Source organism: Argiope bruennichi, chromosome 6 (genome assembly GCF_947563725.1).
Source record: "Argiope bruennichi chromosome 6, qqArgBrue1.1, whole genome shotgun sequence".
Taxonomy (NCBI): Eukaryota; Metazoa; Arthropoda; class Arachnida; order Araneae; family Araneidae; genus Argiope; species Argiope bruennichi.
Window position 1 is genome coordinate 126,208,502 of NC_079156.1, and position 72,089 is coordinate 126,280,590.

General features: G+C 29.5%; 2 protein-coding genes across 2 annotated transcripts; both read left to right on the forward strand.

The window, feature by feature from the left end:
• The first annotated feature begins 5,672 nt into the window (after positions 1–5,672).
• On the forward strand, positions 5,673–29,477 carry LOC129971987 (zinc finger protein 585B-like). Its single transcript, XM_056085966.1, has 6 exons — positions 5,673–5,844; positions 5,941–6,939; positions 24,525–24,692; positions 24,823–25,092; positions 25,247–25,532; positions 27,920–29,477. The coding sequence occupies exons 1-6, from the start codon at positions 5,673–5,675 to the stop codon at positions 29,475–29,477; spliced, it is 3,453 nt and encodes a 1,150-aa protein (XP_055941941.1).
• An 18,830-nt stretch (positions 29,478–48,307) lies between these two features.
• On the forward strand, positions 48,308–49,165 carry LOC129971989 (zinc finger protein 761-like). The gene has a single exon (XM_056085967.1). It carries the CDS (start codon positions 48,308–48,310, stop codon positions 49,163–49,165), a length of 858 nt encoding a protein of 285 aa, XP_055941942.1.
• The last annotated feature ends 22,924 nt before the right edge of the window (positions 49,166–72,089 follow it).

Below are 72,089 nucleotides of genomic sequence, written 5' to 3' on the forward strand. Positions count from 1 at the left end.
CATGCCTATTAAAAATGTTGAAGCTTCATTATCGTTTCAGTGATCTATCTCCTGAATCAGGCGGATTCTTTCATTTTGGACAAGAAAAAGAACTTAAAAATGTGTAACTGTCACAGCAGAAGCCTAAGGAATTATGCAGCAGTAAATTTCGATGGTTTGCATCTTTTTTAAAATCTGAAAAAGTGTTTCATGAGCCATATTAGATAACATAATACATGTAAAAGAAATACTTTTGATAGGAACTTTTCATGGCGATGAAACGCCCAGTTGTGAGAATTCTTATATGAGAGAATTTGTGGAAGAGGCTGCAAATTTAAGTAAAACTGGAATGCATATTGGAGGAATAATACCGAATTTTAATGCTGAAGCAATCATTTGTGACGCTGAAGTAAATCTTTTATTTTAAATATGTAATGCCATGGAGGTTATTCTGGTAGTATTAAATCAAAGCTAATAGGAAGTCTGTAAGGAATCATGTTTACAATGAAGAAACGGATGCTCTTGAAAGGAAAGATGAAGACATCATTAGTAAGTTAAATGAGGAATTTTATAAGGGAAAAACATATAGTTTATTAGAAGAAATCCTAACTTGAGTTTGGTCATCAACATTTCCCCTTGCTTACATGAATAATGTGTGCTGAGATGTGATGGGAACGATGTTGAATTTATGGATGAAAGAGAACGCTGTAGATAAAGTTCGTATTTCCTATAGCGAAATACAGTCGATATCTAAAAGATTATAGACGTTAAAAAAATATAGAAATTAGTAGTGTAGAGTACGAAATTACTTAACCTGTTGACACCTGGAAATGATGGAAAATGAAACTATTTTTCACCATTGACGGTTAGTTGTTTCTGCGGGAATATTGGTTATGCGTAATTTCATTTAATAACTGACATTTTCTTGCTCTGTACTGTATCCTGAAGTTCAAATTTTTTATGTAAAATGCGAAGTTGATTCGAATATTAAAATAGTAGGAGCCGTTTTACTCTGTTTTATGAGCATGTTATCGGAGTTGAAAATATAATCATACCTCATATCAACTTATTTAAGGAATTACCTCTCAAACTGCCGGTGTTATAAAACGCTTTTTAGGTTCAGCGTTTGGAAACAAAGTCAGGTATTTTTAAAGCAAAATGATCTACTATTTATATACTCATACTCTTCTATAATAGCATAAAATTCAATCGATAACAGTGGCATATAAACTCATTGTCTTCCTAAAATAGTGGAATGCTGTAGAAAATCTATTGGCTTCCAATCCATGAAATTTGTGGAATAAATACTGAGAAGATAAAGGAAATTGTTAATAGATTCCCAGAAAAGTGAATGAAATATAATAAGAAAGTAACTATTCATTTACAGAGAATATTAAAGAAAACAAAATACAACCTTGAATTTCATAAACATGCTCATTCCTGATAGCGAAAGAAAAACTGCAATGATGTATTAATAGAAACAATAGAAACTGTTTATATTTCATAGTAACGATGAAAAATAGTGAAGAAACCAACGCATAAAAATATATTTTTTAAATTGTCAAAAATTAAGAAGAAAAAAAAAATGTCTGTCACAATTAAATTGTCTTCATTCAAAATATGATGTTCTGAATTTTAAGAAGATTTCAAAATAGTTAATACTTTTTAAGAATTTGTTGCGGGAAACGTTTGAATGGTACTTTATTTTTAATTCATTAATAATCTATTTTAGCTTTAAAAATATCCACCCAAGATGCTCATTTCAACTCCATGAATTATATTTGTATTACATTCCAATGCTTTTGTTTCGAACGTTCTGCTGCATGGAGGACAGAAACGCACAAATACATACACAGAGGCAGTTAGAGTTTTCACTTCTATTATTAATAAGTATTGTTATTATAAATTAATTTTTATTATATGACATTCGTTTAAAGTTTTACTAAATAATATCGAAAAACTTAATTTCATCGGATTTCTAGTATGGCGTAAAAAATGACTAATATTTCCAAAAAAACAACATCTTCATACAAAGATAAAAATCACCATAAAAATTCAGAAAATACGATTCACAAATCGAGTAATGAGACTCACTATCAGAGAAACATTTAGAATGTGTGCCATCAAACCTCGTAAATGATAATTGGGAAGAAACAATGACAGAAATTCCAATTGCAACGATTTGAAATTAAATGAATCTAGTTTTAATTAGTTTTCTTATTAGATAGAAAATATTTGCATTGCGAACGAAAAAAAAAAAAAAGGCACTAATTCAAGCTATGCACACAGAAGAAAATATAAATGGGAATAAAATTAAAATAAAACTTGCTGATTTTCGGCTATAAATTTTAATATACCATTAAATGCCTTTACCAGCCTTTAAAATATTTAAGATTGATTAAGAGTTTTAGTGATCGAATTTCTGATTCAAGTCCTTATGGCACATGTCATAAACAAGACCGCTGACGAATTCAGCGATATTCCGCCAAGTTTTAGAGTCTCTTGTTTCAGTAGCGCCATCTAGGGTCAAGAGTGCGTCTTAGGCACTCATGCGTCACAGCCCTCAATCTGAACGAACTTCTTTCACACATTTCATTCACTCGTCCACAAATTGTAATTTAGACCTGAATGAGAGAACGATCACCTCTGACCCAGTTTCTCTAGTAGTACAGAATTATATGTGCACCAGCTACCATCTATACGGGAAGTTTTCGGTCGGCGAAGTTCGAACTCGGCAACCAAGGGATGCAAATCAAACGCCCTACCAGCTAAACTATCCCACCCCAAAGGCATTTCTAAAAGCAGGCAGTTATTTTTATTTTGTACGAGAAAAAGAATTAAAACAAATGTGTAACATTTGGTGAGATAAACTCAGAAATTTAAGATATGATTAATATTACATTATTGGTTTCTTTTACATGTACTTCAATTAAAATATTAGGAGGCAGAACTTATATCAACAACATTGGGTAGATGTTGAAGTATTTAATATATCCAGCTTCAGCGGTTGTATTCGACTACAACGGAACGAAGGATAAAGTGCAAAGATCTACTCTCAGAAAGTATAAAATTATAACTTTAAAATGTTACTTTTATCTTCTTAATGAGGTATTTTCAAATAGATGAAATATCAAGCATATGAAATTAATACTAGATTTTCTTTTCTATATATATATATATATATATATATATATATATATATATATATATATATATATATATATATATATATATATATATATATATATATATATATATATATAATGGAGTCAGACATTGTGTCAGAAATTCTGATTTTGTATGTCAGGAAAAACTCTTATATAAAAATAATTATTACCTTAAATTAATTTTCAGTACTTGCCATTATGGATAATATGTAAAATAAATAATAAGGTTGTGCACAGTTTTTTTTAAAAAAATATTTTACTTAACATATCTAGTTTGAATGGAGGAACAGACTGTTAATCATCAACAGGAATCACGCTTCCGAAATTTAAAAAAAAAAAAAAAAAAAAAAAAAAATAGAAATCTGCTATCTTAAATTTCAAGTTATCATGTGAGAATATTTTTTTCGATGAATTGCTTAGAGCTAGAAAGCGATATTTGAAACTCAGAATCGAAACGGAGACGTTTTGCTTCGAACGTTGACAGATGTGATTCAGAATCCAAATGGGCACGTTCTGTGTTTGAAATTGAGTGTTGCGATTAAGAATCTGCAACACACTGCATACGTTTACGCTTTCTTCGTTCCCGTTCTAAAGCTATTTTACGTTCATGTTTAATTCGATCAGCTTCTAATTTTTAATTTTCATCATTCGTTTTTGTTGATTGAAGGTTTTGTCTCTGAAGGTTTTGTTCCGGCCTATGTTTGCTCTTTCATTCCCTTTCTTTTTTCTTCTTTGCAAGGTTTCATCCGGAGAAAGCTTAAGAGAGCCCATTTTTGATTTATTCATTGGCTACGTGATTTCGAGCTTCAACCACTCTTAACCAAACGGCTTCCGTTTCTCGGCTCCTAATAACGAAAGCGACGTAAATGTGGTATCGTCCGATAGAGGACATCGAATAGAGTGTATAGATGCCAGTCGTAAAGAGAGATTTTTCAAAAACAAGGTTGAAAACCTCGCTCGAAAATTCAAATTTTTACAAATTTGACAGCCCTAACTCAGGAATCACTCGGAATAGCAACATGAAACTCGAATCATTAAGTGCATTTCGGCAAGTTCTATCCAACGATACGAGCAAATGAAATGTAACTCGAATTTCTAAATTTTAAGACCCGATCTCAGACACTGTCGAGACACGAGTTTCGTTCAAAACTCTATTCATGGAGACGAGTGTTTCAGAGGGTAACACTCGTCTGTAGGTTGTATAGAATCCGAGATATAGCAACTTCCGGTCTGACCGGAAGTTCACATCACCGATATCCCGAGATCCATAGGAACTCTATAGTATCGATTCGACATTTATTTAGACAACATTAAGCAAAATATATACTGCGCATGCGCAACCCCATGTCTCTAACATATGTAGTTTACGAGATATAACGAAAACCATTTGCGCATGCGCACTAGATAAATCCATAGGGTGGTCTTCTACAGTTCCATAGGATTACTATGGTGAAAACCCATTGTCTCTAACATATATAGTTTACGAGATATAACGAAAACTATCTATGGGGTCTTCTATAGCCCCGTAGGATTACTATGGCGAAAATCGAGCTTCAATTATTCAAAACACCGTAACGAAAGCAATATCATGTTCTCACATGATGGAAAAGAAAAAAAAAAGCTGAAAGGATTGCAGAAAAACAAATGTTTATATATTATTTTACTGATGTTACATTTCTACGCAGACCCATTGCAAAATAACCCTTCATACACAATCTGAACACTAAAATAAGTTTTACAAGAAAATAATCATAAATATGCACTGATTTTTTTTTATCGGCAGCAAATAAAAGAGGAAATTTAATCGTTCCTTATGGGTTATGAGAAGCAAAAACAAAAAATCCTAATTTGATCATAGCATAAAAAATTTAGTTAAATATTTTTTAAGAGAATCTCATTAAATTTCAAACCATTTCATACTTATTAATGTAGTTTAAATTATGCACTCATAGAAGAGGTTTTTAATAAACTGAGATGGAACAGTAAATTTTTAATTCATAAGCATGCATATTTCTATTTTAAATTTTTATCCTTTTTTTTTTATCTTTATATCTTATTATATCTTCTTTCACATAATTATACTTCTCAGAACTTTCAATTGTTCAAATCTATAATGAAAATACACTCAAAGTAATAAATTCGAATCAACTGCAGAACTCAGGGTAAAAAAGTCTTCCCTTACCCATGTCTTCTTCCCTAACTCTGTTCAAGTGCGAAGCTTTCTAAATCATATTTTTTATTCTAATTAAATTGGTTTGAAGAGTAGGGTAAATCAAAAGATATCACAGATAATTACATAAAGCGAAGACTGATTTTAAATATCAGGTCTCGCATTCTTCAATAAAATTCTCTAGTGTTTCAATTTATGAAAAGGTGCTCTAACATGTTATTTAAGAAAGAATCAATTCAAGAAGTGAAGAGAGTTCTTCTCTTCAATAAAAATTTATTTAAAATCTTTGATCAGACAGGATTTCATCTAGATTGAAAATAATGGATCAATACCATTGCAAACGTTGCGGCAATACAATGACACACAGTGAGAAGCACCCTTGCTTCATTCACAATAAATTTGAGTCAACGTATCTGCCACAATTGCCAGTAGAATCGGATGAAAACTTTCATGAAGTAAAAGACAAACCTATGGAAAATTCAAATGACATTTCCCGCTGTTTAAGTCGAGATGCCCGAGAAAACGAAAGTAAAAAATCTAAATTCTTGAATTTGTCTCCTTTACAAAATAATGAAAAAGATAAAAATCTTTATTCAAAAGAAAGCAGAAGTAACACTTTTCCAGAGAATTCCAGTAATGAGCAACCAAGGAATTCTTCCGACAATTCATGCTATTTTAATCCCATTTCGAATGCTCAGGTGATTGACGTTCAAACTAATGAAAATGCAACGTGCATTACTTCTTCAGAAAGTGTTGAATCCAGTTACAGACCTGAAAACGACCATCGTGAAACTGGTGAAATAATCCTGATTGTCTCTGGATCAGGTAGTGTTGACATACAAAAACAACCAGTATCAGATCTTTTCCATAAAACAGCTGATAAAGAAAGTAAAATGTTTCTTGAAAACAGCAAATGGCAAACTTTGAATAACGATAAAAATAATTTTATGCATTCTGTAGAATGCGTTATCAGACAAGATTGTTCACATGATAATAAAATTCCTGGACGTACAAATCTGATTTTGCAGCCTGATCTCCCACCTGGAAGTACGGAGTTAGACAATGGCATGATCCTTATGTCAGGGAATGTAATGGATGAACATATTTCACTTGGAACGAATTCTAAGGCTCACAGTGAGAAAGAAAAAATGTTTATCAGCGTTGAAGAACCAATCTCTAAAAAGGAAGATGACAATGCTGTGGCTGGATTTTCCGGATTCTGTTCTCGTAAAAAGAAATTTCCTAAGACCTTCCGTAGGAAAGATACTCTAAAAACTAATTATCAAACACACACTGGAAACAAACTCTTTGTGTGTGATATATGTGAGAAAGACTTCTCTCGGAAATCACATCTCGACCAACATTACAGAATGCACACTGGCGAAAAGCCTTATGAATGCGGTATATGCGGGAAAAAATGCAGTAGGAAAGAAAATCTCATCGTCCATTATCGAACACACTTAGGTGGCAAGCCTTTTATGTGTGATATCTGTAATAAAAGTTTTGCTTATAAGGGTTATCTTAATACACATTTTAGGACGCACACTGGAGTAAAGCCTTATAAATGTCCAGCTTGTGAAATGTCGTTCATTAACAGCAGCAACTGCAAAAAGCATTACAGGAGTAAGCACGAATGAAATTATTTTGCCAAGTACATGAATGTTTTTTTTTTTATCCAGTATGAAAGTACTTCGAATTCTTCATTGAGTTAAAACATTGTCATTGTCTTAATTTTACTATTTTGACGAATCTTATTTCTAGATTTTAAACATACAATTCTATGAATTTTTAATTGATTACTGACTATGAAAATATGTTTTTCTGATCTATTGGCATTTTATTTAAGTATTTATAGTTTGGGATTTTCTACTTTTTCACATTATTTTTAATCCTAGTCATTTAAATCCTAGAGAGTTCAAAACAAATATGCAGGTTCCATGTGCCTTTTAATTAAACAATCGTTTTTAATTACTTTGGCTTTATTTCATTAATTAAATATTTCCAAATGTAATCTTGTTTACTTTTAATATTCTGTTTTTCACGAGTATTTGAGCAAATATTTAAAGCTAACTAAAGACCGTTTTTCAATAATAATAGTAAGTATTACGATATTTTAACTGAACATACTTAGGTTCGGTTAATAATTGAAATAATCGACCGCACCATTGTGATTTTGAGTTGGTGTAAGCATTTTTCAACTTGATGTTTCATTAAAAAATGACTTTGTATTTTTACAAATGGGAAATATAGAAAATTTTTAAATTCTGTTTTTGATGTTAAAAACCAATTTTGCAAAGTTCCATTATACATTAACAATCATGTTCGGTGAGATATATTTATTGCACTTTTGTATATATTTTAATAAATACTATTATATTAGACATCAAAGTCAAATGTCTCTGTATTTTTCTTCCTTTTTAATGAAATTCTTTGCTACAATTTGCAATTAAGGATTACTTTCCGTAAATTCAGTGTCAATTACATTTTCAATGACTTGTGAATTCTCTTTTAATAATAAAGCTAAGCGTGGTGACACGTGAAAAGAAAATTAGAGCTTCCAGCGTTGGCAAATGTACATTTTCGAATGTTGGGAATAGGCAGCTCAGAACGAGGTTTTTGAATTGCTTGATAGCAGTTTAATTCATTTGAAAACAAACGAAATTATGGCAATAAATTTCCTAAGCCAAAAATTATTACATTATAGTAAAATTCGAAGCATAATCATTTCAATAATACAAGTTTTAAACCTGCATTTGCACTTTCTTTTTTTAACAAATTTTGAACTTATTTTACAGTAATCTATTTCATTATTGAAGTGAAATTCTGATGGATTTAATTGTTTTTATTAACATTTCACCTTTTTTTAAACTTTGATATGTCAGGATCTTATGATTTAGCTGCATTTTCCTGTTGAATGGTTCAAATGTAAAATATATTTTTATTAATATTTGTGAAAAAATTTTGTGCATATAATTAACGTTTCATATCTAATCATGCGGAACTAAAAATTATTTAAATGTACACATTTTAATACTACTGTCTATTTTTGTAAAATAATCTCATCTTGTTTAGAAGACTATTGTTTTGTATTGATTCGTCGAGGCATTTCATTTTCAAGTTTTTCTCCTATTAACTAATGAATCATCATGTCTTCGAATCATTTGCATGGGAATGAGATTCATGGTCTTTATGATCATGATAAAACTCGAGTCTCCCGATAAAACTTTATGTCGACCTGCATATTACTGATATCATTGTTTTAATGATAAAGTGATTACAAAAAAAAAAAAAAAAATCAGTCGATCAGTCGAATGTGCACTGCATATCTTCACTTGTCCCAGTCTTGTGCTTTTTATTCAAGGATTCTCAATCCGAGATTCTGATTATGCACCGTATCGAAGCTATCTGAATTAGAAAAAGAATTAATAACAACACAAGGGAAATTGACGATATCAAAGCAGATAAAGAGAACATATGAAAGATTTTTACGCGAATTTCACATAATGAAAATGAGGATGAGATGTATCATAAAATTTGCAACACAGAGGGGATTAGAGTTTAAATCTATTTACTGATTGTAAAATATTTTTGTCAGAAGTATTTGATATAGCTGGTATAGAAACATATTAAATTTGAACTATTTACACAAACTCTAAACTTCACAGTAATTTAAAAGTTTTTTTGTTACGGTATTTTTTTATTCGGGTTTCCATTTACAGACGCATATTACATTTAATATAAAATAGGTATATTCCGAAATTAAAAGCTTATAATATTTTAAATCCTAAAAATTTTAATTAAATATTGCTCCTATTATCGGTAATGCAGTGGATTCAATTTTAGTTACTATGTCCTTAAGTTGTCAAAATGGCTACTATTCTAGGTCAATATGTAAAATAGGATTTATGAAACTATTCAAAACTATTTCGATGAAGGATTATTTGATAGAAGATTTCATTCATCTTTACCACGCAAGACGAAGTGTTCTACCATTTATTCAATCGTGTTATCAAGAATGTTAATATAGATTGTCTAAACTTAAGTGTGGTTTAAATACTTTAGAATAACTCCTCCTTCAAACCATGTATGCGGCAAAATAGGCTTTGTTTTTCCACCAACACTAAAAGAAAGATTAGAGGATTTTTTATTAGTACTCCAATTTCAAAATGTGGATACTGCGACCTGATTGATAAGCATTACATTCGAGGATATTACGGTTCAAATCTGAAAGCTGATCTCACTAAAATACCGTCTGCTCGTTGCTCGTCTTCTCACTAAAATGACAAGATCATAAATGAATGAAAATGAGGGGGAGATGGTTTACTTGAACATTCTCAGTAAAGGACCTTTCTCTCAGTTCTCCAGATTAGAACATTTTAGTCGTTTCGTCATTTCGAGAAGGGTTTTTAAATTTCTAATCGATTCAACATTAGAATTGCCCATTTGTTGAATTTCTGATCGGAATAACTGAAACTGCTAAATTGAATGATAAGTAATTGAGTAATCAAATAATAATATAATTAAAGTGCAGAGAAAATCGCAGTTAATAAAAGTGAATGCAAACATGGATTCCGCATACTCATACCTAGTTAAATAACCACGAAAGGGTACTCCTCTTCGCCTCAACGCCTTTTGATAAATCTGGATTACCTGAACAGGGCGACAGTCTTGGAGGGAAATATATTTGTATATAACGGACCGGCCACAGTACAACCACTTCTGTAGAAGGAACTTTATATCATCTGTATGAGAGAGCAATCTCCACACCATTTCTGTTCTTGAGAGAACTGAGGGAACCAACTAAAAAGGTGGAAATCGTCTCATTCCCATTTTTTAAGGAGTCACCAGAGAGGGATAATCAGATAGATAATGCTATTTTTATATATTATCGAATAAATTTCGAGTATAACTACAAAAATATCACTGAAATCCATTTTTAAAATGTTTGAAGTATCCAATGTCTGGTTAATGTAATGGAAAACATTGGAGAATTTACTTTCCTAACAGTCTTCCTTTCCTTCCTCTTATTTACTGAACGGATATTTTAGGAATTTTATTGACCAAAATTAGAGCTTCAAGTGCAATGTTACTCAAATAACCAATATTAAATTCTTCTTCAATATTGAACAATTAGATTGTGAGGGAATAACAGAAAATGTGAAATGTTTTCAAATCTTGGTTTGTTAAATGTTACTTTTATGTGAGAACCAGAAATTCTTATGATTTTTTTTCATCTTTGCAGATTAAGTTACGTATATACGTATATAAGTTGAATTAAATTAACACTCTCATAAAAGATAAGGAAATATTAATATTTACATCTGAATTACATTTTTAATTTTTTGAGTGAAATTCTATAGTTACAAGATTCGTAATTACAATCTTTTTCATAGTTCTATAATTTACCATCCTTAACTCTTTCACATACAATTATAAATCGGATTATTGAATCAAATGAGTGAATTTTTAATTTCGTATCTGAAATTGAATGAATGTCTAATGTAATTTAAAATGAGAACTTTTCTTTAAGCTTCTTCAATATCTCAAATGACCTCACATTATTATATGAGTCAAAATAATAATGAATCATCAGTTGTTTGTTAGCTATTCAAAGCTTTCTGTAGTCAATGGTTTTGCTTATAATTAAACAAACAGTGGTTTCCATTCGTGAATGGGTCGCTTTATATTCATGATTTCTGGAACTATTATGCAAATATTGATGTGTCATTTGCAGAAAGGCAGATTCAAAAAGCGGTGATAAGAATAACAGAATGGGGAAATAACAAAGGGGTTATCTCTGCTGATAAAATGAAATGTATGCACTTTTATAGGCAATTTTTGTATATTATATACAAACAAACCTGGTTTTATCCCCTCGTTTGGACAAAAGCTAAGAAAAATACTAAATTACCACAATGTTGAAAATCTTATCCGATAACAAACTGAGCAACTCTGTACACCATGGAACAATTTTAAAATGAATTAAGTGAGTTACTGAAGCAATAACATCCCCCTTTATTTATCAGCATTTATTATATTATCATCGACAGCTTTAGAAGGATTTTAGAACTGCATACACAAACGGCTAAAAGTCAAGGAAATCATCTGTCGTTTGTAATAAAAATAAAAAATAAAAATGTTCAAAACACAATGTTTTTCACTCGGAAATGTATTCAATTTTTATTATGTTAATCTAGATCAGCAGCTATAATGAAAAAATGAATAATTAATACAGATTCATGGAGTTGCTTAGATGCCCTTGTGTTGAATTTTGATGAATCCTAGGACACATTAAATTTATTAAAATTTTATTTAATTTTGTTTTGTGTTTTACTGTTTTTAATTTTTTCGCCAAACCAGCTTGTTATACTTTTTAAAAGAACATTATTTTAGCTAGAAACTCATCGCGTGAGATTTTATTTTACCAGAAAAGTACGGTTTCATTTGGTCATTTACGTTGAATAATAGGCTAAAGATATATTTTTTAAAACATGCCTGCTTATAATTAATCTTAGCACTACCAAGCTATCCCTTATGATGATATCGTCAGAACTCAAAATTCAAATGCCTGATTCAATATCACTGCATTTTTAAATATTATATACTTAAATGAAAACTGCAACTAAAGTCGCCTTCGAAAAATGTGTTTATTTTCCTAGGTGTTTGCAATAGCTTGCTAATTTCATCTTTCTGAATGAAAATCGTTTACCTGAGCATTACATAAATTTCGTAATTATTAGAATTTTGTTTTAAAAGAGTGTGATGTAATTACTTCTCAAACTACTTCATCCATTAAATTGAAGGAATATCAAGGAAGGATTGAAAGTATTTGATTCGAGATAATTAAAAAAAAAATTTGTCTTAAAGTTTTTTTATCTCAACATTTAAAATTAATCATTTAAAACTGCTAGTATCAACTTAGAAACTTCGTAATTTTCTGACGGCTAAATGTATGTTACCGAGTCTCAGAATGAAGAAACATGCACGTTGTTTTTGCAGTTCTCTCGATACTGCCTCTTTCAGTGGTGGCAGGGAGGTCGGCTGTACTCAAGAAGTATTTGCAGTTATGCTCAATATCAAAATTCTCTATGTTTACAATTAGGCTCTAAGCTAAATTTCAATTTGTATACTAATCTAAAACAACGTCCAAAGAGTCAATTGACTTGAAAATGAAAAAAAAGAAAGTAACGGAAACATAAAAAGTTATTTTTATCGTTTCCACGCCAATATATATATATATATATATATATATATATATATATATATATATATATATATATATATATATATATATATATATATATATATATATATATATATTCACTGAAATAGTTACAAATAATATTATAATGTTGTTCAAGAAAAGGAATATTTGAAAGGACCAGAGAAAACAAAGCACATTTTAATGATTTTCCACAAAATTATATTGTAATTAGATTTAAATATTTTTGAAATGTTCCAGATGTCTTAATTTTTTTAGAATTTAAGTAGATTCGATTATAAAGATTTCAGTTAAACATTAAAAGAAAATAGGTTATGCATTTAATATTTCTAGCTTTTTAGGTAATTGAAAGTCAATTTTAGTTCAGAAAAACATAAAATTCTCATGAAAAATTCAGTAATCGTGAATGGCAGTATTTCTAAAAAATTAGTATTTAATTGGAATCGCAAAATCATATGCAGTTTTGTTCCAAATATATTTATAGTGGGAAATATTTAAAAAATATAGAAAAAAAAATTAAAAAAATCAAGTAACTAATAATATTTTGATAATTTTTAAAACATATATTTTAATTATTAACCATAATATGTCGTTCTTAAAATTTTTAAAAATGAAATTTCACGTGTTTATATTTTAATATATACGCATAAAAAATTTATAACCCAAAATGAATAATTAATAAAAATGCCTCATTGAAATGTAAAAGAATGAGCACTCTTTAGTATAATTTTTCTCTCTCCTTTGATTACATATTAACACGTGTATAAATCAATATAAATATTCAATCTCTTGACTAACTTTTACTTTGATTCTTCTCCAGCCCTTGCAGCATTGAATTAAAAAATAAGTATGAGTTACTTCACTCCCTAATTCATCTAAACTCATGTTTTATTTCTTATTAACTGTTAACAAACTATTTAGATGGAAATAAAATTCCATCTGTAATATTTTATCACAGCCTTCGTACAATCAAACAATGGATACAGGAATGAGGAGATATTTTCGAAACGCTGTCGGTCTCTAATTAAAATACAATTTCCAAAGTTTCAAATTTTCTTGCATGATGCAAAGCTGCTTTAGCAATAAAAGATCCTTTCTGTGCTGTGTCATCTGTATCTCTTATTTATCGAAACACTATGTTAGTAGCAATTTATATTCAGTAATATATATTATTACAACATGTTTTAAAGGAAAGAAATATTAAATATCTGAATTTTTAAAAATAATTTAAATTACCTTTTATTAAAATTAGAAATCTCCTATGTTAAAATTTATTTTTCACATGTTTTCATAATTAGCTCACAAGCTTCATATTCCTTCGGGCATTATTCCATGGTTCTTGCACCAATAAACCACACACATACACAAAAAAAAACATTTGTTTATGTTATAAAATAGGAACTAAAATCAATTTTTAGTTATTTGAGTCGAACAATCTATATATGTAAAATATAATCACGAGCGCCATATCAAAAAATATATTTTATTTCAAAGGTTTACAATAAAAATAGATTATTACTTATCGATTAGGTTTTTTTGCCCTAAATTTTCTTGAAGGATGGAATAAATTATAAAATAAGTGAATGGAGAAAAGTTTAGGTAAACATTTCTGATTTCGTTATATTAAAAAATTTTATTCAACAGTAAGTACAGAAAAATCCAATTTCTTTTAGCTTTTAGTTTTTAGATTTATGCATTATTAGTCGTGTTTAGCATCCATTTAGTGACTTGTAATTATTGGTTACTAAGGTTTCAATATCGATTAGGTCCATGTCTCGTTGGTTTTTTTATCGAAAAATTTTATTGATCATAAATTTTGTTAGACATGTAACTTATAACACTGTATTAGAAGTCGTTCGCTTTCTGTTACTTGCTTTATGCATTTTTCTCGTTTTTGGTCTATATCTCTATACATCAAATTATAAATAAGGAATGAATTAATTTTTTTTTAAAAAGCCACATTTTAAAACCTTTTTCCACCACTGCTCTATTTGAAGTCAAAACCTAATTATAAAAGAAGCAATATTTCAAAAATTTAATTAAATGTATACTTTACGTTGCAAACTACTCAAAATTGAAAAAGCCAGCGCATCTTTTTTTGATCATTATCAAGGAAGAATAAACTTGAATGAATTATTAGAACCAGCAACGAAAAAGATTTGAATTTTATTTCAGGAATGAAATGTAATGATGCAAAATAAGCTTAAAATATTTTTTGATTTAAAATTTAGCATAATATGCTACAAAATTTGTTATCATTAAAAAGAGAAAAGGTCATTTTTGTGATAATGTAAAAATTAGTTTCTTGCTGTAATATTTATGAAAGTTTTAAATTTCGAAAAAATGCTAAAATTTTCTCAAGCTCTGATAAATGTTTCGAAAACATTCTTCCAAGAAACACATTATCATCTTTCCAATTAAATTGGTTCCAAGATTATTTCCTTTAACGAAAATGGAACCAAAGTGTTCCCTAAAAAGAAAAAAAAAGTAACTAAGACATTGCACTTATCTGCGTAATATAAAAATATTTATCATAGCCTTCACAAAACACATTAAATATATCCAGTAGAAAAGGGATTTTGTATGTAAGAAGAAAAGGAATCCTTAATAAATTCGTCATTATATATAAAATTGATTTTTAGTTTCGACTAAAGTTCCTCATTGGAATACAAATATTATTTGGTTCTTGAACATCAAATTAAAAAAAGAATTTTACCAAGAAGTAACATGTATTATAATGTATAATACTGATTCAAAATCAAAACGTTACGGTCTATTATTACAGTTGTTGATCGATCGCAAGTCCATTTGAACACGCTGCATTCGGTACTATTATTAGGACAAGCATATGTTATTCTGAAAATTTTGGCTAAAATCTCTCAAGAAATAAGAAATGAAATTAGCAATATTGTCTTTTAGAAGTATTTAATTTTGAAATAAAACTGTGAGAATGAAGATAATTGCTGCAGTGTAAAAGATACGAACTAGCATATATATTAACAAGAATCAGCACTGGAACATTTAAAAAAGTAGAAATAATTTTAATGATCATATACATATGGATGTAAAAACATCGGATTTAAAATCTTGCTCCTTTTGTCAATTCTTCATCAAGTAAAATGCAAAAACTTGTAGATCTGATATCAGAAAAATAAAACCTGGCATCAGAAAACATTGTCGAATTTGTAGAATTCATACATTTTTTTTTAATTTAAGTGTAATCATTAAGTTAAAACTATTTCAGCACTATAGAGAATTTTAAGTAGTTTCCTATTAGAGTAAAATATTTGTTTTCTATAATTTGCTCTGTGATTTCAATCATGGTTTGCTCTGCGGTGCCTATATCAATTGCCCGCGAATGTCATTCCGCAAATTGGGCATTTATAAGGATTTTCCCCAGTATGAGTCCGTATGTGTATTTTAAGAACACTGTTATGAGAAAAAGCTTTCTTACATATATAACACACAAAGGGCTTTCACCCGTGTGAGTCCGATGATGTGTCTGGACATTTCGTTTGAGACTGAAATCATTTCCGAATATGTCACACTTAAAGTTCTTTTCGCCACTGTGTATTCTGTAATGTTTGTTGAGATTTGATTTCTGAGAAAATAATGTCTAGCAAATTCTGCACTCGAACGGGTTTTCGCCAGTATTTATTCGATAATGAGTTTCAAGCTTGCATTCCCATTCAAAACGTTTAGAACAAATACCGCAAACGAATTATTTCTTAAGGGGACGTATTCCCGAAGGTCCTGCTACTGCAATGTCATCTTTCATAGAACAGATTGATTCTTTCTTGTTGGCAGCCTTTTCATCCCTGTTATTGGAATCTTCGGAAGTAATGCATTTTTCATAAATTTTTAAAGGAAATAAATCTGAAACTTTTGATCCCCCATTATTTTGCTCATAGACAGATCCAGTGTTATACGTTGTTTTCGTACAAACCCCTTGAGAGTCTCTTTCTCAATTACAGTCATTTTTAACATTTTCCGATGAAACATTTACAGATGCATTTTCATTTTAGGTCGGCGCATGCGGATTTCTCATTGGTGCACTGTTCTGGATTATCTTGAATTTCCCTTTTTCTCTTTAAATCAGACACTAACAAATCTTCATCAATATTTTCATTAAGGGATGCTATCATTAGTGCAGAGTTTTCACTATCATTTTGTCGAATTTCTAGTTGCAGATTGTCATCAATGCCATTCAAATTTTCTTTAATTTTATCTTTTGCGTAATCATTATTTTCATCTATTTTGTCTGATTCTTCTAGTTGTCGTAGTGCATACACGTTGTCATCGTCGTTAAAAAAAAGGAATGATTCTCAACATAAGTCACTGTTCTGTAGAAAATCTGGCACAAGTATCGAGCCGTTAATATATTAATATGCAATTTAAAAAAATTCGTCCCCTCAAACGTATACAGAAAAAGGCTGATTACGTGTAGGAAAGAAGATTTGAATTTTTCCTAGCAGTTTAATGTTGTAGGCGTTATTGCTGATCTTATAAAATGCGTATATTTATTATGATTAAAATGGATTTAATCGATTTTTTAATCTATAAAATATATGTTTACTCGTTTCATAAACAACATGCTAGGGCTTTCTCACCTTATATCAAGACATGCAAAATATTCTTATGTGATATTTAGTATATGAACTTAAAATAATATCTGCTTAAAATCACAATTTTGGACTAGATTTAGATTAGAAAACGATGACATGATCAAATCAGTTTTTTAGAAATCTTAATTCCACTTCTGAATCTAATCTGCGTTTTTGATTATACGTTGATCCTAAATTCTCTTATTTTTTTTAAATTCTTCTTTAAACGTATACGATATGTTTTCGAATCAAATCTGTTTCTGTTAAATGATTTAAGCTATCTTCTTTCCATTATACCTGACTCTTACTTCACATACTGTCTGATGTTTCATAAGAAAAGTAATAAAAACGGAAAATGTATTTGGATGCCCTTTTTTTAAACCGATTCAGACCAAAATTTTATATAGAGCAAATCTGTTTGGTATGTGTCTGACAACACTTACCAAAATTCATTTATCTAATTCGTTTGGTTTTTGAGTTATAGAATTTACTTGCATACATAGGGACCAAAAACACATACGGTCAAGTGATTGATGGATTATATTCAAAATGTGGTATCGATTTATAAGTTGGATTCTAAAACATTGCACCAAATTTTATCCATTTAGTTCTCCATTTTTTGGTCCTCATGGTGTTTACAAGCACTCTACCAGGGTGGCAGACAAACTTCCTAAGAATAGATTTCATTCAAATTTTATAGAATTCTAAGACTTTGGTGTAGACCACATACTGAATTCGTTTCTTCTCGTTAAAAAGCATTTTAGAATCATGGTATGAAAGAAAGGAGAGCCATAGAGGCATATATCTAAAATACTAATTTTCGATTTCAGGTTGGACTGAAATATGAACACGCTTCAAAATATCGAGATAGAATTTATTCACGAGAAATTCAAAACGAATCAAAATTGATGATACGAAAGGGAATTTTTTTTAATCACGTGACTTTTACAGTATCGTCATTTAGAGCCAGACAGCAAGAATAAAGTTTCCTCCTCTGAGTGCTTTCTGATTATACTTTCAAATTCATTTTTAAGAACGCTAATTAGTTTTCAGTCCAAGGTTCAGAAATTGAATCTTTCGACTGATTCCTGATAGACCAACCGTTTCAATAGGTGAGGACATGAGCGGAACCATTGAGAGGTAATCACTGCACAGAAGAGTTGGATCTTGCACATCTAACATTTGTTTGTCATTACTTAGATATATTAGCCGTTTTTGAAGAACAGTGGGTCATTGAAAATATTGAGAGTTTTTTTCTTTTCAATTTAATTTCTTATGCTTCACTTCATGTTCGACATTATTTTAAGAAAATATTTCTAAGTGTCAAATGGTGACAGACGTCAAAGAAACGCCATTTTAATTGTTGTCAACCAGTTCTGTTTATTGTTTATTTAAACCATCCTATTACCAATGACACACCTTAATGCATTTAAAAGTATATATCATGTCACCATAGTCTATTTACACCTACCATGCTGCTGTAATTCACTATTTTTATGTGTCAAGTAAATTATATAGATACTTAATTGATTTCTTATTCCTTATTAAAAAAAATATAAGAAAATCCCGAAATTTACTTATTGAGGAAACAATGAAAAAGGTTTGAAAATTTAATAAACAATAAATTCTGATATGAGAAAGTTAGGAATAAGTATTTTTTTAAACATTGCCAAATTTTTGGAAAATTCCTATAACAATTAAATTACTATCGTGAAAAATATAATCTATTAAAATATTAAATGGCACAAAAATTATATTTTTCTATCATATTTTCTTGAGTAACCGAAGAAAAATAAACAAATTTCGATTAATCTTCAATCAAAATTATATATATATATATATATATATATATATATATATATATATATATATATATATATATATATATATATATATATATATATATATATATATATATATATATATATATATATACACTCCTCGAAATTCATATTCCGCCCTTCCAAAATATATACAGTGGCTCCCAAAATTGAGTATACACTATACTCTTTTTTCTTTAATTTTATTCTTTTTGATCTTAACATTTCTATTTATGGATACGATTTATAAGAACGACAAAATATACATTAACAAAAGTATTAGGCTAAAAAACAAAACGGAGAAATCAATAATATTTTTATTACAGAAATTTTTGTGTCAAAGTTGCACATTCCAAAGTCACAAAATTGAATATACACCGTATAAAATATGCGACTTGACTACCATTATTTATTTCCAAATGAATAAGTAAAACAGTTTTGTTACTTTAATTAACAATCATTGATTTCCAAGAGAAAACAAACGTTTTGGTCATCATAATGAGCTCAAGAAATGAAACAAATGTTGAAATTCGGAAACTTGTAATTCGATTGTCTGAAGATGGTAAATTTCTATGAGAAATTGCAAGGGAAATTCAACGGAGTGCGTTCAAAAAATTATCCAGAAGTATAAAATGTATGGATAAATTGCTAATAAACTTGGAAGAGGAAGAAAATAAAGCCTCAGTGACACGACCAAGAGAAGAGTTATTCGAGTGATAGCAAACAATCCTAAGGTGAGTGCTACAAAAATTGCCACATCTACTTCGAGAACACTTGGAATGTATGTTTCTGCAGAAACAATTCGAAGAGTAATCCGAAAAGCAAATTATAATGGTTGCGTAGCCAGAACAAAACCATTCATTTCAAAAGTAAATCGATAGAAAAGAATTTCATTTGCTAAAAGTCGTATTTCAAAGCCTCCTGACTTCTGGAATCAAGTAATATTCAGTGACGAAAGTAAGTTCAATGTTTTTGGTAGTGGTGGTCGATGTTGTGTTTGGAGAAAGCCCAATTCTGAACTTCTTCCTAAAAATAACAATCCTTCTGTCAAGCATGGAGGTGGTTCACTTCTTGTATGGGGCTGTAAGTTTGCAAAAGGAGTGGGAAATTTAATTTTCATTGTTGGAATCATGGACAAAATTAAATACTTGGATATGTTGAAAAACAATTTAAAACAAAGTGCCCAGAATTTGTGTTTAGGATCAAGTTTTCTGTTTCAACAAAATAATGTCCCGAAACATAGATCTAAAATAATTAAGTTATGGTTGTTGTATAATTGTAAAATGCAATTACACACCTCTCCTTAATCTTCATATCTCAATGTGATTGAAAATTTGTGGGCACAATTAGGAAAATCGGTTCAAAAACACGATATTAGGGGTAAGGAACGCTTAAAAAGAGTATAACAAGAAGAATGGTCGAAAATATCCGGCGAAACAACTCAAACTCTTTTCAACTGAATGCCACACCGTTTACAAGCTGTTCTAAATGTAAAAGGAAATGTAACAAAATATTAATTTATCTTTTCCTCTTTTTGTTGACAGATTTTTCTAGATGTATACTCAATTCTGTGACTTGACAATTGTCTGACAATTTGTAAGTTTGACATGAAAATTACTGCAATCAAAATATTATTGATTCCTTATTTTTGTTTTTCAGCCTAATACTTTTGTTAATGTATATTCTTATAAATATTATCCATAAATAGGAATGTTAAGATCAAAAAGAATAAAATTAAAGAAGAAAGAGTATAGTGTATACTAAATTTTGGGAGCTACTGTACGTTCCAATTTCTTTATTTCTTTACCTAATAGTGACACACATACGCACACACTTTACCGTCATATAGGTATCTTGATAAAGAACATGACAACATTTATGAACTTAATACAATCGTCTGAGTGTTATCAATCATTCAACAGCACTTTGAAAGTGTATGTTGAAAGGTTAAGTTCTTATGAATATATTAAGAAATTCATTCTATGAGGTTAACTTGCAATCCTACTTATTGAGTTCAATTGAAAGGGAGTTATGAAATGAATGTGATGCATAAATAATTATTGATGGACTTGTAAATCATCTAGAAAGCTAAAATGCTTGTTCACATTTTCTTAAAACAGTGAAAAGCATTTAACTTATTTCTGTACTTTTGAGCTGTAGATCTCTGTAGAGATCTCTATTCAGCTGTAAATAAGAAGTATTCCTTATGTGATTGATAGATTGAAATTTATTTTAAGGTGAGTAAAAAAAAAAATCTCAAATTATCGATAAAAATAAAAAATATCACCACCTGCACATCTTTCAAAACCTAATTAACATTTAGAATTAACTTGCATTTATGTTTAATTTTCCATACTTACTTAAGCATACGGAATGTTTGATTAGTGCAATTAATAATCTATCGAACAAATTCTTTTAGACTGGGAAAAAATTCTGCTAATTGATCGTTTTTAGATACACATGTATAAATATGTGTGCATATAATCGATTACCCCTCCTGAAATTGCAACCTGGTAAACACTATTTTTCATAACAGTCCACCACTGTTTCCCTTATCATTGCTGGAATTATACACATGACACCTGAAAACATCAAAATATCGCGATTAAACATCTAATATATAAGTAAGAAAATCATTAGATTTAAAAATAACATATTGAGCCCTTAGATGAGGTATCCACCCTGCAAGGAATATTAAAAGAAGAAAATGATCGACAAAAAATTTTAAGTAGATAAATGGTAAGATTATATATATATATTCAAAATTCACTTTGGTTTTGGAAGCTTCCGGTGCAAGGTATTGAAAAATATTATTCTGAGATTTGACATAAATTGCAGATGCATTACTTAGTTATAGAGAAAAATATCAAAGAAAAGTTTCCTACAAAAGAAAACATTAATTTGAAATGAATTAAATGAAATGAAAAAGGAAGCAATAACAGTATTCTGTTTTGATCACAAAATTAATATCAGCTGTTTAAATTTGTCACATCCTAGAAAAATTTAATATAAACTAAATTGAAAAATTTTAAAATTGTGCCAACTTTTTATTTTTTTTATTAATGATAAACATAATGTTAGATATTTGAATGACTTATCCTCCTCCTTCAACTAGTAAATAAAATTTCCACACGACGACATCTACAGATCTTTCAGTTTCAGAGAACTATACAGTTGTTTGATGTATGTATAGAAATTCCTGTGATAGAATCTTATTCTATATTCAGCATTCAATTCTTATTCAAAAGGCTGTCATTCATTTATACTCATTATGCTTGCAATGATTGGCGACTTCGATTGAACAATTCTGCGCAATTTTTAGGTGTATTTTTTTAATAGAACTGACGATGATTTCTTATTATAGAATTTGTTTCTTAATTCTTCTAATTGCATCCTTATAATTCTAAACACCTATAGCATTTAAAAGCTGTTTAGCCATTTAAGTAACATTTATTTTTAAAGCTTGATATTTCATTTATTTCATACTTTTTAGACTTTTTGAATTTTTTTTTTTAATCTTACGAAAATAAATATAAATTATCATCCTGTTTTGAATCCGATACATTCAGAGAGATAAAGTGCAGAAGTCTCTGTTTAATAATTAAAAATGTATATGTTAAATATTGAATTTCTGGCTTGGGAATTTACTAGTTATAAAATAGTTCAAAATTTAGGTGAATATTAAACTATTACTTTCTCCTACATTTACGTAAACTGAAAAATAAAAATTGGTAGAGATTTAATTAACATTGTAGAGAGGATGTTGAAGTATTTAATGGCTAATGGTATGGCGGTAGAAATCAACTGCTACCGAACTAAAGAAAAAAATGCAACAATCTTCACTTCTAATCTAAGAAATTTTTCGGAAAATTTTGACTTTATCCTTTTTATGATGAATTTTGAAGAGAACGAAAGAAACTATATTAAGATTTTATTTTCATGTAGTGAACACCAGATCTCTTTTCTTGAAAATATGTTGAATCTTTTATCTTATTATACAAATAAAGTGTTCTTTCATACTTGATAGCATGGTGAGAGTGTAAAATAAATAACACTGTTTTGCACAATTTCTAATAAAAACATTTTCAGTAATTTAAACAGATCTATTTTGAATGGGTTTCTTAATTTCGCGAAATAAGGTGAAAAACATGGAACAAACTTTAAAACTTTTTCAAAATTTACGCTTATCAAGTATTTGAAATAGAAACTTCAGAAGAGTTAATGATGAATTAATAGCAGGATTTACATCAGGATTTCATTTTACTGATATTATATTTCTTTTAAGCTCCATTCCAAAATAATCCTTCAGACGCAATCTAATTACTGAAACATTTCATAGAAGTAAATAATTACAAATATGCTTTGAAAATTTTCCATCGGCAGAAAATGCAAAGAAAAATGAATCGATCCTTATCGGGCAAGAGGAACAGAATAAAAAAGATCTTAATTCGATCATATTATAAAAGATTTCGCAAAATATTTTTTGAACAGAATTTTATTGAATTTCAAACCATTTCATAAATATAAGTGCAATTGTAAGAATAAGCTCAATCAAAATACTTTTAATGAAATATAATGAAAAATAAATTTGTATTTCACAGACAGGTATACTTCAAAATCTTATTTTCTTGCATCGTTTTAATAATATCTTTTTTTACAATCTTAAATCTCACAGGAGTTTTGAATTTTCAAATGAATGAGGGAAATACACTCATAGTAATAAATTCGAATCAACTGTAGAACTCAGGTTGAAAAAAAAATATCTTCCATCATCCATGTCATCTAATTCCATCATCCATGTGTTCTAATACGAGGCTTTCTAAATTCTACGTTTTGTATTAATTGGTTTTCAGATTAAGCTAAATAAAATAATCATGAGTAAATCATAAATTAAACAAAAATATCATAAAGCGAAGACTGATTTTACATTTTAAGTCTTATATTCTTCATTCGAATTGAATCCCGTATTTAAATTCAGGACAAAGGGCTCTAGCATGTTGTTTAAGAAACGATCAATTCATAATTTATTTGAGTTTTGTATCTGTTTTAACTGTAGAAGGTACTTTGAAATTTGAAAACATCAGCACCCCAACTAAAGTATAAAACTGCTAAAGAAACAGAAATCCTGATTACTTCTCAAAAACAGAGTCTTGTTCATTTTTCATATGACAGAATTTTAATTAAATTGAAAATAATGGATCAATACCCTTGCAGACGTTGCGGTAAAACAGTGGCACACAATGAGAATCACCCTTGCTTCCTTCACAAGAAATTTGACTACACGTATTCGCTACAATGGCCAGTAGAATCGGATAAAATCCATGATGAAGTAAAAGACAAATCTACGGATAATTCGAATGACGGTTCCAGGTGTTTAAGTGGAGCTGCTGTACAAAACAAAAATAAAAAAATCTGAGCTCATGAATTTGTCGCTTTTTCAAAATAATGAAAGAGTCAATTCGCTTTCCTCAAAGGACAACAGCTGTATGACTTTTTCAGAGAATTTCATTAATGAACAACTAACGAATTCTTGTGATAGTTCATATTATGATCCCATTTCAGATGTTCAAATAATTGAAGTCCAAACTAATGAAAATGCCTCTTTCACGGCTTCTTCAGAAAATGTTGAATACGCTCACAGTCCTGAAAATGACCAACGCGAAACTGATGAAAATATGATAGTTGTCATCGGATCAGGTGGTGTTGACTTACAAAATCAAAGAGGATCAGGTGTGTTAGACCTGAAATATGCAAGAACTGATGATGATTGCAAAATGTCTCTTGAAAATAGCAAATCTGGGTCTTTGAACAAAATTGAAAAGGATTTATGGATATGATGTTATCAGAAATTCTCTTTCAGATAATAATAATTTTTCTGGAACTGCGAAATCGACAGTGAATCCTGATTTGTCACCAGGAAGTAACGAGCAGAAAAATGGCAAAGGGCAAGTGGCAGAAGATGTAAAGGATGAAAATATTTCATTACAAATGCATTCTCAGGGTCACAATAATAACGAAAATGAACATATTTCTTCCACGAAAGAAGACAAAGCCGTGGCTGAACCTTCGGGATTCTGTCCTCGTAAAAAGAAATTTCCTGAGACTTTCAGTAGGAAAGATACTCTTAAAAGTACTTATCGAACGCACACTGGCTAGAAGCCCTTCATGTGCGTTATGTAAGCGACAATTCTCTAAGAAATCACATCGTGATCAACATTACACAACGCATACTGGCAAAACCCATTATGTTTGTGATGTATGCGGAAGAAGATTTACCCATAAAGGAAATTACAACAGACATTACAGAACCCACACTGGCGTAAGACCTTTCGTGTGCGACTTCTGTGAAAAAGATTTTGCTCGTAAGGGTGATCTCAAGAAACATGTTAGGACTCACACTGGTGACAAACCTTTCGTGTGTAATTTCTGTAAAAAAGGTTTCATTCAAAAGGGTGATCTTATTATACATATTCGGACCTACACTGGAGGAAAACCTTATAAATGCCCAATTTGTGGAAGGGATTTCGCGACCAGCAGCAATTGTAAAGAGCATCGCAGGAGAATGCATAAGTGAAAGCAATTGCAAATGACAGAAATAATTATTTTTATTTTGTATGGAACTGTTTTACATTCTTAACCTAACCGAAACAATTTTAATTCAAAATGTTCAAAATTTTATTTTTAAAATTACTGTATAAATTTTACTGATTTGACGAAGCATATTTCCTGATATGAAACCTATAAGCTAGTTGTATTATATTAATTATTGTTAATGAAAATATATTTTCTGTTCAAATGTATTTATATTCAACACTGTTTATGTCTTTTGAATTTTAGTAAAACTCTTAGTCAATTAGTAATAAAAATGCATGTTCCGCTCTCTTCCAATAAAAAAAATTATTATTACTTGTTTTGGTTTTAAATCTGAATTCAATTAATTTCCAAAATGAATTATATTTACCATTTCATTTCTAGTTTTTCAGAGTATTTGGGAAAAAACGTTTAATGCTAACTTAGAACCGCGTTTAAATAATGGTACATATTACAATATTATTAAATGTTTGGCTAAACTGCGCCAATCAAATGGTAAAAATGGAAAGTATTTAGAAACACATGAATAAAAGATCAATCATATAGATGATAAAATCTAGTCGAGGGAAGGAAAGACACAGCAGAAAGCAGAAGGCGTAGAGGAGAGCGAACTGGAAGGGAGTAAAGATCCCTGGGAACCTCGGGATTGGGACACCCGTACTCACCTATAGTAGGTGAGCCCCTGAGGGGTCCTTTTCTATGAAAAAAATAAATTCAGTATCAATTTTTTCCAATGATTTGTATCATCTTTTATAATACTGTGCATAAATATTTTAGTTGACATATACAGAACAAATAAAATATGCAAATTTGTCTAATGTGCATTTTCAATGCTGGGAATATGGAGGTCCATACGATGTTTTTTTCGGAGGTCCAAAATATTTTTTTATGAAATATGATGAAAAATAAATTTCTATTTCACAGACATATATACTTCAAAATCTTATTCTTTTTTCTTCTTTTTAATAATATCTTTTTCACAATTTTAAATCTTACAGGAGTTTTGAATTTTCAAATGTATCAAGAAAATACACTCAAAGTAATAAATTCGAATCAACTACGGAACTCAGTTAAAAAATAAAAAACTCAGGTTAAAAAGAACTCAGGTAAAAAAAAAATCATTCATGTTATTTACCTTAAGGTGTATATACACACTTGAAGATTTTTTTTTTTAAATTTTAACTTTAAAAATCCATTTTTTACAGTAGGTCATTAATCTATGTTTAAACTCATTTCAGCGAGAAAAAAACCATATTACACTAATTATTAATTAATTAAATAATATTTAATAAGCTAATTAGCCTATTTTTTGAAACATGATATCTTAAATTCTAATTTGTACAGACACATAATTCTAGTTGGAAATGATGCCTAATATTAGTCTTCGTGTTGTCTGCCTCAAACAAGTTATAAAAATGCATAGTTTTTTTTAAACAATTTTTTCATCAACGATGAATAGAAAAAGCGAGATTTTTTCTGTCATTTTAACTTTTAAACAGCTATTAAAAATTTATTTCTATAAATATAACTTTGATTGAGGCACAAAACATCCGCTATTTCATACAGATTATTTTTATATATAAATAACTGTATTTGATTAATTTCTTGTTAAGTTATGAATGTTTGAATGAAGCAATATAGTGGGAAAATATCATTCTCCATAAAATGAGTTTTAAAAACACCGTAACTAGAGTTTTTAACGAAAGCACCTCAAGAAAAATAATTATAACTCGAGAAATATTTCGAATATTGACAACATCTTGGTATCATTTGAAAGCTAAAGGATCAGAGAACATTATTAAGCAATAAAAAAATATTCGATATTTTGAAAGATTTTCGAAGTTTCAAGTGTGTACATACACCTTAAATCTGTTCTAACACGAGGCAAACTAACAAACTAAATCCTATTTTTTATACTAATTGGCTTTCAGATTAACCTAAATAAAATAATATCATAGGCAATCAAAAATTAAACAAAAAATATCATACAGCGAAGACTGATTTCACATAGTAAGTCTTATATTCTTCATTAGAACCTAATCCTGTATTTAAATTCAGGACAAAGGGCTCTAGCATGTTATTTAAGAAACGACGTGTTCATAATTTATTCAAGTTTCGTATCTGTTTTAACTGTAGAAAGGGTTTTGAAATTTGAAAACATCAGCACTACAATTAAAGTATAAAACTGCTAGAGAAACAGAAATCCTCATTTCTTCTCCTCAATGACAGAGTCTTGTACATTTCTGATAAGACAGAATTTTATTTAAATTGAAAATAATGGATCAATGCCATTGCAAACGTTGCGGTGAAACAGTGACACGTGTTGAGGATCACCCTTGCTTGTTCCACAAGAAATTTGATTACAGGTATTCACAATCACGGCCAGCAGAATCGGAAAAACACCATGATGAAATAAAAGACAAAACTACGGAGAATTCGAATGACAGTTCTCGGTGTTTAAGTCCAGCTTCAGGCAAAAACGAAAATAAAAAATCTGAGCTCATGAATTTGTTGCTGTTTCAAAATAATGAAAAAGAAAAATCGCTTTCCTCAAAGGAAAACATTGGTAAGACTTTTTCAGAGAATTCTGGTAAGGAACAACAAAGGACTCCTTCTGATAGTTCATACTTCAATCCTTTTTCGAATGCTCAGTTGATTGAAGTCCAAACTAATGAAAATGCATCTTTTACTACTTCTTCAGGAAATGTTGTATCCGGTTACAGAACTGAAAACAACCAATGCGAAGCTTACGAGAAAATGATCGTTGTCACCAGAGCAAGTGCTATCGATATGCAAAAGCAAATAGGATCAGATTTGATGCATGCGACAACTGATGAAGAATATAAGATGTCTCTTGAAAAGAGAAAATGGCAGACATTAAATAACGATAAAAATAGTTTTATGGACTCTCTAGAATGTGTAATAAGAAATTCTCTTCTAGATAATAAAAATAATTCTGGAACTGCGAATGTCATTTTAGAAACTGATCTTCTACCAGAAAGTAAGAAGCAAAGAAATGGCAAAATGGATGTATCAGAGAATATAAATAAACATATTACACTGGAAGTGAACTCTCATCTTTATTATAAGAACGGGAAAAGGGCTGCCAACACGAAAGAAGCAATATGTAACAAGGAAGCTGACAATGCTGTGGCTGGGCCTTCCGGATTCAGTTCTCGTAAGAAGAAATTGGATAAGACCTCCAGTGAGAAAGATGCTCTTAAAACAAATGATCGAAGACACACTGCCTATAAGCGCTTTTTTTGCGATATATGCAAGAAGCAGTTCTCTCAAAAATCAAGTCTCAACCGACATTACATAACCCACACAGGCGAAGCGCCTTATGTATGTGATGTATGCGGAAAATTTTTTTCTCAGAAAACCGATTTCATCATCCATCATCGATTCCACACCGGTGACAGACCCTTCGTGTGCGAAGTCTGTAATAAAGGTTTTGCTCATAAAGGGAATCTTATTGCACATTTAAAGATGCACACTGGAGAAAAGCCTTTTGTATGTGATGTTTGTAATGAAGCTTTCGCTCAAAAGGGTACTCTTCAAACGCATGCTCGTACCCACACTCGAGAAAAGCCTTTTGTATGTGATGTTTGTAATGAAGCTTTCGCTCAAAAGGGTACTCTTCAAACACATGCTCGTACCCACACTGGAGAAAAGCCTTTTGTATGTGATGTTTGTAATGAAGCTTTCGCTCGAAAGGGTACTCTTAAAACACATGCTCGTACCCACACTGGAGAAAAGCCTTTTCTATGTGATGTTTGTAATGAAGCTTTCGCTCAAAAGGGTACTCTTAAAACACACGCTCGTACCCATACTGGAGAAAAGCCTTACAAGTGTCCAATTTGTGGAATGGCTTTCACGACCAGCAGCCTTTGTAATAGGCATCGGAGAAGAGTGCATAAGTGAAATCAACCTGCCAACTACAGAAATAATTCTTTTTATCTTGTATGGAACGATTTTACATTCTTAGCGGAATTGAAACAATTTTAACTCAAAATGTGTTAAATTTTATTTTTAAAATTACTGTTTGAATTTTACTACTTAGACGAAGCATATTTCCTGATATCAAAACTATAAGTGACTACTATTATGTTCATAATTGACAATGAAAATATATTTTCAGTTGAAATGCATTTATACTTTTTAATAGGTTTCAATCCCAGTAAAAATTTGAAGCCATTCACATTAGAAATAAATGTTTCGCTTACTACCAATAATGTAAATATTATTACTTGTTTTGATTTTAAGTTAAAATTAAATATTTCTAAATTTAATGTTATTTATTGTTTCATTTCTTGTTTTTCAGAGTAAGTAGGAAAAATTTAAATGTCATATATATGTGCGTTTTAAATAATGGTACCTATGTATTTTGATATTTTTACTGAACAAAAATGCATAGGTTCTTTTAATAATTGTAATAATTAACATCAATATTTTGGACTGGTATAAGCAATATTTTTTAACTTGAGGACTTATTCATGAATAATATTGATGCAATGAAAAATGGAAATAAAATGCAATCTATTTTTATTATTAATGAATTTTATTATTAAATAATTTCTCAAGAAGCACCTTTCTTCATATCTTAAAAATCGCGATTTACAAGAGATATTTAATGTACTTTTGTAAATAGTTTAATAAATATTTTTACATTAGACATCAAATCTCAATGTGTCTATTGTGTTATTTCTTTTTTCCTCTCTAAGAAATTCTTTGTAGTCCTATTCTATTAAAGAAATAAATGCAGTATCATTTTTTTCAATAATTTGTGTAGTCTCTTTTAGTATTTAAGATAAATGTGTGAGTTGACACATCCAGAAACAATAACATTTGCAAATTTTCTAATGTATATTTTCAATGCTGGGAATTCGGAGGTCCAAACGATGTTTATAAATTGTTGGTTTGCAAATAAATTAATTAAAAATAAAAGGTAATTTTGTCATGTTTGTGCAATAAATTCCAAAGCAATAAATTAATTTACTAAAATTCGTAGCATAATCATTTTAATGTTTCAAGTTTTAAATATTTAGTTGCATTTTCTATTTTTAACAAATTAAAGAAATATTTTTAATTATTTTATAGCAATATATTTAATGAAAGATTTTAAAATTTGGTCGTTTCTTTATAAGCATTTTAACTTATATTTTTTTACAATGTTATTGTTCAAGATATTATGATTGGGCTTATTTTTTCGTTTTGAGTCTTTCCAATGTAAGATACTTTTTTTAAAATCTTTTGTAGATTTTTCTATTTAAAATTAACTTTTCGGCTCGAATCATGCGGGACCAAAAATGATTTATATGTATGTGTTTTTAATATTTCTGCCCTTTCTTATAATATAATCTGATCTTACTTCGAAAACTAATGTGCTAATGTGTCGTCTTCAATCTTTTCTCCCGTTCGTTAATGAATTCTCATGACTTCGAATCATTTTCCTGGATATGAACACGCTGTCTTTTATGCATTTAACTTGAAAGTCTTTTAAGCACAGCTTTGATTCGACCAGCAAATTAATGATACAGCCTCGTGTTAGAGATAAAATGGATGCAAGAAAACAAAATTTTCAGGGTTTAAGCTAAAGATACTAAATTTATCTTATTGCTGAAGAATGTGTTCGTGCGCAATCAGTACACTAAAAAGATTATTTTAAGTTTGAAGATGATAACGATACACAGAGTACAAGCTGGCGAGTAGCCCTTACTTCTGCTATATGTGCATTTAATAAATAAATATTATATAAATTGTTTTAGCTGGAAAATTATAAATATGTTTTTATTGTCACAGATGAATTTTAAAACAAATTCGTTTTTTTTTCTTTTCTAATTCTTTGGAATTTGCTTGATAGAAGACATTTTTTTCCTTCTACATAGTTTAATAAATGTTGTTTTAATTATTTTAAATTTTCTTTTTCCTTAGAAAAGGCTTTCGGGTTATTTTCTTCAAAGAATTTATTGATACCGATTCAAAAATTCAGTGGCCATTTTCACTTTCATCGAATTTAAAAATGATGTATTAATCGGAAAGAACGTTGAAAGATGTTGCCTTTTCATCCAATTGAATGTTAAGTGTTCCATTTAGAGAATGAGAAATTCTTATAATTTTATGTATGTAGGTTTAATTAAATTAATATTCTTATAAAAGATAAGCAAAGATTAATATTTTTTTTTCTGAATTACATTCTTAATTTTTCAAGTGGAATTCTGTAGTTACAAGATATTTGAAATTATTTATAGTTCTATAATTCAACATCCTTAACCCTTTCGCATACAATGACGAATTTCATTCATCCATCGAATTACTACATTTTTAATTTTATATCTGAAATTAAGTGAAAATATAAAGTAATCCAAAATGCAAAATTACTTTAAAACTGCTTCAATATCTCAAATGATCTCACATCATTTTGAAAGTGATAATAATTATAAATGATCCAGTTTTGATGCATGATCTAATTAGGAAATTAAATAATTTTTAGGTCAAATAGTTAATTAGCTATTCAATTTTTTTTTCTGAATTAAATATGTTTACTTCTAATTCAACTATTTCTCTGTTATGGGTCAATTTTATTGTTTAAAAAATAAATTCATTACAAATGCCTTTTACTGGCCAACGTACCAAATCTCCATCTGCTTTTGTTTTATATGTATTGGAGAAAAATTTTAATTGTGAAAAATAGATGATAGCATTTTTATATATATATCTCATAAAAGATAAGAAAAAATTACCATTTTATTTTGAAATAATTTATAATTTTCAGTTTAAATTATTTGGTTATGTTTTAAATATTTTTAGACAAAAACACTTTTTTTTTTACTAATTGAAAATTTTGAACTTTTATAAAATCTCATTAAGCTGCGTATGATTTTTCTCAAAAGCATATTTGTATCAAATTTGGTAGACTTAAAGAGTGTATTTTTTATGAAATGTTAATAAACTCACACATAGAGTGCGTTTTCTTTTAATTAATAAAGAAAGAGAAGGAGTGAATCGACGTGAACAAAGATACCCTATCTTCGACTAGAAAGTAAAAAAGAAAAAAAAAGGTAGGTTACAAATGAAAGGCGAAGGAAAGTATTAACTCTAAAGGGGATTGGATAGTGTAAGTTCCTATTAATATATCTAAGGCAGATGCATTTTCAATATGAATCACTCTATTATGAAACCTGAAAGTAATAATAGCGCAATCCACATATTATATATATTTTCATCTAAGTTATAAATTTAAATCCTGCGCCCAAATTTTAATTTACATATTATGGAAAAAGGTTTTAATTTAAAATGTGACAAGATGACAAGGAATGTAAAAAAAAAAAAAAAAAAAATGAAAGAGTTACTGCACACAAAACCCAACACATGTGTCAATGATTTCATGGGTTTTAGTTTAGGTATATTAACGTCCCGTTTTTAAAGCAACACTAGGATTTGTGCCACACATTTGGAACTCATCTTGTAATTTTGAACCGCAATCAGATGAAGACAGTGACACCTGAGCCAGTATCTCCCTCTACAAACTTCCAAACCACACCAGAGGGATTTAATAGTATAATCTTTATTTCGTTAATAATAAAAGATTAAAAGCCAATAATATTATCTATTCGAAATTAATTAATTACTTTGACCCACATATTAACAATTTGGTTATATGCCATTTACGCCCACATATGTCATTTGCCTCCTGCCTGTAATTAGCAATTGATTAGAGGATAGTTTCACTTATAAAGAGAGAGTAAAAATAATCTGTTTGTTTAATAGGTCAAAACATAGACAGAAATTAGGGCAAAAATTGTGCTAATCTAATCTATGGAATGACATTTTAAATTTAAATCTTATGAAGATTGGAGCAATTTCATTTACTATATTACATACAGTCACTCAAAAAAGTATTGGGACACTTGACATGAATAACTATATAGCTATTTATAAAACTATTTATCGCATTAAAATAAAAACAAAATGAATCAAGAAATATTTTAACACTTCATGAACAATTTCTAAGGAAAATTTTATTTTTATGTTAAAATTATAATTTGATCTATCTTTTCAAAGGCAAAGAGGGGTTAAAAATGTATTGGGATACTTTTGAAATGAGAAAGTCAACAAGCATACAGCACATCAGTAGAATTGAATTTACTTCTACATTTTTAAACTATAATATTAAACACAAAATTTTCAATAGATAACATTAGTTACAGAAGACTCAAAGATATATCGGTTGATGTGCGAAATCTTGTAATAATTCATTGGAAAAATGGGAAATTAATTCGCTGTATAGAACATATTTTGAAAGTGTGTAAGTCTACTTTTTTAATATTATTTATAGGTTCAAGAAAACAAATAGCATTCGAAACAAGCAAAGATAAGGGTTCCAAGGATATTTAATGAACGTGAAAAGAGGTAGATTTTGAAATAAATTCACTTTAATCCAAAAACTAGAGCAGTAAATTTTATTACGCGATGTAAAAGTAAGTTTGAGAAATCTGTAAATCCTAAAACTGTCAGAAATGTTTTGAGAAAACATAAGTATACGGCAGAGTATCTCACAAAAAGCCCTACATAAGCAAATCAAATCGACAAGCTAAGCTGGTTATTTTCTAAAATGTTTGTAAACAAGCCAAAAGAATTTTGGGAAAATGTAATTTTTGTTGATGAAAACACATATAAAATTTTCGGATCGGATGGCAAAAAAAAAAAAAAAAAAAAAAAAAACCGTTTGGCGGAAACCAAATACAACTATGCATGTCAAAAATTTAAGACCTTCTGTGAAATATGGAGGTGACAATCATATAGTCTGGGGTTGCATGGCACGCACTTGTATCTGAAACTTCCATTTTATTAGTTGTACAATGAATAAACATGTCTATTTTTACATTCCCAACCGAAATGTAAAGCAAAGTGTGAGCTCAAGACATTTTAAATTATAAAAAGATAATGAACCGAATCGTAGAGGACCCATCACTGTTATTTGCAATTAATAGGTCTTCTACCACTGTCCCAGTGCTATTAAGACTCCTGTACAAAATCCAGACTTTAATCGCATTGAGCATGCGTAGGATTATTCGCAGTAAAAACTGTATGAAAATCAAATTTCTAACAAGCAAGAGTTAAGAAAAGCAGGAGTTGGTCGAAGTGAGGACCAATTTTGATGGATCATTTTGAAAAACATTGGTCCATTTGTAATCTTCTAATAATAGAATGCGTGCATATGGTGGTATATTAAGTCTCTACAAAAAATGTCACATTTAAAACCATGAAGAATCTCAGAGTTCGCTTAATGTAAGACATATCATACATTGTTTTTACATATATTGTAAATATTTTGATAGTATGTTATCTAAGAATTATTTATTATAATTTTAATACATCACTGAGAAAATTGTTTCAAAATATACTGAATGTAATTGAATAATATATAGTAACACTAATTTTTTTTAAATCATGGAACGTATTCAGCAACAATACTTCTATATCCTAACACAGACAAGTAAAAAATACTTTGCTGAAACCGTATTGTTTCTATGTAACAATTCATATTGTTACAATTCCAATCATTGTAACTATTCCAACAAAGTGAGTGGCATAATTGTTTCTCTTTATTCTGACTTATGTTGCCGTCCACTTCTCAGAGTAAACGGATTTCTCCTGAAATGTTATCAAGATGGTTTGTTTTTTTATTAGAATTTTATTTCTGCCGAATCCAACATCTCAATAATAAAGTGGAATTCGATGCATGAGTTAATAATTCATAAATCAACTGTAAGTTTATTTGCTATTTTTAATGAACTACTGTTAAACTTAATAAATTTTCAATATTTTATTTAACAAAGCATTTTTATAATTGAATTTTATATTCTGCTAAAAAAAAGCCCAATTTTTGAAAATTTGATTTTTTAATAATTATTCAGATAATTGAATGTCGTATTTCCCAAGAAATTAGTTGTATTGTTAAATTTAGAGTGATCTTTCCTAAACGTAGAATTGAAATGATATGAATTTGCTATTTTTGGAATCAATAGTGATAGGAATAATTAATAACAGAAGTTGCGAAACCTCGCACATATGTTTATAATTTAGTTGAAGTCAATTTTCCCTGCCGATATCGCAGCCCAAACAATCAAAAGAAATAATACTGATACAAACTTTTGGTCACTGATTTTTTTTTTCAGACACACGTCATATAATGTTTTTCCTTAAATTAACCCTTTGAAATCTGTGTGTCTAAAATGTAGATATTTACTGAATTGTGGAAATCAAACTTTTTTATTGATCTATTTTTTTAAACTAAGAAAATATTTGAAATTAAAAACACATAATTGTGCTTTTTTTATTAAATTTATTTGTGCACGAAAGCACTTTATTTTAATTTTCAATAAGTGGAAATCAAATTTTTTTATTGATCTATTTTTTTAAACTAAGAAAATATTTGAAATTAAAAACACATAATTGTGCTTTTTTTATTAAATTTATTTGTGCACGAAAGCACTTTATTTTAATTTTCAATAAGTTTTCGTCAATATTAAGTCCTTTATTGTATAACACAACCCTCTTTTGAATTCAAACTTCCTAGAAATCTGGCGGTTGATTTTATAATTAATTGTAACACGACTGTTTTGATGTTATAGTGTATCTGACCATCATGGTTCTTTATAGCATACATAAAATTTGAAAAGAGAAAGAAAGAATTTTTTTAGAGAAATATGAAATCGTATAGTGTCTATATTCTCTAAATTTAAAATCAAGTCTTCTGAAATGCGCCATCTTCTTTCTTCATTATGCAGATTTATTTTTGCCATTTTTAAGCAGTTTTGCTTATTTTCTACTCATTTCTCTGCTCGTAATGATTGTTATTTAAAATTCATTGATCTGCCGTTGGATTCGAAGCATTTTGACATTTAGAAAACGAGTGGCAATGGTCTATGGAGTGGGATAAAAGTCCTTAAAAATGGTGGTCACTGGTGTGGGGTAAAACCCCATGAAGTTTGAATGATGGTCACTGTAGTGGGGTAAACCCCCGCAAAATTTGAATTATGGTCACTGACATTGGGCAAATCTCCGTAAATTAAACTTGAACAATGTTCACTGGCGTGGGATAAAACCCATTAAACCTTGTATGATGGTCACTGGCACTTATTAAAACCTTGTAAACCATGAGTGATGGTTCGGAGTAAAATCCTCTAAACCTTGATTTCTAAATTTTGTGAGAAATAATGTGTGTTTGATGGTGACTGGCATGGGATAAAATCCCGTAAACCATGAATGATTGCCACTGGCGTGGTATAAAACCAACCAAACTAAGAATAATGGTCAATGGCGTGGAATAATATTCCGTAAACCTTTAATGATGGTCACTGGCATGGTGTAAAACACTATAAACCATAAGTGATGGTCACACGCACGAAGTGAAATCCTGTAATCCTTTATTTCTAAATTTTATATGGAAAGAGGAGAGTTTGATGGTAAATCCCCGTAAACCTTGAATGATGGTCACTGGCGTAGGGTAAATGCCCTTAAACAAACCTTGGATGATGGTCACTGGCGGGTAAAACCACGTAAATCTTGAATGACGGTCTCTGGCGTAGGGTAAAACCCGTTAATTAACTTGAAAGGATGATGACTGGCTTATGGTAAAACTCCGTAAACTTTGAATGATGCATGGTCACTGTCATGGAGTAAAATCCTGTAAACCATGAGAGATATTGCCAGACACAAGGATTAGAGTGTGTTAGTTATGTCCAGTCTTGTGTATATGATGGTCAATAACGTGGGAAAATGCTCCATAAATCTTGAATGATTGCCTTTTAGAGTCCTGCACGTCAAAGGAGATACTGAATGTTGTATGATACACATTGCAAAATAAGAATTTTGGTATCCAGAGCTCTGGAAATCCATCCATGCTCGTTGAAAATATTTTCAACTTTTTGCTTTACTACATATAAATATTGACCACATGGAAAAAAAAGTGAGTATTTTTGAATCTGGATATACAGATTCAGTGAATTCAGTCTGTACGAAAATTATAATTTTGTGAATGTATTTATCTGAATTTTTAAAATGATATCGATGAATATTATTGCATATAATTCTCAAATGTAGTATTAGTAAGAGGCGGAAAAGAGTATTTAATATTTTATATAGTTTTAATTAATATAAATATATATTTAAATACAGTAAATGAGTGGAGAAATCTCTAGATTAAGAATATGAATTTTACAATATCAAATTATGTTCCGCAGGTCTCTTTTACTACTATTGTGTATAGTACATAGTGTTAATTTTTATTAATGTTTGTTTATTTATTTATTTTTATAGTTTAATAAGTTGAAAACTGGAAATGGAAAATTTAAATGAAAAAATGATTTTATAATTTAAAATAATATTGATCATTAAGTGGAATAATCATAACCGGGAAATTATTAAAGAACCGAGCATGCAAAAAGCAATAGAACATCATATTTGTACATGCTGCCATTGCCATAAATATTTTGACGAATGACTGGAAACAATATATGACCTTATGAAATGCCCATATTTAACTCCATGAGGTTTAAGCCATATTCGAAAAGATAATTTCTGCGTCCTTGTGAATGTATATTCGAATATTTTGATATACGATACCGAAGATTAGACAGGATATCTCTGAATTCAGGGCCAAACTTTAAGGTGTAAAATATATACAAAGAAGCATTTTTTTGTATAACAATATGGGGTTAGAAATGAAAAGTGTACAAGGAACAAGTAAGTGAAAGCAAGTAAAAGCAAAGCGCAAAAACTCCAGTTGATTCTGGTGAGGACTCCAATGCAAAACTGTCAGTCATTCTGCAACTGAACACCAGGGATCTTCGAAAAAGTGTGTGCCAATCATTTGCTATATGATTCCAGGAGAGTGCTGATGTTAGAGGGGGCACATTTGTTCACTTACTGAAATATTTTTTTAAGTGAACAGCTTTCTTTTCATTTCTTGGTCATTTATTTCCCGCCAAAACGTTTCAATTCCAACTTCACATTCCTATATATATAAAAAAAGATTCTTTATACTTATTTTACTTACTTTTCTAATTTGGCCATGATTTCGGATGCATCATATAAGCAAGGTGTTTTCGTAGACAGATTGATAGAGAAAACAACGGAAAATGGAAAATAAAGCAACTACCACAAATTTTGAAAGTTGGTAGTAGATTTATTTTCATATATTTCAATAAATATTTCATATATTTCAATAAATATTTCATATATTTCAATAAATATTTCATATATTTCAATAAATATTTTCAATGTAGTTTTTTTTTTCACATATTTCCATCAGTTGTGTATTTCAGCAAACCTTTTCGTTTATCAAGTCCATGGGACCTCGATTACAAACAAACCTATGAAACATAAGTCAATTGCTTTTCTAATTTGAATTTTTTTAAATTTTTGTTTTGAAAAAAATAATAGATATTTTAGTCAACATTTATTAACAGTGTTGATATATAGAAAAGAGTGAATGATCTCCTGGAAATTTTCGCTCATAATAGATCTTATTCGTTTTTTTTTTTTTTTTAATGTCTTCAGTTTATACGGGAGATATACCTACTAGGGAACCTGCTCTGCACATTTCGCTAAAGTGGTAATGCATTCCATGTGTTGTACCTCTTGGGTGATGTGGAAAGCGGTTACATTTTGAATAATTGTATCATCCCAATGTAGATTCTTTTCATATATTTCAATCAGTTGTGTATTTCAGCAAAACGTTTCCTTTATCGAGCCTTAGGGACCTGGATTACCAACAAACCTATTGAAACAGAGTCAGTTGTTTTTCTGATTTGAAATTTTTTTATTGTGGTTTTGGAAAGACAGAATAGATTTTTCAATCAATATTTATTAACTGTATGGATATATAGATAATCGTGAATGATCTTCTCGAAATTTTCTCTCATAATAGGTGTTATTGTGTTATTTTTTTTCTATTTCCAGTCTTCAGTTTATACGGGCTATATACCTACTGGGGAACCTGCTCTGCACATTTCGCTAAAGTGGTAATACATTCCATGCGCCGTACCTCTTGGGTGATTTGGAAAGCGGTTGAATTTTGAATAATTTAATTTTCATATTATAGTATATTTTCATATATTTCAATCAGTTGTGTATTTGAACAAACCGTTTCATTTATCCAAGTCCAACTCGATTACGAACAAAACTATTTGAACTACTTTATATCTAGAATGCAAGAAACAAATGTATAGATACTTTCATTGAATATAAATTTTTCATTTTTGGTGATATCATTGTAAAATTACTTTATTCTCTACTTTCAATTTTGTCTTACTTTAAACGAAAACCAAATCCAGAGAAACTGAAATATAAACATCATTTAGAAGAAGGATATTAAATCTAGCATTGAAAAATTCTTATTTTGGATGCTTATTTTAATTTAAAAAAAATACTTTTATCAATTCAATCATATATTTTTAATGAAATGTCTATAATCTCCATCTTTTTACTTTTCCATATTTTTTTTTTGTGTGTGTGCGAAATAAAGTTTATCTGTTGAAAAAATTATGTCTTATATTATTTGTGTTTTGTTAATTTGGAACAAAATACCATGAAATCTCTTTTCCATTTTTTTTGTACCTCCAGGAGATTTGTGTCTGTAGATATATTGTGGCACTCTCAGTTTTTTTTTGTTTAAGTGAATAGATTATTTTAATGTATACAGAAGATCTAATTAATAATGCATTCTTTACATATACAGTTTAAAACTGAATTTGAAATATTCAAACGATGTTCAAAACTATTTGAGCTGAATGTAGTGAAGACATGCTTTCTTATATTAATATCAATTTTAATTGCCGCAATATTTTCAGAAATAAAATGATGTATCTGTATCAGTGAACCTGAGCTTTCGCCACAGAGGTCTGTTCTCCGCTTTGGTATGAAAGGATAATAGGTTCAAAACAAGATGCTATCCACCGGGTTGCCATGAATGTGAGTTCAAGTACATTAAGTCGGATCTGGGTTCAAAGCATTGTCGGACGATGAAGGTTAAATAACCTCCCACTTGAGTGGTGTGGAATTGGCTGAATAAATAATAGGCGGATGTGCCATTTTTATCATGTGTTTGTGGATCAAAATTAAGAGGTACATTCTCAAATAATTATTCTTAGTGTTTCGTGCTGGGAAATTTATATAATTAAAACATTGGCTTGAATTTTAATCCTTTACACTTTTCTATAAGAAAATATTATTCGTAATTAATTGATAATCAATAATCAGAATTAACAAAATAGAGTTAATTTTCAGTTATCTTTTATGATACATATGTTTGATCAATTATATGAAAGTGAAATGCCCCATAAAAATTGATTTAACAACAACTGTCTTTTAATTGTTAGGATTTGCTTAAAGATGAAACATTTCTAAAATCTATCATCACCAAATAAAAATACAACATAATTTCAGAGTTGAGAATATAAATATGCTGCTCATGTTGAATCCATATAAATAATAAAGTAAAAAAAAATAATTTCCTGTTTAGTTTTTATAATAAAATTTAATTAATATGCTTAACTTTCGTGGTTTCTTTCTAAGTATTGTTAATTTTGTACATTTTCTGATACAAAATTCTTTTATTTCTGTTTACAAAAAAATAGATATTTCAGACAGCATTTAATAGCTGTCTTGTTATAAAAAACAGCATTTATTTAACTGTAATTACTCAACTGCCTCCCCCTTATAAAATAACTAGCTGCCTTTGGTGATCCCTAGGTTCGACAGGATGAGTGTTTGCTATAAATATCAATTAAATATTTTGTACAACTATGTCTTAATGGATTCATCGGCTAAAACATTTTGAGCAACATATTTTGATAGACATTTTCATTGTAAGATTTTATAAACTTAACATCATTATTACAATTTTTTTCCTAATTTTTTTGTTTATTTTCAATTATATAGTAATATTTCAAATTTTTGTGCAATTTAAAAAAATTATTAATAAACATATCAAACTAAAACTGAAACAGCATTCATTATAAGCACACTATACTTAATGGAAATGGTATGGGAACTTTTTAATTTTGGATTCATATTTACAGAAAGCCTAGACTTTATAATAAATTAAAAGTTTTTGCTATGATATTTTTTTATTTAGGTTTCCACTTATAAAAATATATTAAATTTAAAATAAAGGATGTTTATTATTCGAAATTAGAAGCGGTTTACATATTGGTAAAATTTTTTATGGCATACTCGATAATCTGTTGCATTCAATGCTAGTTAACATGTGCCTGCGTTGTGATAAAGGCTAATACTCTTGGTCAATATGTAAATAATCAACAGTTAAATTTGTAAAATAGGATTTAGGAAATTATTAAAACTATTTCAATGAAGCTTATTTTGTAGAAGATTTCATTCAAGTTTATCTTTAGTATGCACAAAGAACAATTCTATCATTTATTCTTCCATGTTATATGAATATTAACCCTTAGCACTCTGATGGCTCCTCTCAGGCATCATTAAAGATCATTTTCACGTTTTATTTATTTATTTTTCAATTTTGATTGTTAAAAATGCCTACATAATGGTGAAAAGACACAAATTTATTTTTCTGCGAAATTCAATTTAAAAAAATTATATATTAATTTATTTTTTGGTGCAATAAACAAGTGCATAGTTATGCGTCAAACTACTTTTCAGAGTGCAAATCGTTAATACCGATCGTCGACACTTGCGCGAGATCCGAACATTTTTCAATAACGCATCCATCGAATCATTTATATGGAAATGATTTGTTGTTCTCCAACGCTGAAAGAAAGATTTGCGGCCTGGATGCAATGCCTCGGATTCGGAGAAGTTAAGATTCAATTCTGAAAGCTGATTACACAAAAATACCGTCTGTTCGTTGGAATCTAAAATTAAATCTAATATAAAGATTCCTAAACGTCTTCCTACTAAAATGGCAAGATTAAGAATGAGTATGTGTGTGTGGGGTTGATGGTCATTGTCGGCAAAGTGTCGCTCTCCAGTTAACTGCGGTCTCCAAATTAGAACATTTTAGAAATTTTTTCATTTTGAGATGGGACATTAAATTTCTAACCGAATCTTCATTACAATAGTCCATATGTTAATTTTCTGATCGGAAGATTAGTCACTAAAACTCCTAAATTGTGTAATAAAATAATAATGCAATTAATGGGCAGAGAAAATTCCAGTTAGTAAACGTGGAGACAGAAACGTGTTCAGACCTATTTAAGAAATCATAAAAGGATACTCCACTTTGTCTTAATGTTTTTAGATAAATCTGTGTGACATGAATATTTCGAAAGATTTAATTGGAACTATGACTGAATCCTGAGGAAATTTCACAGGCCACGGTACAAACCCTTCCATAGGAGGTACGTCCTGTCATCGGTAAGAAATATCTATCTCCATTTACAATTTCTATACCAGAAAGGACGGCGAATACCAGCCATAAAGCCATAATTTTCTCATCTACATTTTTCAGATGTCACCGGGAGAGGGGGTAATCAGTTAAGTAGTATGAATTGCATATATTGCTGAATATGTTTCATGTATAATTGAAGAAAATACATTATTTTAGATATCGAGTTTATTTAAATTTTTAAATATAAAATTAAAATGTAGAATTGAGAACAGAATCATAGTGTCTTGATGGTTTAGTTTTGAATTAGTTTCAGTTCGGATTTTAAACAAGAATTAAGTCTGTTTTGAATGGACCTCATAATGTAAAACATTAGTCAATTGAATTATCAGACACTTAGTTAAATTATCACTTAGACACTTAGTTATCAGACACTTAGTTCAGGAGAACAAAGACTTCCTCATTTTATTTCATTTATATTATAATTTTCTTTAATTCTATTCCGAAACAACCTTTCATACAAATCTGATTACTGAAACATACAAGGCGCACTAAAAATTTGGGTAAACCTAAAGAAATAAAAATAATGATTGTAAAAATTTAAGGAACATATGAATTATTTTACCTAAAAATAATTAAAAACTGGCCGAAAGATGACGATAACTAATTAAACTGAAATTGTGCATGTAAAAACACAGCACAGAAAGAATGTTGAACATGTCTTCCAACACAAAGTATTCAGCAGCATAACTACACTATTGCAGCCGAGTGTAACATGCCAGCATCGATGTCTCCGACGACCTATTGAATGGCATCTTTCAGTTCCATCAAAAAGGCCAGAGAACCCCGGGAGACACGAGACTTTAGGAATTCCCACAAGCAGAGATCCGCTGGAATAAGGTCCTGCGATCATGAGGATCAACTGATATTACATCCTCGGTTTATCACACGGTCCACAGTGAATGTGTGTAGAATAAATGTCTTAATGTAAAGAGCTGTTTGAAACAGGACACTATTCTTCTTTAGACATCCTGCAAGCAGTCTTTGCTGCAAATATGCACAACGCTCTTTCAAAAACGTAAAAGTCCCTTCTGCAATGACGGAAAGTATTTCCCAACCAAATATACGACAACGCTCTTGAAAAAAATGAATAAAATGATACATAGAATAAAATAAAAAAAAATGAATAGAAAATAGACCACAGTGCGGAACTTTCAAAATGCTTTAGTCGTGAATTCACCGTTCTTTAAAAAAAATATAATCACTTATTCTCATTCCTATAACTATAGCATGCTACTAACATCGAATGAGGATCCAATTCCAGCATTTTGTTTTGTGGTAATCCTGATTTGCGTCACGATTTCATGTGTATGCGCTAGAAATGGGTCAATTGTAGAATACTTTTTAAATGGGGAAAAAAAAACTGAACATATTCCTTCACACCACAATTTCTCTCGAATATTACCTTTTTTATTACGATTTTTTGGGGGGGGGGGAATTTACGCAAAATTATGACACACCCAATTTTTTAGATGAAAATAATCACAAATTTGCATTGAAGAAATTTTAAGCCTATTGAAAATGAAAAGAAAGGAGATCGTCCTTTTAAAACATTATGGGGGGAACCGAACAACAACAACAAAAAAAAAAAACTTTTGTCTTATTCTTAAGAATCTATTAAGACTTTTTAAACGAATATGAATGAATCTCAAATCTGTGAAGCAATTAAGAGAAAAAAAAAGATAAAAATGTTCTTTTAAAAAAGGCGATTAAAGATAGATTCCTGTTTTATGGATAGTCATTTTTCTAATTAAAAATCTTTAATATATATGTTGGTAAAAATCAAATAATGTATATTTTTTTTCACTGACGAGTTCTTTGAACCTTTTAGAAGTTTTGGTTGTTTAAATGTATGACCAAAATGCTCTCAATTCTTATTAATTATGGTTCTCAAGTTTCAAAGTTTTACTTCCCATGCCTTCTATACAAAATTTGTTTTACTACTAGTTTTACTATATCATTTCTTTCTGACAGCTCAATTGGGTGCTTAAGTTAAATCATTAACATCATAGATATTTGCATAAAGTGGAAGCTGATATGAAATATTAGATGCATAATTCTTTAGTAGAATCGAATCCATGAGCTCAAACCTCGGACACAGGGCTCTAGCACGTTATTAAAGATATAATTCTTTCGTAATATAGTCATTGCTTTTAATCTATTATAACTATATAGTCAGAGCTACTTAATTTAAAAACAGAGTTCATTTTCTACAGCAGGAAACTGTTCAAGAAACCGAAGCAGAGGTCTCCACTTCAATAATAGATTATTACACATTTTAGATTAGAAGGAATTCTTTTTGAAGTTGGAAATTAAGGGAACAATATCGTTGCAAACTTTGAGGCAACATAATGGCATGCGGTGAGACACACCCTTGCAACTTTCATACATTTGACGGTACGTATTTAACCTCACAGACTTTTTCAAAGAATACCTTTAACAGCCCACAACTATTGACACCTTGTGAATTTCTACATTTAGATGCCTTATCAGATATTCGGGAAATCGACATTCAAACAAAAAAAAAGTACATCTTTCGTGGTTTCTTCAGCAAAAGCTAAATCCTGCTACAGACCTGAAAATGATTTCCCCGAAGCTTATAACATTTCACCAACTGTAATGGAATAAACTAGCGATGACGAGGAATAGCAAAGAGTATCAGGTGCATCCGATCTGATCCATGGGGCAGGTAGTGAAGATGATGAGATGTCGCCTCAAGATCACAAATGGCTGTCTTTGAATAAAAATAAAATTAATTTTATGGATTCTGTATGGACAGACCATTCAGATAATTGCAACATCTCTGAACCAAGAAAACTAATTGTGAATTCTGATTTTCTACCAGAAGGAAACGAGTCTGAAGATGGTAAGATAGAGGTCTCAGGGTATGTAACTGATGAACATACTTCACTTGAAATGCATTCTAATCTTTACAGTAAGTGCAAGAAAACGGACACCAATGTAAAAGAACACATTTCTTCTAAAACAGATAACAACGCTGTGGTTAAATCTTCAGGAATGTGTCCTCGCAAAAGAAATTTCCCTGCAGTTTATATCCTAAGAAATTAAATAGAAAAAATCATCTCGTCACCTATTATAGAAACGACAATGGCGAAAAGCCTTTTGTATGTGAGGCTTGTAAAAAAGTTTGTTCAAAAGTTTAATCTTTAAAAGCATGTTCGCACCCACACTTTAGAAAGCCTTACAAATGTCCAGTTTGTGGAAAGGCTTTCACGAAAAAAGCATCGGATGTCAATTCATAAGTAAAATCAACCTGAAAATTATAGAATTAATTGTATATAATCCTGTATGGAACAACCTCGCATTCTTAACCGAATTGAAACAATTTTTACTCAAAGTTGTTACAATTTTATTTTTAAGATTACCTCTTAAGATTATTGCTCTGTGAATCATATTTAACAAAGTATTTTTCAGACACCAATATTTTAAACTAGCCGCTTTTGGCAACCAGCCGCTTCGCCAAAATTAATGATCGCTAAAATTCTCAATTAAATATTTTATGTAACTGGTTCTCATAATAGCTTTTTTTACAAAATATTTTTAAGCTTCAGATTTTGATAGTTATATGATTCAGTCGTATTATTATGTAGGTATTAAACAGTTCTTTTCATTGTACTACTTATCTCTCTCTTTAATTTTCTGTCTGCGCCCATAAAATTTCAACTTTAAATTAGAGGGAAAATGTTTAACCGCAATAAATATAAAAACATTTTTCACTGAAACCAGCCGTGTCTTTTTTTAAATATGAAAATTATAAGTAGAGTCGTTCGGCACCAAAGTTCTATGTGCACTGCAGAATTATTTTCGAAATTGATATAATATCTTATAGAATAATCCCACAAAGCCTTTTTTGATTCATCATAAAATTGAGATTGTAGTTTATTTTTCAAAATATTTACATGATGTAAATAAAATTCTTTCTTTCTTTTTTTTTGTTAATAAATGTCCTTGACGAAAAAAATTATAAAGTTTTTTTTACAGTCCTTTTGTACTACAGAATCATATTCTACAAATACTCTTGACACTTTAAATTTTAGATAAATAAATAAACGTTTATATCGTCAGCGATCAAACCTGATCGATTTGAGAAGTTTTTATATATCAATATTAGAACAATCAACATCTTCACATTCATAGACCAATCACTGTGGAAAAACCCTGGCAGAAGATTGGCATATCTTCTTTGAGACAATCGATAAAGTGTTCGAAATCGACAGTTTTTGCAGAAAAGTGATATTGAAATTTTCATAAATTAGTCCATTTTAGTGATTGATTTAGTTGATTGGAGTTCAACAATTTTTATTTCAAATATTGATGTCACAAGATTATTTTGTTTAATATGATTTGAAGAACAGATGACCTATGCAAAAATTTAAAATTCGTAATTCATCGGCGCATTTATTGATTCATGATACATAAAATATAATTATTTCATTCATTTAGGACATTTTGTTATCCTATATATATTAAACCATGTTTGATTTAAATTAAACTGTTTTATTGAATTAATAATACAGATATTGTAAAAAAATCGTAGGAAACGTTTCCTCCATTTAGTTGTAGAAAATATCATATTTTAATTTTTTTTTTACTTCATACAGGCACGTGCTGAAAATTAGAAAATTGAACGCAGTTCATAGCTATATGGTCAACGGAGATAATATAATCATAGAAAAGGTTTTTAATAAAATGTTCTGAAATGTAAATTCTTATTTCATAGACATGTATATTTCAATTTTGAAATCTTATCCTTTTATTTTGATCTTGTTAATATCTTCTGCCACATACTTACACATCATAGGACTTTTGAATGTCCAAAGGAATAATGACAATACATTCACAGTCAGAAATTCGAATCAACTTCAGGGTTCAGATTAAAAAGTCTTCCATCAAACATGCCCTTTACAATAACTATGCTCTAATACGGGACTTTTTAAATCATATTTTTTATTTTAACTTAATTGATTTCTAGATAAAAGTAATTCAAATAATAAAATAGATAATTACGTAAAGATAAGATTGATTTGAAATATCAGGTTTCGTGTTCTTTATTAAAATCAAACACAAAATTTAAATTCAGGACTAAAGACTCTAGCATGTTACTTTATAAACGATCAATTCATTATTTATTCAAATTTTGAATCTACTTCAACTGTAGAAAGAGCTGGGAAGTATAAAAACTCATCACAACGCCTACATTATGAAACTACTAAAGAAACAGAAATCCCAGTTTCCTCTCTTCAATGATAGTTTATTATATATTTTTGATCAGGCAGTATTTTATCTAAATTGAAAATTAATGGATCAATACCGTTGCAAACGTTACGGAAATATAGTAACACGAGATGAGGATCTCCCTCGCTACTTTCACAAGAAATTTGACTACAGGTATTCACCACAAGAGCCAGTAGAATCGGATGGTTTTTCGAACCAGATTCGTGCAACAACTGATGTAGAAAGTCAAATGCGACTTGAAAATAGCAAATGGCAATCTTTAAAGAACGATAAAAATAATTTCATATACTCTCTAGAATGCGTTATCAACAAAGCAATTTCAGATTGTAAAAAAATTTCTGGAACAGCAAATTTGATTGCGAATCCTGATCTCCCATCAGGAAGTGAAGAGCCGGAAAATGGCAAGAGGCAAGTGTCAGAGGGTGAGACTAATGAACATACATTACTGGAAGTGCACTCTCAAGGTCACAATAAGAACAAGAAAATGACTACATACGTGAAGGACCCTATCCCTTTCAAGGAAGATGACAATGCCGTGGCTGGACCTTCGGGAATGAGTCCTCTTGAGAAGAAATTTTCTTGCAGTGTATGTACTAAGGAATTCAATTATAAATATAATCTCTACAGACATTATCAAACCCACACTGGCGACAAACCCTTCAAGTGCTATGTATGTAATAAACAATTCTCTCAGAAAGTAAATCTCGACGCACATTACAAAATCCACACTGGCGAAAAACCTTATGCTTGTGATATATGCGAAAAAAAATTTAACAGTAAACACAATCGCGACACTCATCATCGAACCCACACCGGTGACAGACCTTTCTTGTGCGACGTTTGTAATGAAGGTTTTACTCAAAAGGTTCATCTTATTAGACATAAAAATAGGAAGCACACTGCAGAATGGAATGGCTTTTAAATGTCCCGCTTGTGAAATGTCTTTCACAAACAGCAGCGAATGCATAAAACATAACAAGAAAGGGCACGAGTGAAATCGATTTGCATAGTATAGAAAAAATTGTTTTATTTTAGTATGAAAATACTTCCAATTCATTATAGAGTTGAAAAATTGTAATTGTTATAATTTTATATTTAAAATTTCGTTAGCAATTTTACTATTTTGACGAAGAACATTTCTAGATTTTAAACATATAAGCTATTACATTTTTAATTGGGTACGGACGATGAAAATATGATTTTCTGATCAAATGACTTTTTATTAAAATATGAATTGTTTTTAATTTTGTATCTTTTCTTGTAGTTTTTGATCCTAATCATTAAATCTTAGTAAACCAAAAATACATGTGTCAGCTCCCACAGATACAACAATCATTTTTCCTTATTTCTGTTTTATATCATAAATTACATATTTCTAAATGTAATGATGTTCACTTCGTAACCGTCCAGTTCTCCTGAGTATTTGAGTAAAAATTTAAATGCGAATTAAGTACTAGTTTTAATTAATTGTACGCATTATGGTTATTTAACTCAACAAAAATGTTTGGGTTTGAATAATAATTGTAATAATCGACTGCAACATTGTGATTTTGAATTGGTGTAAGCAGTATAGTTTGTAACTTGATGTTTAATTAAAAATTAACTTTGTATTTTTCCAAATGGAAAATATACACAAAATGTAAATTTTATTATAAATATTAATAACGAATTTCACAAAGAATACCTTTCTTTATGTATTAAAATCATGTTCGATAAGTGATATTTAATGCACTTTTGTAATTAGTTTAATAAATATTTCTATATTATATATTAAATTCCAATGTCTTTATATTTTTTATTCCTGTTTAAAGAAATTCTGCTGAAATTTCATGTTGAATGGTTCAAATGTAAAGTATATTTTTATGAAAAGTTTTGATTATGTTTTTTTACAAATAATTAATGTTTCATTTCGAATCATGCGGGACTAAAAAGTATTTAAATGTTCTCATTTTTAATACTGCTGCCTTTTATTGTAATATAATCTTATCTTGTTTCGAAGACTTTTATTTTGTGTGGATGTGCCGAGTAATCTGATCTTCAATCGTTTCTTCTATGCGATAGAGAATGTCATGTCTTCGAATCATTTCCTGGAGATGAATTGAATGGTTTTTATGAATTAACTTGAAAGTCGTTTAAGCATCGTTTGAATTTCGTGCAGCGTATTACTGATACAATAGTTGCAATGATAAAGTGATCACAGTAAAATAAATAAAGGATAACCAGTCGAATGTGCACAGCGTATCTTCACTCGTCTCGTTATATGTGCTTTCTATTCTTAACCGAAGATTCTAATTATGCACCATATCGAAGCTATCCGAATTAGAAAAAGATATAATAACTACATAACGGAAATTGAAGATATCAAATCATGAATAAATTTAGACTCATACTGACAAAACTTCTAGACTTTATAGTAAGTGAAAAGACTTTTTGCTATGTTATTTTCATTTAGGTTCCGATTAACAAGCATATATTAAATTTAAACTGAAATATGTTCATATTTTAAATATAAAACCTGTTTGCGTTTTTTAACTTTAAGAATTTTAGTTAAATATTGAAGCTAAACTCTATAATCTAGTGAATTCAATGTTAGTTAACATATCCTTACGTTTTTAAAATCGCTAAATTAATTATCAATATATCAAGAATCGGATTTAGGAAATCATTAAAAACTGTTTCTTTGACAATTTAAGTGTTTCTAAATTTCATTCTAATGTATCTTTACCATGCACAAAAAGGAGTTCTACTATTTATTCAGTCATGTTATAAGAATGTTAATATCTATCTTTTGAAACTTGCATGAGGTGCAAATAATTTTCTATAACGCACCTTTCAAAGAATTTATGTGGAAAAATAGACTTAATGATTCCACCTGCATTAAAAGAGAGATGACCGGAATTTTTATCCGCATTGCATTCGATGACATTACGATTCACTTCTGAAAGTTGATTCCGCTAAAATATCGTCTGTTCGTTGGAATCTGCTACAAGTTAAATCTAATAATAAAAGTCTTCCCTCTAAAATGACAAAATTATAAAAGAGGGTAGTGGGGTTCACTTGCTCATTCTCATTAGAGTGTCTCTCTCATCAGTTTTTCTGTGATCTCCAGTGTAGAACATTTCAACCACATTATCTTTACGAGAAGGGGTATTAAATTTCTAATCGATTCGTCATTAGAATATCTCATTTATTAAACTTCTGATCGGAAGATTAGCCACTAAAATTCCTAAACTACGTAATCAAATGATATTGCAAATAAAAGGCAGAGAAAATTCCAGTTAATGAAAGGGTATGCAAACACGGATTCCGCATGTTCATATTTTTCCCATCTTACGAAAACTCGCGCACTAAAAGATTCCAATCCGGTGTTGAATTCAATACCTTTGAAGAGATGACATTCAGAAGAGAACCATATTTTGTAATAAAAAAATGTATGTGTTAAATATGAATTTTTTGTTTAAGATTTTACTAGTTATAAAATAGCCTTAACTTTTGATGAATATTAAATTATCGTTTTATCTTATTATTACATGAAATAAATGTTATTTGATAAAAATTTAGTTAACATCGTAGAGGAGATGTTGAAGTATTTAGTGTATAAAGTTTTAGCAGTCGGAATCAAATTCTACAAAACTAAAGAAAAAATTTCATCTCTCTTCACTTAGAATTTGGGAGATTATTTCAGGAAAAGTTTTCTTTTAACCTCTTTATGAGATATTTTCAAGAGGATAAAATTACAAACATTATGTTTTTATTTTCATAAAATGAATACGAGATTTAATTTTCTTGAAAATATACTGAATCATCTTTGTTTGTCTCAAACAATTGGCATTTATATAAGAATATTTACTACCTTATTTATACTAAATAAATATTCTTCCAAAAAATATGAATTTTCAGTACTTAACAGCATAGTGCGTGTGTCAAATAAATAACAAGACTTTGCTCAGTTTTTTTAAAAATATCTTCTATACTTTAAACAGGTCTATATTGGGACTAAATTAATAATATTTCTGAGAATGGGTCTCTTAATTTAGAATATTCAAATAACTTGGAACAGAATTATAATCATTATCAAAATTTACACTTACAAAATATTTGAAATGGAAACGACCAAAGGGATAAAGATAAAAGGATATAAGGATTTATTTACAGATTTCATTTTACTGTTATTATATTTCTTTTCAGTCCCATTCTAAAATATTCCATCATACACAATCTGATTACTGAAGTATATCTTAAAAGTAAATAATTATAAATATGCATTTAAAAAGTTTTTGACCGGAAGAAAATAAAATGGAAATGGAACCGTTCCTTATAGGTCAAAAGGAGAAGAAAAAAAATCTTAATTTCTTCGTATACAAAATTTAATAAAATATTCTTTAAAAGAATCTATTGAATTTTAAACCATTTCATAGCTATTAATGTAGTTGTAGTAGTTCATTCAGAACACATAGTATCTGTTTTTAATAAAATGCGATAAAATAGTCAAATTTTATTTCATAGACATGTGTACTTCTATTTTGAAATCTTATTCTTTTATTAGCGTCTTATAATATCTTCCTTCACATTATTAAAATTCACAGAAGTTTTGATTGCCCAAATGAGTAAGGAAAATACACTGAAAGTAATTAATTCGAATCAACTGTAGAAGTCAGGTAAAAACAAATCTTCCATTAACCATGTCTTAATCTCTTAAACGCCTTAACCTATTAAACGCCAAAACTAAAAATATTTATTTGTTTTCGATGCAAACAATATAAGTTATTATTTTGACCACTTATAATAGTAATTTAATGTAAAAATAAGAAACTTGCACTTATCTTTAAAAATATAGGGTGTTGCGTTGGCGTAACGTCAGCGGAAAAGAAGTACGAATGTTCATCGTTAGCACCGAGCACAACGCCACCTTTTCTTCACGTTTTAAAAACTAGAAATTTCTGTGCGCTTATTAAGGGTGTAAAATAGTCAAAACACTTCTTTGAAAATTTTAATTTATTAAAAATTAACAAATAAATGTAGTTGACAAGTTTATTATGTAAGAATAAGGTGATATAAATTTCAAGTATGATATGCTTCACTACAATTGTGGTGTAAAGCAACTTCACAAACATTGCAGCGATATATAGTTTGGCTGTGGCAATCAATACTTGCAACTTAGTCTTCTACTGTCTGTAGACTTAACAATAAATGTCCTTCGGATATCGGTTTTGTAAGGCTGAATTTGCTCGGACGTCCAGTAGCTGATCTTTTCTTATTTATCTCACTATTCAAGGGCGTCTGTAACAGATGAAGCACAACCTCTCGTCTAAAATATAACAGTGACTTTTTACTTCCTTCTTTAAAAAATCTTCATATTCTCCAAGCATTTGTTAGTGCAACTTCGATGAAATTTGAAAATATCGGCACCACCATCTTTTGCCATGGACCCTAATTCTGTAATTGGAAACAAAATTGTCAAACAAATCTACACCACCAATTTTCTGATTATATTGCTCAATTCAGTGAGGTTGGGCTACTAATATTTTCATCTTCTGATTTTTAGAGTATCGAGAAACATTTTTTAATGTTTCAATTTTTCCCAAAGTTGACCCTATTGTCACAACAGAGTTGTTGTTCCACCGAACAACAAGTATCTTTTTGTTTTCTTCATATTGAAAAAAAAAAAAAGATTGAAAATATCTGCACTAGTTTTATCTTCTATAATTTGTTTGATACGATTAATTGAAGCTTTTTCTTCATTTTTTGGTTGAGGCCAATCAATTGGTTCCTTTCTTGTCCATCGTAATTCTTCCTTTTTTTCCGCTTTTTTTTTCTTTCGTTTTTTTACCAGAACTTTTGGGAGGATCTAACTTCTTTACATGAGCTTCAACTTCCCCAGCAGTATCTCTAGGTAAAACTTCATTATCGTTATTTAAAATATTTTCATTAACTTCCTTTTCATCACTAGCATCTGCTGTTTCTGGGGGTACGACAACAATATCGGTCTCATCTTTAACTTCGTCATCGGAATTTTGTTCGAAAATTTTTACCAAAGGTTCTTCTAACGTAAGATATCTTGTTCTACGCATTTTAAACCACAGAGGATAAAAAAGTTGCTACCAATAAGAAGCACAGTACTGAAATGAAATCTTTCAAGAAGGATAACAGTCTACCCCCTTTCCGCTGACGTTGCGCGAACGCAACACCTGTTTTTACTTTTCCCTCCTCCCCCACAGAAACACCTGCTTTGTGGAATGTACTGACAAAGAGTGACTTGGCTAAAGTACTTCACAACCAACCCCCAATTTGTTTTTAATTTTTATTTTTTCTAAGAAAAAATGAGTTTGGAAATTTGAACAAAAAAAAAATGCTTAAAGTAAAACATCGATTATTAGGTGTAAAATAATTTATTTAAGTCAATTTTTTTCACTTATTTGTTAGTACTGCTATTCTGTAACATAAAAATATAATTTATTCAAAAATTGGTTTAATCGTTATTTTTCTATATTTATTTATATTGACCGTTGCGTCAACACAACACCAGCGGTTAATGGGTTAAATCTATTTTTGAATTTCTAAATCATATTTTTATACTAATTTTATTTGTTTGAATATTAAGAAAAATTAAAGGATGTAGATAATTGAATAAAATCGAAGACTGATTATAAATATCAAATCTCGATTTCTTCAGTAGATTCGAACCTAGAATTTATTTAAGAAACGATCAATTCATAATTCCTTTAAGTTTTGAATCTATTTTTACTATAAAAAGAGTTGCGAAATTAAAAAATTCAGCGGAATTTAAACAATTGCTAAAGAAACAGAAACCTTAATTCCTTCTATTCAGTATTAGTTTATTAAGCATTTCTGTTAAGACAGAATTTTGTTTCAATTGAAAATGCATGGATCAATACCGTTGCAAACGTTGCGGCAATATACTGACACACGGTGCGAATCAACCTTGCTTCTTTCACAAGAAATTTGACTACAGGTATTCACTACAAAGGCCAGTAGAATCCGATGAAAACTATGATGAAATGAAAGAGAAATCTACAGAAAATACGAATGATAATTCTGGGTGTTTAAGTCGATATGCCCGAAAAAAAATAAGTAAAAAGATAAAAGTAAAAAAATTGAGGTCATGAGTTGCTATTTCAAATTAATGAAAAAGACGAATCGCTTTATTCCACGGAAAACTAGGGTAGGACTTCTGCAGAAAGCTGCATTACTCAACTAAGAAATTCTTGTGATATTTCATATTTTAAACCCTTTTCGAATGTTCAGGTGATTGAAGTTCAAACTAAAGAAAATGCATCGTTTATAGTTTCTTCAGAAAATATTGAATCTTATTCGGGACCTGAAAACGATAATCGCAAAGCTTTAAAAAAAAAAAAAAAAAAAAAAAACGATAATTGTCACTGGATCAAGTGTTGTTGACATTCAAAGACAAAGTGGATCAGGTGTATCAGATCTTATGCTTGCAATAGCTGCTGAAGAATATAAAACGTCTCTTGAAAAGGGTAAATGGCAGACATTGAATAACACTAAAAAGAATTTTATGGATTCTCTAGAATGTGTTATCAGAAAATCACATTCAGATAATAATAATATTTCTGGAACTTCGAATTTGACTATAAATCTTGATCTCCCATCAGGAATCCAGGAGCCAAGAAATGGCAAAATACATGCGTCAAAGGGTGTAAATGATGAACACATCCCACCCGATGTACTCTCTCATGGTCGCAATAAGAACAAGAAAATGGCTACCAACCTAAATGAACCTATCTCTACAAATGAGGATGATAATTCTGTTTTTGGACTTTCCGAAATGTGTCCTCACAAGAAGTAATTTCCTTGCAGTTAATGTCCTAAGAAATTCAGTAGGAAAGATCATCTAATCAATCACTATCAAACACACATTGGTGAGAATCTCTTTGTGTGTAATATATGTAATAAACAATTCTCTCAGAAAGGTCATCGTGATCGGAATTGCATGATCCACATTAGCGAAAAACCTTATATATGTGATATATGTGGGAAAAATTTAATCAGGAAGGAAATCTCAACAGACATTATCGATACTACATTGGTGATACACCTTTTGTGTGTGATGTCTGTGAAAAGGCTTTTGCTCTAAATGATAGTCTTAAGAATCCTATGTTGGGCCACACTAGAGAAAAACCTTATAAATGTCCAGTTTGTGGAAAGACATTCACGAGAAGCAAGTGCAATTCGCATCGCAGGAGAAAGCACGAGTGAAAGAAATCAGCAAATTACGGAAATAATTATTTTCGTCTTCTATGAAACTTTTTTCATTCTTAATCGAAATGAATGCATCTGAAGCTAAAATTGTTACAACTTCATTTTTAAAATGTAATGTATCAATTTTAGTAACTGACGATTCATATTTCCTAATATCAAACCTATAAGCTGTTATTATTTTATTAATAATTGCCATTGATAATATATATTCAATTCAAATGCATTTATATCTTGGAGTTTTAACATTGTTTTAACTTTTTAATAGCTTTCAATCCTTGTGAAAATTTTAACTACTTTTTAATAAAAATACGAGTCCAGGTCGCTTCCAATATTCAATTATTTGTTGTTTTCGATTTAATTCAAATTAGAAAATTACCGGATTTAGTAATATTCATTGTTCAATTTCTCATTTTTCAAAATATTTTGGAAAATGTTAATGGTACGTTTTACGATATTTTAACTGAAATAAGATACTTAGGTTATGTTAATAATTGTACTAATCGACTGCAATACTTTTGAGTTTGTGCAAACAATATTGGTTTTAAATAGCTGATTTATAAAGGAATAGTATTTGCTGTAATTGGAAAATTTAAATAAAACAATATTTTTAATATTAATGACGAATTTCGCTAGTGCCTTTCTTCATATCTTGAAGGTCGGGCTCAACAACAGATATTTAATGTACATTTATATAATTAGTTTAATAAATATTTTTATGTCAGATCTAAGATTCTAATGTCTCTGTAATATTTATTTTCTTTTATAAGAAATATTTTGTAGGCATTTGCTATGAAAGAATTGAAGTCAGTCATCATTTTTTTTGAATGATTTGTGTAATCTCTTTTAACATTGTAGATAAATTTGTGTGTTGACACATACAGGACAAATAAAATTCCCAAAGTTGACAAATGTGCATTTTCAGTGCCGAAAATTTGGAGTTCCGAAATAAGGTTTTTGAAATGTTTGTTTGCAGTTTAATTAATTAAAATACAAGCGAAATTTTGGCATGTTAGCACAATAATTTCTAAATAAAAACTTAATTTTACACCATACTAAAATTCGAAGCATAATCATTTCAATGTTGCAGGTTTTAAACGTGTGATTGTATTTTCTATTTTTAACAAATTAAAAAAGTATTTTTTTAAACTTATTTTACAGCAATATATATCATTTTGGAATTAAAAATTTGATCGTTTCTTTGTTTTTATTAACATTTCATCTTGGTTTTTTTCCATTTTTAATGATCAAGGTATTATGATTCGACGTATTTTTTCATGTTAAGTTATTTCAATGTAGGGTATTCTTTTATTAAAATTTATGTAGATTTCTGTACTTATAATTAACGTTTCGTTTCGAATCATGCGAAACTAAGAATTATTTAAATGCACATAATTTTTATAATGCTACCTTTTCTTATAATATTGTCACGTAGATACTTTAGTGTGGAACGCAATGGCACACACACGAAGTAGAGCTAAGCCAATTTATTAACTCAACTCAGAACTGAGAACACAGTGACTGACAGATCTTCTGCTTTTATACTAGCAGGGAAAGTTCCGGAATACTCTTCTAGAGACAGTAAGAAAAGTCCAGAACACCTGTCTGCTAAACTAAAGAAATGTCCAGAATCTTCTGGAACATGAAACAAAGGGAAACATAAAATCGAGGAATTATATATTTACACAAACTGTGAATCGCAATGTCTCTATCGGGATTCGAACTTAAAATCTCTTGTTTATGAAATCAGTGCTATGACCATTCGGCCATGCAGAGGCGGCTACCTCTTTTCAATGCGGCAATATAATCTCATGTTGTTTCGAAGGATATTGTTTTACGTTGATGTGCCAAGGCATTTGATCTTCAAGCTTTTCTCCTATAAGCTAATGAATCATCATGTCTTTGAATCCTTTTCCTGGAATTGAATTCACTGGGCACTTTTGTCTCAAACATTGCTTGGATTTCGACATGCTTAACTGTGATATAGCATCGTGTTAGTAATAAAGTGACTACAGGAAAACAAAATTTTTAAGGTTTAAGCTAAAGCTATTAAATTCCTGCCACTACAGAACAATGCATTTGTGAGGAATCGGATACTAAAAAAAATATTGAAAGTAAAAAACAATAATTATTTGACAGAATGAAAAAAGACACGTAATTACTTTTTAGATGATTATTTTGTGTGTGATAAATAATACATTGTAATTTGATTGAATTATAAAATTAGTCAAGAATTTTTTTAATGGAATCCGAGCAAATTTGAAACTATGTGTTTTCAGAGGTCTTCTTTTTTTGTTTTAGCTAGGGATTGCAATATCGGACCAAAATTTCAATACCGGTATTCGGTATTTTTTAGATTTTAATACCGGCATACCGGTTTTAATACCGGTATTAGAAATTTTAGAAAACTAAAGAAAACACAAGTGTTTATTTTTTTTATTTGCCAGTTTTATTAGAGAGTGTAAATATCACAAAAAATAATTTGTAACCTATAAATTATAACAATATATAAAGAATCACAAAAATGTAAAGGAACATCTTATTTATTTAAATTACAAAAAAGTGTAAATATAACTATTCAATCTGTGGTGCTATTACAAATTTTTGAAAAGTGATCTTAAAAAACATAATGCATCATTTGTACTGTCATTAAGCCTGAAAAGTAATTTTCTGGCTTCAGATGTCGAAAACGCTCTTTCGGCATCTACACTAGTTACTGGTACTGTTGGCAATGCGCTATAAACTTTTTCCAAGTATTTACCTCTAAATCCGTCATCTTCAAATTAATCGATTTCTAGTCGGATGGTTTTCGATATAGCTGATTTCTGTATTGTATTTTGGTTCGTTGAAATTTTTTTATTTATCGCTAATTCTAATTTTTGTTCCAGAGACAATTCCTTTTCACTATCGACATTAGTATCATCACAATCTTCGATAACTGAACCAAATTCTTCCGAATGTGGATAGGTTTGTGGGTAAAAAAATTTAAGAAGATTTACTATAAACTTAATCAGAATTGAATTGGTTATTTTCTTTTCTTCTTTTTCATTTTCATTTTTAAAATCATTAAAATTATGTAAATACAATAAGACACTTTCTATTTCGGTATGCCTTTCTTCTGTACGATTTTTCAATGTAATATATAATTCTTCAGATACTGATGTGTGCTGTTCTTTCAGTGACTGCAACATGAAATTTATTGTTGCATTAGCTGTTAATAAATTAGAATCTCTCCGACATAATGCCTCAATAGTCAGTTTTATTGGAAGTAGATCTGATATAGTTCTGGATGTTAAGTCGAATTCACTACCTGAAAAATTAATTTTCTGGTTTAAGTCGATTATTGATTTTTGGATTGGATTTCTCAATTTCAAAAATCGTTCCATCATTAGAAGTAAACTGTTCCAACGTGTTTTAGAATCTAATATTAACATATATTCTGGTTTTTTTCCCAGTTAGTATATATTTTAGTAATATATCCTTTTTATAGGGGAACGTTTAAATATCTTAACAATTTTTCGAACTTTATAAATTAACGGAAGGAATTCTTGATGGGTTAATATTTCATCCTCATTAGCAATACCTTCTTCAACAATTACATTTTCATTATCTTCATTTTCAATATCACTCTCACTCTTAATCTCTTCAAAGTTGGAATCCGAAGTTTCTATATCCACAGTATTTGGATTCTTCTGTTCTTTATTTTTTGATATCTATTACTTCTAATTGAATTCCATTAGCATAACACAATTGCTGATTTGCACCAATCAACTTTCCAACTTTTTTCATAACTGTTGCTCCATCAGACGTTAAGATAAAATATCTTCTTTCACTATAATCCATTTTTGGCTAATTTAGATTTAAGCAATTAATTAATCCATTAATTAGCTAATTATTTTCACTCGTTAGGGAGACATAAAAACAAAAACGCAAACTATTTTGCTATGTTGGCCGTTCCTGAACATATAGTGGAGACAATTTTAAAAATTTCTAGCAAATACCGAGAAAACGGTATTTAAACTTGTGAATACCGGTATTACAAAATTGTACAAATGGCTCAAAATACCGGTATTCGGTATCCCGATATACCTGTATTGCAATCCCTAGTTGTAGCATATTCAACTAAGTTGCAATGAAAGGTGTTTTTGAAAGACTACATATATAATGTACATGTGTGTGTGTGTATCAAACTTCTGTCGTTGAGGTAAAGTGAATTTTCGAGTCAAAAGTAAAAAATTCGAATGTGATCCTAAAATAAAATCTGCTGTATTGGTTTATTAACATTAATTTGATCTGTTTCAAAATATATTTTATCTGTTGTAATTATTTTATATTTTATCTGTTGTTGACTTTGAGCTTACGATTGTTTGAAAAGAAAAGAAAAATTTTTAAAAGGGCATTTTTTTTTCATAAAAGTATATTTTGACTTTTTACAACCTGTGATAAAAGAAAACCAAAATTTAAATGTCTTCTATTAGGACATTTTTATTAAAATGGATTATCAAGACAAAAGCAGAACGACGAATGTGCATCAAATTTTAGAACAACATAACATACGAAAACCTCATATCCCCTGTATTCTAAATTAAATATATTTAAGTAATACATTTTTAACCATTAATTTTTGTACTAAGTTTAATTTACTTGCAAATTAAAAAAAAAATACAATCTTCACAAAATGTTTCGCTGTATGGTGGTACAATCCCAGTGGAGACGCATGAAAAGATTCTAGATGTGTTCTTTGACTCGAAGCTCACATTTAGATGACATGTTTCGGATCTAAAAAGGAAATGCAACGAAGTAAGATTTTATAACAAAAGTAAGAATCGGTTTTGATTGGTAGAAACGAAGTGGCTTCTTAATTTTGCATCACCTCGAAAAGTACTTTTAAATACAGGTAAATTAAATTCACTTCTAATGCCGGATTTCATAAAAAAAGGTCCTTTTTTCGTAACTGTAAAATATTACTCTATCATAGACTGATGTGTTATGACTGCTTTAGTAAATATTTTATATTATGCATACAAATTTGGTTTGTGCGTGTTATTTCTTCACTATTTTCAGAAAATTTTAATATAAAATGTCAATGTATAACATTCAATAATAATTTTCTATTTAATTGTTTTTCTAATAAATACGTAAAAGCTAGAAAGAAAGTTACAAAAAAATTTTCTCATCCCACTCTAGAATGCTTGCAATATTTAAGAATCGGAAATCTTTAGCATATTTACCTTATTTATTGATAACAGATTAATTCGTTTGTAAATGGAATGGAACTGACAATGCCTGAAGTGTTTGAGACAGTTCATTTTTGAAATCTAAATAAATTGCAGTTATAAATATTACTTACTTGTCACAAATTTAATATTTTCATAAAGCACTGAAAACATTGAAATAATCAACTTGTCTTCTATTTGTAATCAACGATTTTAATTAAAAATAAATTTAATTTTTAATCTTTAATTTATAAACAATATTAATTCTTTCAATCCTTTATTTATTATCAATAATTTTTTTTAATAATCAAATGGCATAAATTGCCTGCACAAATTTTGAAAATTGTAATCAGTACAACTCTATTTTTCTGCGAAGAATGTATGTAATAGAGAAAAATTCGAATTTGAGATTGAAACGTTTTTCCATGTTTTAGATCTTATTGAGTTACAAAAACAGGTTTTTGGAATTATAACTATCTGTCTGTGAACGAGTAAACCTAGAAAAACTTTAAACTAAACAATTGAAATAGGATTTAAGTAAGAGAAATGAAACCCAAGTTAAAAGCCAAACTTGATGTTGTCTTCACAAAGTAGTCCCCCCCCCTCCCTTTAACAGAAGACACAAGGAACACTTGACGATCAGAAACCGATTTAAATTTTCAAAACTTCTAGAAAAACGTATTAAATGTCTAAAGTAGAATAATAGCCACCAAATCACATCAATATAAAAAGAAATCAGTATTTCTGGAAATAGTTATACAAACATAACAACAGAAATATAACCCTACAATACAACGTAAATAGTTACACAATAAAGTTACATCACAAAAATAGTTATACCTTATTTAAGAAAATAAAATATACAATACAATAACAGTTATACAGAGAAGGTACAAAACAATAATAGTTAAACAATACACAACAAATATAAATGAAAATAAAAGTATGCAATAAAGTCACTCAATTTCAATTGATGAAAGTTGAGCAATAATATCGACACATGATTTTTAAATAATAGTATGTTGGATAATAATTTTCAAATTTTGTTCTTGCAGGCCAAAAGGCAGGTCCCTCCACTTACTAACCCATTCAGAGAAGTATTTTATTATTTACTAGCTGGTACCTGGCAGCAGAAGAAATAATTTTGGGAATATCGTGTGAAATTTGAAATAGTTATCTTGTTTAATTAGGAATGATAGGAAGAATGATATTTATTTTCTTATCAGCAATGAATATATTCTCTGAAATTTAAAAATATATAAAGAAGTATATATATATATATATATATATATATATATATATATATATAATTTTAATTTCTGATTCAAGTGCTTTAAGGTAGACAATATTTTTTGTTATTTTTTTCCATCTTCAGCAAAAACAAATAAATTTCTTGGCTGTCCGACTCGTGAACATCCAACATCCGACTCTACATGTGAAAACATGGATTTTCTAGTTGAGTCCGCATACTTGAAGTGACGGACTTTGCGCTTTTCTGATAATCATGGAGAATGCAAGTTGAATGGGGAACTGCAGTCGTTGGAAATCAAAAAGCGTGTCGGTGGGGAAAATTGGAATGCCTGGAATGAGAACATCTTCACCATACTACTTTCCGTTAAGAATATTTGTCTCGATGACATTCAGTATCAGTTTTTTTACAGCGAGTCTTGTTCCATTACCGAATCAGGGTGGATTAATCTTAGAACTAACAACAGTGAAAAACCATTTTAACATAAAGATTTTAGCCTGCTATCCATGAGCAGAAAAAATGACATCAAGCATTTAAAGTCAAAAGTAATTGCCCTTATTTCAAGACATGAAATAAGGGAAAATGTTGAAATTTTCTTTTTAATAAATAATATTTACTCAGACGAACATTGGATTTAATATCTGATTTCATTGATGAAAAGTAATGTTTTAAATTTAGATAGTATTTTTATTTTACAAAATCATTAAATTTCATTATGCTAACGAATACTGCGTTTTAAAGAATTGAGTTTAAAAAAAATCAAATTGTTAATTTCATATATTTTATGGGTTTTTTTTTTACTGTTTTAGAAAAATATTGAAATTAGTTTTAAAAATCTATTATAAATCAAAACGAATGTTGCTTCTTTGGACGAATTTATTAAAGGAGCTACAAACATTTTTCTATATAAATTTCAAATGAAATATTATTTCGATTTATGCTTTCGAAAACGAACTATTTGTGTTAAGCTGTCCATGAATTTATTGTATTGGATGGATTTGATTTTTGCCTTAAATGCCGAATATGCTGTAAAATATTCCTTTCAGCGAACATATAGAATATGGATGCATTTTGAAGGTTTTGAATGACATTTATTTTAAAATTTACAAAGATTTGTGTGATGAATGCAGCCTAATAGTGCCTGGATAAGGTTCATTGAATGAAATGTTTCAACACCTTATATAAAAATTTTACATAAAATTTTTTTTTTATTTTATAATTCTTACATGAATTGCAATTATAGTATTCGTATGAATCAAAATGCTAATCGTTAAGCTCATATTCAATATTTCTTCAAGAACCTCTGACTTCAGATTTGCAAAATTCACGCCATGCACTCCCACAATCACATGCACATTACTCTTTATTTTATTTATTCAGGGACATTATTATGACTTGAAACCCAGAAAATATCTGTTTTGTAGCAGTTGCTACGATTGAATAAAATTAAAGTAGGATAAAAAAAACGGCGATGAGAAGAATATATATAAAGAAATAGTTATTTTCATACTGTGCAAATTCTGCTGTGTGCTCGTTGCATCTTACTACAATTGAATTCGCACGCTCTCTCTCCCCCCCCTCTCCCCCCCCTCTCTCTCTCCCTCTCTCTCACACACACACACACTTTATTATTAAGCAGATTTTTTGATAAAGAACATGGCAACCTTTATGAAATTAATATAGTTGTCTGAGCCTATCACTTAGAAAAGTATATTTTAAAAGTCAAGTTCATATGAGTAGATCAAAAACTTTATTGTTTGAGATCTGAGGTTAACTTGCAATCCCAAGTATTGAATTCAAATGAAAGGGAATTATTAAATGATTTGGATTTAGAAATAATTAGTGATAGTTTTCTCCAATCACCTAGAGAGCTGAAGTGCTTGTTGACATTTCCGTAAAATAGTCAAAAAACCTGTCATATTTCTGTACTTTTGACCTGTTGATCTCCGGCAGAAAGAAGTGTTAATTAATAGTACTTAATCTGGTTGATAGATTGCACTGTATTTTAAATTTCCTCAACAAATTAACAAATTAAAAATATAAATCGAACTTTTCAGTAACAAAACATCTATCAAAACTAATTTATCATCCAGAATTAATTTACATTTTTTCTTAATAATTCTTAATTCCTTAAGCATGTGCAATACTTGTGTACTGTAATTAATTATATATCTAAAATGAATATATATATCTCTATATATATCTATAATAAATTGATCGGTTGTATATATATATATATATATATATATATATATATATATATGTGTGTGTGTGTGTGTGTGTGCGTGCGTGTGTGTGTGTGTGTGTGTGTGTGTGTGTGTGTGTGTGTGTGTGTGTGTGTGTAATCGATTCCCCCCTTCAGTTACAGCCTGGCAAACACTGTTTTTAATTCCAGTACACTGCTGTCTCCTTTATTAATGCTGGAATTATAAACATGGCACCGGAAACAAATCAAAATATCTCAATTCAACCACTAATAAGTAAGTAGAAAAAAAAATTGGTGCGATTTAAAAAAAAATCTCTTTATTCTCAATATTGGCAGGGATTTGGGGGGCTTAATTTGCAATATTTTGAAAGATATTTATCTGAGATTTCAAATAAATTTCAGATGCATTGGTTAATTATTAAAAAAATCAAAACAAGAAATTTCTTGCAAAAGGGAGCATTTATTTGAATTGAAATGAAAAAGAAACAAAAACAAAAAGTCTTCTATATTGATCACAAAGTAATAAAAGCTGTTTAAATTTATCACATTCAAAACAAATTTAATATAAACAAGAATAATAAGTTTTTAAAATGACCAGTTTTCTTCTGCTCTTTTGATGAGAAACTTAATGTTAGACATTTGTTGGCACTGTGTTGGATTCGCAAACCTTGGGTTGTAACTTTGTACTTCGCTGGCCGAAGACTTTCTGTGTACATGGTGGATGGTGCACTCATATATCTGTTGCAGCCACAAAGTCTCCCAATAGAGACAATACCAATGTGGAAACTGGATCTGACGTGACCGTTCTCTGAATCAGGTGGATGAGTGAATGTAATGTAAGAATGAAGTCCACCCCACGAAAAGGGCTGGCACACATGAGTAGCTTAGACTTGACTCTAGATGCCGCTACTAAAAAAAGAGATGCTACAACTCTGCTTAAAATCGCTGACTGCATAGTGGGCTCGTCTATGACAAGTGCCATAAGAACAACAACATGACTTTTCTTCCTCCTACAACTATTAAATAAAATTTCTAAACTACGACATATTCAAACCTTTCAGTTTTAAAGAGCTATAGAGTCGTTCTATGTTACGTATTAGGGTGTTCCAAAAGTTTCTTTCGTATCGCTTTATGAAAGGCCTTATCTGATTTTGCTTTTGCAAACATTCAGGTATATCTATTAGCCGTCTGTGTCATCGGTTTCAGTCGTACTAGTGCTATATACACCTCAAGCCGAGATTACACTAAAAAAAAGTTCTTTTGTCCTTTTGATGGGATTGGAAAGACGAAATTTTTTACGAGCTCCTTCCTCAAGGTGAAACAATAAATTCTTCGAAATATTGTCCTCAACTGGATCATTTGAAAGTGCCATAACAGAAAAACAGCCAGAATTAATGAACCGACGAGGCATAGTTTTTCATCATGACAACGCGCGACCGCATATTGTATTAGTCATAAGACGCTCTTATATATTGATTGAGATGTTTTGCCATATCCTTCATACTCACCAGATCTCGCTCCATTTGATTATTATTTCTTTCTGTCCTTAGAGAATTCTCTTCGTGATAAGCGATTTAAATCCGTCAGCGAAATAAAAGCGCAACTCGAGGATTAATTCTTGTCCAAAACACAGTAGTTTTGGAAAGAAGGCATAATGAGGCTTCATGAGAGGTTAAGAAGGTAATAGAGCAAATGGGTTCTTATATAACAAAATAAATAATATCTTAAGCAGTAAATATTGTGTATTATTTTCATTATAGAAATAGGAAAGAAACTTATAAGGCACCCTAATATGAACTTTTCCTGCGCTAGTATCTGTTTCTATATCCAATGGTAAATTATTATTTGAGCTTTAACGAGGCTGTTGTTAATTTATATTCATTATGCTTTTAATGAATGGCGGCTTCGATGTAACAATACTCTGCTGTCTTTAGGTGAGTATTTGAGCACATTTGAGGATTATTACTTACTTGCCGCCTTTGGCTACCAGTCGGTTTGTCTATGTTAATGATCGTAAAAATTTTAATAATTAAATATTTTATGTAACTCCTATTTTAATAGCTTCTTCATTAAAATATTTTAAAACTTCAAATTTCGATAGTCATATAATTCACATATAATATTATAAAGGCCTTCAGCCATAACGTAATATGTATCTCTCTAATTTTCTGTTAGTTCCCGTAAAATCTATGCTTTAAATTAAAGTGGAAATGATTAAACTGTAATTAATATAATAATATTTTTTATTGAAACAAAGCCTTTTTTTATAATATGATTATTGAAAATAGAGCAAATTTAAACCTTATGGGCACTAAAGAATATCTTTTTTAAATTATGTAATATCTCAAGAATTTGTCAACAAAATTTTCTCAGATTCATCATGAGCAGGTCTATTAATTAACAATGTTTAATTTTAAATGCATCAAACACCAAGAAAATAAACAGAATCGTTTAAAATAAACGGTCGAAAACAGGTTAAAAAACTACTTAAAACAATAAGCATATACAAAAAAAAATATATAACTAACATAAATACAATTTAATTAAAAAAGCACATAACTAACCTATAAATAATTAAAATGAAGTCCGTATCCGTTGAAAATAGTCGTCAACAATCAGAACACAATGCGCATGCGTGAATTTTTAACGCCAGTTATGGTAACGTAAATGATTGAATTTTTTATGCCAGTTGGGGTAAAGCTATGCAGATTAGAAATTTTTAATTTCCTTTATTCTTTTTTATTTTAATTCAAAAGTGCTTCGAAATGAATCTGAAAGATCGATTAATTAATGATATGTAATTTTAAATATACCAAATATTAAGAAAATAAACAGAATCGTTTTAAATAATTGGTCGAAATCATGTTAAGTTTAACCTCATTACCGTGGGGAAAATAAACTGAAGTCTTACTCAGTTTGGCTGTGGGGAAATAAAAAGTGTTTTTGGCGGGAAAATTAGTTTTTAATTAATAATTAAAATTCTAATTCAATATTTTAAAACACGGTCCCCAGGTGCACATTAACGACCTCCAAGGTATACATGTACCAAATTTGGTAGCTGTAGATCACACGGTCTACCTGTAGGGCACCAACACACACACACACATTCACAGAATGAGCTTTATTATAAGTATAGATATAGATTATAGAATTTATTTATTGATTCCTCTAATTGCCACATTTTATTTCTATGCAATTATAGTATTCAAACGCAGCTTATCCCTTTAAGTAGCATTTACTTATAAGCCTTGAAATTTTGTTTATATCATAAGTTTTAGACTTTTTCAATTTTTTTTTTCTTTTTAATCTTACGGAAAATCACACACTAAAAATTAAAATCCGGTTTTGAATCCAGTACATTCGAAGAGATAAACGTGCAGTAAAAAAATTCAATGAGTAAGTTTTATGATCAGTTTAATAATTGAAGATGTAAATGTTAAATACTGAATTTTTTTGGCTTGTAATTTACTGGCTATAAAAAAGTTTTAAATTTTGAGGAATATTAAAGTATTGCTTTCCCTTACTTTTATTAGAAATAAAAAAAAAAAATAAGGTGGTAGAAATTCAGGCATCATTGTTGAGTGGATGTTCAAGTTTTATGGATAAATGTTTAGAGGGGGGAATTAACTACTACAGAACTAAAGAAAAAATATAGCTTTCTTCACTTAGACTTTGTAAAATTATTTCGGGAAATGTTTACCTTTATCCTTTTTATGAGGAATTTTGAAGAGGACGAAATAAACTATATTACGATTTTGTTTTCATAAACTGAATGAAAAATATGTTTTCTTGAAAATATGTTGAATCTTTTACCTTATTATACCAAATTAAGTAATTTTTCAAAACGAATTAATTTTTAGTATTTGATAGCGTGGTAAGTATGTAAAAGAAATAACAAGGCTGTTCTGAGTTAAAAAAAATATTTTTAAACTTTATACAGCCTATTTTGAATGCGCTTCTTAATTTCGCGAAAAACGGTCAAATAACGCAGAGCTAACTTTTCATCATTATCAAAATTTACGCTTATGAAATATTTGAAATAGAAACTATCAAAGCATTAATGATTAATTGATAGTCGGACTTATATCCAAATTTCATTTTACAGATATTATATTTTTTCTCAGTTCCAGTCCATAATAATCTTTCAGGCACAATCTGATTATTGAAACATTTCTTGGATTCAAATAATCATTGAAATCTCAAAGAATTTCAAACAATTTCATAGCTTTAAGGGCAGTTGAGAGAATAAGGACAATGAAAATATTTAAAAAATATATATATAAATTTGTATTTCACAGATATGTATACTTCAAGTCTCATTCTTTTTTTTTTCATTTTTTTAATAATATCTTTTTTCACAATCTTAAATCTCACAGGAATTTTGAATTTTCAAATGAATCAAGAAAATACACTCAAAGTAATAAATTTGAATCAACTGCGGAACTCAGGTTGAAAAAAAAGATCTTCCATCACCCATGTTATCTGTTCTAAATCTGTTCTAGTACGAGTCTTTCTAAATCCTATTTTTTTATAATAATTGGTTTTCAGATTAAGCTAAATAAAATAATATCATAGGCAATCATAAATTAAACAAAAATATCATAAAGCGAAGATTGATTTTACATATTAAGTCTTATATTCTTTATTGGAATCGAATCTTGTATTTAAATTCAAGACAAAGGGCTATGGCATGTTATTTAAGAAGATAATTTATTCAAGTTTCATATGTGTTTTAACTGCAGAAAGTGTTTTGAAATTTGAAAACATCAGTAGCACAACTGAAGTATAAAACTTATAAAGAAACAGAAATCCTGATTTCTTCTCTTCAATAATAGTGTCTTGTGCAGTTTTCATCAGAGAGAATTTTAATTAAATTGAAAATAAGGGATCAATTCCATTGCAAACGTTGCGGTAAAACAGTGACACACGATGAGAATCACCCTTGCTTCATTCACAAGACATTTGACTACAGGCATTCATAATAACGGCCCATAGAATCGGATAAAAAGAGTGATGAAGTAAAAGACAAATCTACGGAGAATTCGAATGACTGTTACAGATGTTTAAGTGGAGTTGCTGGACGAAACGAAAATAAAAAAGCTGAGCTCATAAATTTATCTTTGTTTCAAAATTATGAATAAGAAAAATTGCTCTCCTCAAAGGAAAACAGGTGTACGACTTTTTCCGAGAATTCTAGTAATGAACAACTAACGAATTCTTGTGATAGTTCATATTTTGATGCCATTTCAGATGTTCTGATGATTGAAGTCCAAACTAATGAAAATGCATCTGTCACGACTTTTGCAGAAAATGATGAATCTCGTTACAGACTTGAAAATGACCAAAACGAAACTTTTGAAAAAAACTATAGTTGTCCCCGGATTAAGCGGTGTCGACGTACAAAAGCAAGGGGTATTAGGTGCATCAGGCCTGATCTATGCAACAACTGATGAAAAATGTAAAATGTCACATGAAGATAGCAAATCGCAATCTTTGAAAAAAGATAAAAAAGATTTTGTGGATGCTCTAGAATTGGTTATAATTAATGATCTTTCAGATAATAATAATAATATTTCTGGATATGCGAATTCGACTGTGAATCCTGATTTGCTACCAGGAAGTAACGAGTCGGAAAATGGCAAAAGGCAAGTGGCAGAGGATGTAAATGTTGAAAATATTTGCCTACAAATGCAAATGCGATGTTCCCTCTTTCCATACAAAATTTGGTTTACCTAGGTTTCAAAATGGAGCTTCAGGCATTCCTTGATGTGCTCATGGACTAAAACAAAGAGAATCTGCTTTCAGTTTATTACTGAAAACAGTGAGTGAGAAATGTGAGATGCTTACTTCAAGAGAGTGTATTTCATGGCTTAATGATAATAAAAAGTCTTTTGCTTATTCACTCGAATATGCTACTGAAAGAATTGGTTCAAATAACAAAAATTATTCTCGAAAAAATTAGAATGTCCTGAATACTGATTTTTCCTCGGGAATGAAGCAACTTTTCAATGCCGTCATTAAAGTTTCAGACGGTATACCGTAGCAAGGACTGGTGTGCTGCTTTTTCTTGAAATTAAGAGACTCCAGATCTATGCCAGTCATCTCTTCGCTCGTATTGTGAAACTGACAGTGCTCTAGAAAAGAAATGCATTACATCGTCACACATTAGGCCGATTGATAGACAGTTCACAATTTAAAGGATTTATTCAAAAATTCTATCTTTCTGTCTATATACATGTAGATACAAACTGAATAATTTACAGTGGAGGAAATATTTATATTGTATATCATTGGCAAATATTAATATTGTTTCATCATTGGCAAACTGTAAAATAAGTTTTGTTTGACATTAGAAAATTAACTAATTATCGTAATAACTCACCTAACAGAGTCCTATCTTCCCATACTTTATAATAAGATTTCTCTTTTATGTCACATAATATTTTACATGCTGGATATTGATCCACTTTACATTGATTCTAGAAAATCAAAATTTTCCAACATCATACATTCATCTCTCATTAATCACTCTGTTCTTTTAAATACAGAATTTATTTAATTTATAAAATTTAAAATTAAATTGCATAAGAAAGAACAAAATCAGAATAATCTTGATGTTTAAGGTTTCATATTATAATATCGGAATTTAAACAAAAGATAAGGTCTATTTTGAAAGAAAATCATAATTTAGGATTATTGTCTAATGAAGCGGCTGGAACTCTGCCAATAGTAGTAGTTACCGAGTAGCCAATAGTAGTAGTCTGCAAGTAGTCTGTTACCGAGTATTAAAATGTATGCTCTTTAACGCTTTGAAATAGAAAACTCCAATATGTCAAAAATGATAATATTAAAGAAATAAAAAAAAATGTATAAATTTTATTTTACTGATATTATACTTTCAGGAACAAGTACTGATATTATCAATATTTTATAT

Coding starts and splice junctions, on each gene's coding strand:
- LOC129971987 (XM_056085966.1), top strand. CDS start 5,673: ATGACACACAGTGAGAAGCACCCTTGCTTCATTCACAATAAATTTGAG. Junction 24,693..24,822: donor ACAAAATCAAAGAGGATCAG/GTGTGTTAGACC, acceptor ATTCTCTTTCAG/ATAATAATAATTTTTCTGGA. Junction 25,093..25,246: donor TAGGAAAGATACTCTTAAAA/GTACTTATCGAA, acceptor TTACCCATAAAG/GAAATTACAACAGACATTAC.
- LOC129971989 (XM_056085967.1), top strand. CDS start 48,308: ATGGATCAATACCGTTGCAAACGTTACGGAAATATAGTAACACGAGAT.